This window comes from Marmota monax, unplaced genomic scaffold (genome assembly GCF_021218885.2).
Source record: "Marmota monax isolate L192 unplaced genomic scaffold, Marmota_monax_Labrador192_F-V1.1 WCK01_AAM20220418_F8-fsc00002, whole genome shotgun sequence".
Taxonomy (NCBI): domain Eukaryota; kingdom Metazoa; phylum Chordata; class Mammalia; order Rodentia; family Sciuridae; genus Marmota; species Marmota monax.
This window is the reverse complement of record NW_026693571.1, coordinates 37,057,001-37,129,089: the sequence shown is the minus strand read 5'-3', so window position 1 is coordinate 37,129,089 and position 72,089 is coordinate 37,057,001. Positions and strand designations below refer to the sequence as shown.

At 39.9% G+C, this 72,089-nt stretch overlaps 2 pseudogenes; both read right to left on the bottom strand.

Annotated features, from left to right (window-relative positions):
- Positions 1-34,030: 34,030 nt before the first annotated feature.
- On the bottom strand, positions 34,031-46,709 carry LOC124102725 (small ribosomal subunit protein eS7-like; annotated as a pseudogene).
- A 3,085-nt stretch (positions 46,710-49,794) lies between these two features.
- Positions 49,795-50,427, bottom strand: LOC124102749 (S-phase kinase-associated protein 1-like; annotated as a pseudogene).
- Between the last annotated feature and the right edge of the window lie 21,662 nt (positions 50,428-72,089).

Genomic DNA, 72,089 nt, shown 5'->3' with positions numbered 1-72,089 from the left:
TGCATCCTGGATCCTCAGTGCCCTCCTGGCTTCAGGTGCAGACTTGGTCTCACTCATTCTTTCCAGCTCCATGTCGTTTATGGTGATTTGTTTCCAGGGGCCCTGTTCTCTATCTTCCCTGAACCAGGTTTCACTGGAGGAGAGGAGGAGAAACTGTCACAGAGACCAACATGTCAGGATGGGTCTGAACATCAGTTGTGGATAAGATTTCATTCTTGCCGGGCTTGGTTGCGCATACCTATGATCCCAGCAGCTTGGGAGGCAGAGGCAGGAGGATGGCGACTTCAAAGCCAGCCTCTGCAACTTAGTGAGGCCGTAAGCAATTTAGCAAAACCCTGTCTCTAAGTAAAATATAAAAAAAGGGATAGAGATGTGGTTGAGAGCCCCTGGGTTCATTCCCTAGGACTAAAACCCAAAACAAAACAAAAGCAAACCAAAACAACAACAACAACAACAAAACCCACCCAGGAAACATATATAAACTGTGTTCTTTCTCCAGCTAGAATCAAAATCAAGTGGGGTGTTTGTCAAAAATAAAGATCTTTGGGGACCATCCCAGACTTGGGCATTTTAAATGAAGTTACTTCATTCCTCTGTCTCTCTCTTGGTGTTTTAGAGGTTTTCTCTTCTTTTAGTAAAATTATTTCATATCCAATTCAAGAGGCATTTCCTCTGTGCCAGACATTGTGTTAAACCTTTGCCTTCAAGGAGTTCACAGTTTAGGAAGAAAAAGAGTAGCCACTGAAACAGCAGAGTAGTTTTAACGTCATATCGTGTGGTGTCCTGGGAGGGCAGGGAGGCTGAACCCCGAAGATGACAGAGGAGGCAACTTCTCTCTTTAATTGATGTGACTCTAAATGAGACTTCTCTTGACTCACGGCGGTTAAGTGGCTTTGAGTGAGAACTGCAGAATCAAGCCCCAAAGTACCCCATTATTCCACCCTCTGTCATGGGCCCTAAATTATTTTCTCTTAGTGCTTGTTTTTTTTTTTTTTTTTTTTTTTTTTTTTGCCAGACTCGTTGCTGAGGGTGTGTGGGGGAGCAGCAGTGGGAATTATTGAAAATGAAGTAGTTTGAGGGAACTGACATTGAGTCTTGACCCCACATTTCACTGTTGATTTATAAGAGTTCCTGATATTTTCTGGTAGTCCCTATTTGTTTTTTTTTTTTTTAATTTTTAAAATTTTATTTATATATGACAGCAGAATGCATTACAATTCTTATTACACATGTAGAACACAATTTTTCATATCTCCGGTTGTATACACAGTATATTCACACCAATTCATGTCTTCATACCTGTACTTTGGATAATAATGATCATCACATTCCACCATCATTAATAACCCCATGTCCCCTCCCTTCCCCTCCAACCCTTCTGCCCTATCTAGAGTTTGTCTATTCCTCCCATGCTCCTGCTCCCTATCCCACTATGAATCAGCCTCCTTTATCAAAGAAAACATTTGGCATTTGTGTTTTTTTTGGATTCTACAGAGCAATAGTAACAAAAACAGCATGGTATTGGCACCAAAACAGACTGGTAGACCAATGGTACAGAATAGAGGACCCATAAGACTACAATTATCTTCTATTAGACAAAGGTGCCAAAAACATGCATTGGAGAAAAGATAGCCTCTTCAACAAATGGTGCTGGGAAAACTGGAAATCCATATGTAACAAAATGAAATTAAACCCCTGCCTCTCACTATGCACAAAACTCAACTCAAAATGGATCAGGGACTTAGGAATACAACCAGAGACCCTGCGTCTAATAGAAGAAAAAGTAGGTCCTAATCTCCATTATGTGGGATTAGGCCCCAACTTCCTTAATGAGACTCCTTGTGGCACAGGAATTAAAATCAAGAATCAATAAATGGGATGGAAACAAACTAAAAAGTTTCTTCTCAGCAAAAGAAACAATCTGTGAGGTGCATAGAGAGCCTGTTTAGTTTTACTATACATATTTTCCATCTAATTTATCACGTGGTATCTTTATCAATGGTATATTTAGAGCTTAGCTTGAAGGTTGGTTTCATCTTAAAGATGCACCTACACAGGGGAGAGGAGAAAGGTATTGAGAGAATCCAGGAATCCTTTAGGATTGAGATGTGTCCATCTTTGGTGTAGGAATTAATTCAACATTGTCAGCTAAGAAAGAAGATTGGCAAACATGAATTTTTTTTTTAATTAAATACTTGCATACACACACACACACACACACACACACTTCATATTATTTATTACTTGAGCCCCTAGAGCTGTCTCCTCTCACTTATCTGTAATGGACTCTCAAGCCATTCTCTAACTTTCCAGGTCTTCCCACTCTACCAAGACCCTCAGACACTCACAGCCCACTGGTAGCAGAGGACTTTGCCTCCCACTTCACTGAAGATTTTGGGGTCATCCAATAGATGACAAATTTTCTTTGTTTCACCTCAACATTTCTGTGACTTCTTTGTTACTTTGGAGGCCCAAGTTCCCCTCCTCCTTTAGGAGACCTCCATCTATCTGTTGACCTCTTCCTTTTCTTTTCCTCCTGTGTTTTGACCATCAGTCTCTCTCTCTCTTTTGTGTGTCAATCCTCCTCCTTCTTTGGTTCCTTCTTTGCCTATAAACATATTCAGATTACTCATAAAGTGAGAACACCTCACTTTGAAACCACCACTCTTCTGTCATATAACATGAACTGGCTTGCATAACAATGGTCTTCCACCTTCTTTGGTCTCTTTTCCTATTCTATAGAATTTGGGAGGGGCTGGGGATGTGGCTCAAGTGGTAGCGCACTCACCTGGCATGCGTGCAGCCCGGGTTCAATCCTCAGCACCACATACAAACAAAGATGTTGTGGTCCGCCAAAAACCAAAAAATAAATATTAAAAAAAATTCTCTCTCTCTCTCTCTCTCTCTCTCTCTCTCTCTCTCTCTCACTCTCTCTTAAAAAAAAGAATTTTGGAGGCTAAAAATGACTTTGCCTGGAATATCTTTCAGCCAGGATCCCGGGTGTGATGTACGTTCAGTCACTAAGAGGTACCTGTATGAGATTTGGATAATAGAAATAAAATGAAGTATTATGATAGCAGACTTTCAATTCTGCTTCTTCCATTACAGTCGTGGAGTAGGTAATTTTTCTGTAGTGGCTGTAGCCGAGGCCTTGGTGTTTTGTGTCTGGATTTATGGCTGTTGAGAAGCAGAGATGGAAGATGCATTTTGCTGGAGTCGTTGGTGGCAGAGGTGGCATACTTTTGCATCCAATAGCTAGAGTTATAGCTTCCAATTTCCTCTGGAGACTTCCTAATTTTATAGCCTCTTGGCCATGGCAGGGGCAGCAGCTTCCTTGGTGGCCTGGTTCTGTGTGATGGCTTTGGGAGTCATTCCTGGAACTTACCCTTGAGTCTCTTTTCAAACTTCCCATTTATTTGGCAAGCCATTTTATAACCTGGCATAAAAATTCTCTTTCTACTTAAATGGGTTAGAAAATGTGGGTCTAGTTTTCAGAGGGTTCTGTACAATAGGCTGGCATCACCTGAGTGTGGATGGTAAGAGCCCTGAAGCCCCACCCTCGGGAGTCCTGGTGGTGGTTGGTGGTGAAGGGTCAGCCTCCCAATGGGTTGAAGGTTGAGCACTGTGCATGCTTGCTCATTTGATTTGAAGAAACAGATGTCCTGACTCATAGATAAAGACTAATGATTTGGCTGGATTCTCAAGGACTTGGAAGGAATACAATTAACAACCAGTGACAGAGAAGTCTGAGGGAGACCAAGTGGATAGACCTTCCAAATGGGCACAGTGTGGAAATGATGTGTGTCCCAGGGGAATGTCCACCAAACAGTAGCAAGTGTAAGGATGCTCTAAACAATCAAGTGGACTAGATGATTGGTTCCATGCAATTCAGCCTGTTTCTTTCCCCAGCCACCTTTGTCTTTGCCCATTCTGCTCATGCACAAAATGGACATCGCAGAAGGGCTAGAGGTGACACATGAACTTCCATCCACCAAAAGGAATGGGGCTACAGCATAGCTGATTCCCCAAAATGGCAACAGCAGAGGCCAACACTCCGCCTTCAATATTGCATCCCTCCCCAGGGTATCAGCCAGCCACTGTTGGCAGATTGATGACATTAGACCACTTCAGTTATAGGAGGGGCAATTCTCATTCTTGCTGGAATATACGCTTACTTTGGATTTGCCTTCCCTGCTTCTGCCAAAATCACCATCTGTGAGCTTTCAGAACGCCTATTCATCATCATAGCATTCCTTGCAGTATTACTTCTGACCAATGGACTCTCTTTATAGCCAATGAAGTGTGGCAATGGGTTCCTGCTCATGCAGTTCACTGGTCTTAGCAATTTCCCCAACACCCTGAAGCAGCTGGCCAGACAGAATAGTGGAATGGGCTTTTAAAGATTCAATTAAAGTGCCAGCTGGCTGGGAGTGCCAGCCTCCTCACATGGCAGAGGCAATGTCCTTAGACTAAATCAGCAACTATTATATACAGTGTTTTCTGTCTCATATTCAGGATTCATGTATCCAGGAGGAAAAAGGAGTGGAAAAGGGAGCAGTTTCATTCAGTATTAACCCTGGAGTTTTATTAAATATTTTTTTTAGTAGATGGACACAATACTTTTTATTTTATTTATTTTTATGTGGTGTTGAGGATCAAACCCAGTGTCTCACATGTGCTAGGCAAGTGCTCTACCACTGAGATATAACCCAGCCCAACCTTGGAGTTTTAGTGGTGAAAATTTTGTGTCCTATCCCAGTGACTTTGGGTTCTCCTAGTGGGGAAGACTTAGTTTCCATAGGGGGATGATATCTACCCGGGGACAAAGTGATTATTTCATTAAGCTAGAAATTGAAGTTGCTTTCCCTTGAGCTCCTGAATGAATATGCAATAGTTGGGGGCAGGTAGAAACCTGTACTGGTGGGTGTGATTGATTCTAACTTATTGAGGGTTGCTACAAAACATTGGGGCAATGAGGAATGTATCCGAGCTGAAGTACTTGCTGATGGCAAAGGGAACATGGAATGGGAAGTGGAAGAAGGAAGTCATAAGTATCAGACCACATAGCGAGTTGAGTGAAAAGGATTGTAATATTACAAGTATTTCTTACTTATTTTGGTATGAATACACACACACACAAACACAACTTTTTTCTTTCCCTACTATCTAAACTTGTATCTTAGTTGTTAAGTTATAGGATACTGAAGGGAGAATGAGAATCAACATGAAAAACAATGAAGATCACCAAAAGATGGATAAAGGGATTTTGCTTCTTCTTGGGGAGAAGGTTAATGTTTCAGTTTGGATGAGAGTTGCATACTGCTAGGTAGAAGCCTGACTTCATCATTGTTTTTCTTGGAAGTTAAGCATGGTTAAAAGAGGTATGTAGACCAGGGAGGATTTCAGGGCTTTGCCACGAGTTAACTAAGCTGGAGCTAAGTTCCCCCAAATTCCACCTTCCTCCATCTCCCATCAGATCTCCTCCTTCAGTTTCTCTGAATCTTAGGTCAGGTGTGTACACAGCTTCATGGAGGATGCCAACACTTTCTGCCCATCTCTATTAAGGCTTGGAGTGGTGAGACACAGCTACAGACTCCAGTATGTCTTCACCTGCACCCATTCTTTGCCTTCCAGTGCTCAGAGTTACAGCCACTTCAGGCCTGCAGCAGACACACAGAGGCAATAGTCCTTCATTGCATTCCTTACCAGTTCTACAAGTATATAAGGCCAGTCCCTATATCACTTCTCTTATTCCACATTGCACATAGTGACATTGATTCTCTGTCAAAGCTCTAACATAAATGAATACTGTTTTTTAAGAAATATTCAATATAATTATACAAATAGTGGGATTCCTTGTGATGTATTTATATTGTGCACATAACATAATTTGATCAATTTCAGTGCCTGTACCTTCCCTTTCCTTCTTCACCTCCCTCCCCTGATCTCCATCTATTTTCTATTTTCATGAACTTCTTCTCACCTTTTCCTCTTTATCTTCCACCTATAACTGAAAACATCTGACCCTTGACATTGTGAGTCTGGCTTATTTCACTTAACATGATGTTCTATAGTTCCATCCATTTACCAGCAAATGACATAATTTTGTTTTTCTTTATGGCTAAATAAAATACCACTATTTATATATACCACACTTTATCCTTTCATCTGTTGGTGGGCACATAGAGGCTGGTTTTATAATGTAGTTATTGTGAATTGTGCTGCTATAAACATGGGTGTGCATATATCACTGTAGTATACTGATTAGTTCTTTTAGGTAAATACTGAGGAGTGGTATAACTGGATCAAATGGTGGTTTCATCCCTAGTTCTTTTGAGGAAACTCCATACTGATTTCCATAGTGATTGTGGTAATTTACAATCCCACCAACAATCTATAAGTATTGCCCCTGATCCTTGCCAGCACTTATTATTTGTATTCTTGATGATTGCTATTCTAACTGGAGTAAGACCAAATCTCAGTATTGTTTTGATTTGCATTTCCCCGATGCTAAGATGTTGAACATTTTTTTTTTCATATATTGGTTGCCATTTGTATTTCTTTCGAGAAATGTTTGTTTAGTTCATTTGCCTAGTTAGTGACAGGGTTATTATGATTTTTTGAGCTCTTTTTATAATTTGGGTATTAATCATCTGTTGGGAGAGTAGCTGGCAAAGATTTTTTCATTCTGTAGGCTCTCTCTTCTTGCTCATTTCCTTTGTAGTGCAGAAGATTTTTAATGTAATGCCACACCATTTATTAATTCCTGGTATTATTTTCTGAGTTTTAGAAATCCTACTGATTCTACCTGTTGTGCTTATTTGTTGGAGTGTTGACCCAATGTTTTCTTCTGGCATTTGCAAGTTTTCTCGTCTAATTCTGAGGTCTTTTGTACATTTGAGTTGATGTAAGCAAATACAACTTCCAAAGTAATAAATACTCCATATTGCTAACTCATTTAACAGATAGACATTAAATGAATGAATCTACTTAATTGAAGAGTTCTTTTTGGGCTACTTCATCACCAAACACTTATTCCTTAAACTCCTACCATACACTAATTCATATATGCAGCCAACCAATAAATGCTAGATATTGTTTGCATACCGACAGCGATGGCTACTGACCTGAGGAGGTTATGGAAAAAACAGACGTGTGTCATAAATGTGACCTTTATTGCTCCACTGTACTGATCTTTCAAATTTATTGAAGATGGATCATTGAAGATTATATTTGCCAATATACTTGTATATTGCTTAGTGACTATTTGCTTATTCTCATACTATTAAACATCTCCAGAGGCAGTGGACATTGAACATTGCTAATTATTATCTAGAAAGTGAGCTCTGTAGGAGCAAGACTCCTGTTTTTCTTGTTTTCTGTTTCGTCCTTAACATACCCAATGGATTTTGGCACAAGGAGGCATTAACATACATTTGCCAAATAAATATTGTGTAAATTTGCAGTTTCCCTTTTGCTCTTTCATGGGTTTCTGAGATTGTAGTCTCCTTACATTTCTTCCAGTAATTTTTTCTTTTTTTCTCATTGTTCTTCCTTCCATAAATATAAACCTTCCTCAATATTTATTCTCTACTGCCTCCTTTTTTGTTTCCTTCCTTTTCAGTACTAGGGATTGAACCCTCCCTTAACCACTGAGCCACATCCCCAGCCCTTTTTATTTTTTATTTTTATTAGGCACTCGTTAAGTTTCGGAGGCTGGCCCTGACCTTGTGATCCTCCTGCCTCAGCCTCCTGAGTCACTGGGATTAGAGCTGTGTGCCACCCCATCATGCCTAGCTCTACTTCCTCCTTTTATATTATTCATTCTTTTGCCCCTAACTATCCTTGTCTACACTTACCAATTCCTTCCAATATTTTCTATGCTTCCTGGACTTGTGTTAATTTCTTGGTAGTTCATTTTACCAGGAGCTGATGCGTCAGTCTGGAGTGTCCTTTGTTCTTTTTCTAGTTGAAATCTTGACTAGTCAAGGTTCAAGCCATCATCACCCAAGAAACGGCCAAATTCATCCAGTACAAAACGTTCCTTTTTCTGTAGTCCTCTACTTGTGCTGTTTCTTTCTTACATTATGGAAATCCTTTTCTTGTTTCCCTATTAGACTGCCAGCTCCTTAAGTTATTTTTACCTTTACAGCTCTGACAACTGCATATAACATAGTAACTTCCATGGTAGGTACTCAAGAACTACTCAAAAAATAGCTATTTAAAAAAATCTATACAAGATCAAGAATGAAGCATGTCACCTAGGGAGGAGCCCAATACAAAAGAAGGGAGGAAGAGACTCCACTGAGAGGGACTGAGCACAGCTCTTAGAACCTGGAAGTATCAGAGGCAAACCTTCACCAGGGCCGGGCTGCCAAGGGCAGGGCTGTGAGGGGTCTGCATGAGGAAGAGGGTGGCTACAGAAAAACTGAAATGCTTGGCGCCAGAATTTGTTCTCCTACTGGAGCTCAGGGAACACCTCTCATTTTTTGAGAGAGCCTGGCCTTAACTTGTTCCAGCACCAGCCAGATCTACCTCTCTCTATGCCTCCTTGAGGCTACAGCTTCTCATGTGTGAGTCAGGAAGGCAGCCGACTTAAGGAGGGGTTATAAAAGTTGGAGGGTCTTACTTGATGCCTGTCTTTCGAGGTCTCTAGAATTGCTCACTGTGACTTGTCCATCCAGAAACATTTTCTGGGGCTGGGCTGAGCGCTCACTTAGCATGTGCGAGGCGCTGGGTTCCACAACACCACATACAAGTAAATAAATAAAGGTATTATGTCCAACTACAACTGAAAAAAATATTTAAAGAAAACATATTTTCCAAGAAGTCAGGATTCTCAGGTGTTATTATTGTGTGTGAAGCTCTTATATCTCTATGCACACACACGTGTGCACACATACACAGAGGACTTAAGCAAATGGACATGTCTATATCGCCTTCTGTTGCATCCACTGAAAAGGGAATTTTCAAAAGCCATTCATTCATGACTCTGACTCAGTGAGGCATGGCTTTCTTTGGGCTTGTATACATGATCAGGCCTCTTTGATCTGGTGACTCTGTTATTTTGAACAACTTTTATTTTTTCCGAAACAGAGGAAAAATGCAGTTTACTTTTTAGATCAGAGATAGTGGCGAGGCGAGTTATTTATGAGTTCTTGCATAAAACCACAAGGAACAGCATCCTAGGAAGGCAAGGGCAAGTCGGGCAACCTGTTGACAATTCTCTGGATGAATTAAGAAAGTGTGTTCCAACAAGACCCGGGATTGACAACAAATAAAACCACATCCTCCACAGAAAATACTGAGCTTGGGAGTGGAAGAGATTTCATTTCTTTGTCCAGACGTTGAGATTTTGGAGATTGCAACCAGAATAATTTTGGTGAAGTGTCTAGTGCTGGAAAATGTATTATTATTATTATTATCGTGGTTGCTCATCTGCCCACACATTTTATTTTAGGATCCATAGCATGGATGCTCTGTACAAAAGTAGCTCTTATTTAATTTACATCCTATAATTTTGAACTTGAAATTGTAATTTTTTATCTGTACTTATTGCAAGGTATATTCTGTTTTCATTTTTTAACATAATTAATGGTTGTGAATAAAATTCACACTCAGCAGGACAGTGTATATTCCTCTCACCATTTCAAAAATCTCAGTGGTGTTGCTCTCAGTGTGTTTAAGGTTTGATTGGACAGTTTATAGGTTATTCTGCTTTTGTCCTGAGTCTGTGGTTATAATTGGCTTAGATTTAATTTTGGGGTCTGCTCTTACTGGCAATACAGTTTTTGGGTCTGCTATTATAAGGTGCGCGTGGCTCGTACTGAGGTGTCCATAAAGCTCTGGGTCTGTTCATAACCAGCGGGCAGTGATCTTTGGTCATAAGACCCACCCTGGTGGGAATCTGTTCTGACTCTCTGTACCCTGGCACCTTTCCCTGCAGATATTTTGCAATGGACATTTGTACCTTTCACCCATGATCTCTGATTTTTCACTTGGATCATATTTTGAGTCCCCAACATTTTGTTTAGAAGAGATGTTTCTCAAAGAAGTGAAGAGGGAGAGCTAATTCATCTTGCTGTGTTGTCTAATTGGTAATATTTCTAAAGATCTTGATTTGTGCATTGCATGTTAACTTCATCCCAGTAACCAGCCAATGGTCAGTGGTATCTGCATGTGAATAAAGGAGATCAGAAGCCTGGGAATATAAGCATCTTACCTCAAGCCCACTTAGCCCATGGAAGGGCCAGGGATCCTGACCTTTAGGTCTTGTCACTTAAGTCATTAAGCATGTACCCTTTCTGCTCATTCTTCTTGTGTGTATTAGCAAGGTAACAAACATATCAGAGAATCTGATGTTGAAAATACTTCAAAAAAATCAGAACTTGTACTTCTTGGCACATCTTATAAGGGAGAAAAAAAACTTTCCGACTTAGCATCTGGAAGTAAAAATGAACCACCTAATTAGAATAAAGTTTTTTTTTTTTTTTTTTGGTACTGAGGATTGAACTCAGGAACACTTGACCACTGAGCCACATCCCCAGCCCTGTTTTGTATTTTATTTAGAGATAAGGTCTTACTGAGCTGCTTAGCACCTCACTGTTGATGAGGCTGGCTTTGAATCTGTGATCCTCTTCTTTGTCAGCCTCCAGAGCCTCTGGGCTTACAGGCATGCACCACTGAGCCTGGCTTAGAATAAAGTGTTTAAAAGGAGAAAAAGCATTTCTCATTTACTTTAGGTTTCTGTTATTTCAACTTGAGAGTTTTGTTTAAAATGCTTGAAAACAATAGCCAGTGTAATAAATGTGTGAAAAGTTGAACAACAATGGGGTTAATTTGTTTCTCCATTGAAAAGAAAATGCTGAGGTTTTATTGTGTGAGACACTGTCAGGAGAGAAAAAAAGAGAGAAACATGAAATTCAACTCAGAGTGGATCAAACACTGAGGCTCTAGACTCGAGACTCTGGGCCTAATAGAAGAAAGAGTAGGCCCAGATCTTCACCATGTCGGCTTAGGATCTGACTTCCATAACAAGACTTCTAAGGTACAAGAAGGATAATGCAGAATCAATAAATGGGATGGAATCAAACTAAAAAGCTTCTTCACAGCAAAGGAGACAAGCAATAACATGAATGGAGGGCCTACACAATGGGAAAAAGTCTTTACCATTTGTACTTCAGATTGAGCATTAAACTCCAGGATATATAAAGAACTCAAAAAACTTAACAACAACAACAACAACAACAACAATAACCCAATCAACAAATGGGCTAAGGAACTGAACAGACACTTCAAAGAAGGAGGAATATAATCGATCAACAAACGTATGAAAAAATGTCCATCATGTCTACCAATTGGAGAAATGCAAATAAAAACTACTCTAAGATTTTATCTCACCCTAGCCAGAATGACAATTATCAAGAATACAAGCAACAATAAATATTGGCAAGGATGTGGGGAAAAAGGTACACTCATATATCGCTGGGGGGAATAAGTACAAATTGGTGCAACTAGTATGGAAAGCAGTATGGAGATTCCTCAGAAAACTTGGAATGGAACCACCATTCTACCTAGCTATCTCACTCCTTAGTTTATACCCAAAGGACTTAAAATCAGCATACTACAGTCATGCAGCCACATCTATGTTTATAGCAGCTCAACTCACAATAGCTAATCTATGGAAATAACCTAGGTGCCCTTCAACAGATGAATGGATTAAAAATGTGATATATATATGATAGAATATTACTCAGCCTTAAAAAAGAATGAAATCATGGCATTTGCCAGTAAATGGATGGAACTGGAGAATATCATGCTAAATGAAATAAGCCAATCCCAAAAAAACAAAGGCCAAATGTTTTCTCTAATATGTGGATGCTAATTTACAATAAGGTGGTGGGGGGGGGGAGGAAAGAATAGAGTTACTTTGTATTAGACAGAGGAGAGTGATGGGAAGGGAGGGGGAATGGAGGCAGGAAGGATAGTAGAATGAATCAGACGTTATTACCCTGAGTCCACATATAACTATACGAACATGGGATTCTACACCATGTACAACCAGAAGAATGAGAAATTATACTCCATTTATATATGATGGATCCAAGTGTATTCCAATGTCATATAAAACTAATTAAAACTAATAAAAAATTTTAAAAAAAGAAAAATAAGATGGAAGTTCACCTTTGCGTGTTTCTGTGTGGATCACCTTTGCCTATGTGGACCTTCCTGTTGTCCATAGCAAATATCCCGTCCCTTGAGGTTTCATAGGAAATTGAAGGGTCTTTTTGGCTTCTACCTTAACCTTCCACAGTATCAGCCTGCCCACAGAACTCTTCTGGCTGCCTTCTTGTCTGAAAGAGCAGAGCAGTGCTATTGTAGGGAGCAGACAATGCATTCTTTCATGGGGATTTGAATACCCAGTTTCATCTCTAATATAGAAGTGTACTTGCTCAGTTCATGAATAAAACCAGTCTTACTTCATTTTAAAAAATGATGAATTTACATGGCACCGAAAGGTAGCTTACTTCTCTGGGCTTTACTTTCCTCACCTGTAAAAGAGGGATTTGACAGGTGTCCTGCCATCACGAGAAGACAGGAGCCTATTTTAGTCTATTGCTAATGTAAGCAAATGATGGCAGTATTTTCTTATAAACGGGCAGAATGACTGTGCTTCTTATTTGTGTGGTCTTACACATTGTCCCATCTCAAACACCAAGCTGTTGGTGTGACGATTCTTCTAAGCCACTCACTTGCCATTTATCGGGTGAGTCTTTCTTCTCTGGTTACCCATCTCCCACACCCATGAGCTGTATTCATAGTTTCAAAGACATGTCATAGGAAGCTATGGATGTTCATGAAATGCTTCAAAGCAAGTGCCCAATATATATAAGGTTTGTTTGCTCTTGGCAGCCGCTACCTGCAAATCTAGGCCATGCAAACACTTTTGGTGGGACAAGAACAGAGTAGGTTATTTCCTTATTTTTTCAACTGAGAGCTTTAAGGAGTATTATATTTGGTTCCTTCAAGAATGAAATCTGAATCCTGTCCCACGAGCAATAAGGTCCTGGTGCATCTGGCCCATGCTGATAGACCTGATGTCACCTCCTACCACTGAAGCCAACTTCCTTCCTCCTGTCCTATGCACGCTCCAGGTGCTTCCTACTTTAGGTCCTGAGCATTTCTCTTGCCTTGCCCTGAATTTCTATGGCTGCTTCTTTCAGAGTCACCTCTTCAGAGGGAGATTTGCTGGCCACCTGATTAAAACACTTCCATCTCCTCTCCTCCCTCAGGCAAGTCACTGTCTACCTGATCAGCAGATCATATTTTCTTCACTGAACTTAATGCTGAATAAAACAGTCATATCCACTTATTTATTAATTTTTATTGTCTGCCTCCCCCTTGTAGGATCTAAATTCCCTGAGTACACAAACTTTGTTTTGGTGACCACTGTGTTCAATAAATAGTTACTGAGTGGGTAAGCGAATGACTACACCAGGGTTGTCCAGTAGAACTGATGAAGATGTTCTATCATTTGCACGACTCAGTATGGTAGCCACTTGTCAGAGTTGCTTATGGAACCCTCGACATGAGCCAATTGAGAAACTGAATTTTGTTTTATTTAATTTTAATTAAGTTTTACATGTGGCTAGTGGCTACTACATTAGATGTTGAAGATGTATTTAGCATTCAGTTCTGTTCTAGTCAGACTTTTCACTGCTGTGGCTAAAAGACCTAACCATAAAAGTTGTTGAGGAAAAGTTTATTTGGGGGCACACAGTTTCAGAGGTCTCAATCCATGGACAGCCGGCTCCATTCCTTGGGGCTCGAGGTGAGGCAGAACATCATGGCGGAAGAGTGTGGTAGGGAAGCAGTTCACATGGTGATCAGTAGGCAGAGAGAGACTCCACTTGCCAAATACAAATATATACCCCAAAGCCACACCCCAATGTCCACCCCCTCCAGCCACACCTATCTGCCTTCAATTAATCCCATCAGGTGACTAGTTCACTAATTGTTGAGCTCTTATAACCCAGTTATTTCCCCTCTAAGTCTTGCATTGTCTCACACATGAGCTTTGGAGGAGCTCACTCCCAACCCAAACAAATACTCAGTGATTGAACCAGTCAATAGTGAGATACTATCATGATGTCAACAGCAAGAACAGCAGTGACTTCTGGACTCTTCCCCCTTTTAAGGTGCTTTCTCTTTTGATCTCTTAATGGGATCAGTGGAGTAGGACACCTTTATCCAACAAGCCCATGAAAAACCACCTTCTGAAATATTTGTAGCATTCTTCAGTGGGAGCCGCAGAGAATGTTTTATTAATTGCTTAGTTCTTTTCAGGGCTGGCCTCTCTATTACATGATTTCCTTCTGCTAATCACCTGTTAGTTGTGTGGCTACTGATCTAGTATCTTCTTAGGAGGTAGGATATCAAATAGCTGTAACCAAAAGAGCCCTGTTAACAAATGCATCTTTTCAGAGGAGGACAGTCCCTATTATGCGGGACTCTCACTCCAAGCTGTGATTTGTTCAGGGAAAGTGAGGAGAACCAGCCCCCGATCCCCATTCATAGTTAAGTCAGAACAAAGGTCTTTTGTGAAGAAACTGTTTGTGTACCCTCAACACTTTCAAGCCATGGTTGGGGCCCGTTACCTCACAGGTGATTTACATTTTCTGTTTAGTATCACTTCTTTCCCCTGGTCCATGCAAGGAGGTTGAAGGGAGAAATTTTTTTTTTTCCAGTTTGCAGTTTTCCGTTGCTTAAGCCTATAGACATGCTCCATGTACTTGAATTTGGGCTGCTGGGGGAATAAGAGTGCTAAGACTGCTGGCTTGTCCATCATTTATCATCATTATATGGGGTCTGTCAACAGAACACCATTTCCCAGAATTTCATAAAGATTTGCTCCATATAGAAGTATGGGGTCTTGTGACAAGAAAAAAGTATTGCAATAGGAAAGGGGTGGGGGCAGAAACAGAAGCTTTTAGAGCTAATTCATGGCTGGCGTCATCCCCATTAGCATTGGGGCTGTTTGACGCTGAGTTCAGAAAACATGACCAGGGCTGGTTTCCATCTGTCATGGTGATTAATGGGAGTATTGTTAGGTAATAATCGTTTAATAACACAGCCCGAGCCGAAGAGGTACACCGAAAATGTATATGTAATTCTGAAACCGAGAGCAACTAGGGATAAAACCACAACAGCCAGGAAATTGGGGTCCTGTTCTCAGCTCGACCACTTAAGAAAGGGCAGCCAGCGAGGAATTTTTCTGAAAGTTGGAGAAGTCTATTAATGGGGTGAAAAGATGGCATCTCAGCAATTTTAATGAATCTAAATTGTTAAACCGTAACTTTCTGGGGCATGATAGTGTAATAACAATGAATGAATAAGCAAAGAAAAAGAAAATTCCTTATGTGGATAGGCTGGATTCAACTCTTCCAAATAATATCTAGATAGTATTGTGTGCTATGACCTTACACTTGACTCAGTGATTATAGTTAATGAAACCTCAGTAGCTAAAATTTTCTCACCATTCTGAGTCTGGAAGACAAAATCTGACTGACCTGTATCAACATATTTCAATGAAGTGGTCCTTTCTCCCAGAGAGTAGCACCTCTTGGTGGCCACAGACCCATCCTGACCCCATGCACTCAGAATCTGGATCATCTGGGCTTTTACTCTTGGGTGTTGGAGACTTTCAAGGGAGAAATCACTCTCCTAACAGAAAATTGGCAATGGGACACTATTTACATGTTGGTTTCCCTTCCCACCAAGCAAAGAGCCACCTGACCTAACAAAATGCTATCCAGTTTTTACTTAGAAAATTTCCACCAAATGGTTCTGAGCATGAATGGAAAAAGGTTTCAGAAAGAAAGAATAGGATTCTGAGAGGGGAGGACAGAACCTGGCCTTCCTGGATCAAGTGGTATGCTCTGACCTTGCTTGCTATTGCTCATTATTTGGTCTACTGTAGTATCTTGAGAGCTTGAACCCCATCAGGAGAGAGCTAGGCTGAGATGCACTGTAGATATCAAAGGAAGCTTAAAAGCAAATGTGAGATTGCATGCAACCCAAGAGAAGGAATAAAGAAGTGTTTACTTTATTTTTAGTTCTCAGTGGTCTAGACTGTATTTCTTTCCCCCAAGCATATGTTGTCCAGGCTGACCTTGAGCTTGCAATCGTTCTGCCTCAGTCACCTGAGTCCACAAAGTAGATCACAGCAGATCATGGCTGAGATCACAAAGCAGAGAACCGAGGCAATTCCAAAAGAAAATTCATGCCTGAAGTCCTGTTTACATAAAGTGTAAACATTAAAGCATAAAGATAGCTGAGTAGGTTAAATTTCTTCTCCTACTTCTTCTCCTACAAATGGCTCAGGAAACTAGAACCAGTTTGTTTCCAAGGTCAGTTATAAGATTTTATTATATGTTTGAAGAGAAGATGGATACTCTTCATCATGCCTGAGCAAAAGCAAATGAATGCAGTGGAAGGGGTTATTTCTATCAATCAAAACCAAGAGAGAGGCGATGCTGGGCACCTGGCATGTAGGTTTCTGTTCAGATCTTGTCTCAGTTGAGTGAGTCCATGCTAGTCTACACTAAGCAGAGTTCAATGAGAGGTTTGACTCCAGTGGGAGAGGAAGGCTTTGGATTTGCTTTTCCTTGCCTGGAACCCAATCAAGAAAATTCAGATGATGAATAGAATTCAAGGATATTTATTGGCCCACAGTATAAGGGTATGGAGCTTTGTTGTAACTGGAGCTTGTCTTGTGCTAAAGAGGCTTTGTGGTAGGAGATTAGACCAGCTCTAGGCTCTACAGGGAATTTCACTTTCTCTTTATTCTCCTTGGCATATTTTCCTGGACTAACCTTTGCTTGTTATCAGAGTGGAAAACTGAAGAAGAGACTTTGATGTGGGCTAGGGTTACAAATACAGGGATCAGAGACCACTCAGCCTTCCTTGACCTTGACATAAGTAGCTTATCGTGGGAGCCAGGTGTGGTGGAGCATGTCTGTCATCCCAGTGGTTTGAGAGGCTGAGACAGGGGGATCGTAAGTTCAAAGCCAGCCTAAGCCAAAGCAAGGCACTAAACAACTCAGTGAGACCCTGTCTCTCAATGAAATACAAAATGGGGCTGGGGATGTGGCCGAGTGCCCCTGAGTCGTTCAAGCTCCTGTACAAAAAAAAAAATGCTGTCCTAGACTTATCATGGGGCTTGGGACCAAGATCTTTGTATAGTCTAAGAGTGTATTTGCTTGATTTTCCTCTCTGAACATGTATTATTATCAGAAAAAATTGAAGAAGTAGTTGGGTTGAAGGATCCTGGACCTCCAGTTGTTCATTCAATTTTAACTTAACAAAACATGATTCATAAAGTGAACACTTCTAGTATCTATTTGGAAGGTGTTCCTATTTCTCAAATAATTTATCATCTATTTTTTCCTTCAAGCTGAGTGGACAAGGATGTGTCTATCTGGGGTTTTAGACACAAAAATTGTAAAACAATGACATTCTCATGATAGTCAAGTCAAAAGGACGAGTGCGCTTTCTCTCTCCTTTCCACTCTGGTTTGTTAGGTAGATTAAGCTGTAGGTCACTGTGGTTGGCTTGCTGTGGTGCAGTGAGCACTGGCTTAGGGAAGTCAGACGCTGCATTTACCTCTTGGTCCTCCTGGGTCAGCACGCAGCCCCCTAGGTCTTCTCATCCTATCAAATGAAGAGGTTTGACATGGATCACCTCCAGGTTCCCTTTCAATAGCAGCATGCTGAGATCCATCCCAAAGCCGAGAACCACGGCGATTCAAAAAGAACGTTCATGTCTGAAGTTTATGTAAAATATGAACATTAAGCCATCAAAATAGCGCCAGAAGTTTGGTTTAAAAAGTTGATTTTAAGATCCTTTATTAATCAAGTAATGAGCAAAGTTCTTAATCTGCTGTTAGTGAAGGCAAAAACATTTTGGGAGTTTGTGTGTTTCACCTGAAATCTTTATATGATTGCTTTAATATTTACTTATTTTTGAAAAACAAAGATAATACCATTAACAGAACTATTATACACTTTAAAATATTTTGTGATCTATTTGTTTAATATCCTCTATTCGCTCCAAACCAGTTTATTACTCTCCATGTTAAATATTTGTATTTATTTGTATACATTTCCCCAAATCCATGTCTTTCTCGATCACTGATTCTTATTACTGTCCTCTTACACTCATGTCTCTGAGGTCTCATAAAAGGGGAAGGTAAGAAAAAGCTCTAATTTTTGGTCATGGCTTATGCCTTTTCTCCACTAGCAGCTAGGTCATAAGTGAGTCCAAGAGAACATTGACACATCTACACAAATCCATCATCTCTGTTGAGAACAATAGTTTGAAATGGGCTTTATCTTCATTATGATGGTCGTTTGAAAGTTTCCAGAGTAACATTCCATCCTGGGCAGAGATTTCCTCAGACTTTTTGTCTAAGTTTTTTTTTTTTTTCCCCAGTGAAAAATTGGTAGAAGAATTCATGAAAGATGCTTTTGTTTGTCACGGGAGGACTTCCTGTACCTCACCATTAAAATCCTTCCCAGAGGAAGAAAAGTAAGAAGCCAAAATTGGAGAAAATGGGTGAGTTACTTTTAAATCGGTGGAAGCACAGATATATGTGATTGGCAAAAGCTGACCCTCTCCCTTTTTGTATATTGATTTTGGGTTTTGGTCTATCCATTATTAAATTTTCCTTACGTCAAACTGCCCTCCGTTAAAGCAATTTGAACTGAGGCAACAATTTTGTCTTTAGCTGAAACTTTTATTTTGGGGCTTAGAATATTTTCTAAAACCCAGTGACTTCATGGGCAGAGAGTACATTGATTCAGCATGGAGGTTAATTTAGCATGAACGGTTTGCTAAGAATTTTCCAAATTCCATATTTTAGTCAATTTTTGTTGTTGATCGTACATCCCAATTGCTGTTATGCAAAATAGAGACACATCATAAAACTTAAAAATATATAAACTGACTGAGTGAAAGTGCTTTTGTGAACGTTAATAAGAGGAGAGTTTTTATGTTTTATTTGTCTTTGCATGTTCTGTGGAAACAAACCAAGAAAAAAACAAAAAAAACAAAGCACCAAAACTTGGCTGGCCACCATAGCCCTCACTAAGATCTGTGGAGATTCTGGGGTGCACCTTTTCTGTGTTGAAAGTCTTTTAAAACCTGGCTAGGAATTAGGCTGCTTTTAAATCTGGCTGGTCTCCGGGTTCCATTAAGAACTCACTTAAATCCTTTCTCACTGGGGTCTGGATTTTAACTACCCCTTGCGGATTTCAATTAGGATTGTTATAGAATTAGGCGAGGATGGAAATTAGATTAATGGGAAGAAACAATGGAAAAGGTACCATGTCCGGAAATTTATGATCCACAAATCTAGATTTTACTGTAGTCAACAACTCCTCACAATACAGAAATGAATCATTCCTTGGATGAAGTATGTCACAAATGATGAGATGACAGCATACTTTGGAAAACTATAGTAATGATAAAAACACACATAGTTTTATGACTCTGAGGCAAATCGACTGCATCACCTGCAGCCAGGTTTAGTTGAAATAAATGAACTAATTAGATAAGAAATAATGCATGAAAATAAATATGAAGGTCTAGGCTAGGTGAAGAAAAGCTATATATAAAATCTGTATGTTATATTTGTATTAAGGTTTTGTTTTAAGGTATGTGAGAAAGGAAATTGCGAGTGAAGTCTGGTGCTACATATACTAGAAGCCAAAGTTTTCCAAACTGTACAGTATTGTTCAGCATAAAACATTTTCTTTCCCACAGTCTCCTCCCCTCATTCCCCAGACACAGTCAGTACTGTTTATCTCCTTGGACCTGGGCAAATGCAAAGGGTAAGTCAATAATTAGACCTGGTGGATGACTTTTTTTTTTTTTCAGAAAAAAATCATTAATGCATACTTCACATCTCTGGTAGAACATTTAAAAATGGAAAAAAAAGTCTTAATGTAGTGAGATTGATTTTTTTTTTCATTCTTTTGGTGTTCGGTTCTCTTTATTTTAACAGCTTTATGGATTTGCGTGTCCAATGCTGCACTCAGGTTGCAGAATAGTCTCATTACCCTCCAAACTCCCTTGTGCTGTTGCTTCATCATCATGCCTTTCCTCTGTCTGGGTAGAATGACTTTTATGCTTTTGTGCAGGGATTTGTGTGTCCTTGAGAAGTGTCCCTGGGTCATCAATTCTGGGCCCTTGTGAAAGTGTGTTTTTTCTAGCTCATCTTGGTAGTTTGCTCCTATGTTAAGTGCATCTTCCTGAGAGTGCTATACAATTTGAAAATTTCCTCCAAATGAATGAGATTTGGTTGAGTGTGACCATCTATCCCAAGGGAGGGTGTGCAGAAAATGCCCTGGAGTAGTACTTCAGAAAAAAAAAAGTAAGGGACGGAGCCTCTGAGCCCTAGCAATGACCAATAGAGATGGCCTGTGATTTGGGATCGGTGGAATTTAAACCCAAGGAACTGAAATGAGAACAGGACATCCCAGGCTGGAGAACTGCTTAAGAAAAAGCGTAAAAGTAGAAAAGAGTAAGACTTGGATGAAAACAGCAGGCATCTCTGCTCAGCTAGAGGGAAAGAACATGGCAGGGCTAGTGGAAGACCATACTAAAGAAAGCCAGAATGTGGGTTTCATTGAGCTGACGGTGGGAGGTCATCAACTCATTTCTGAGCAGAAAGAGATTTGATCTCAGAGGTGCTTTCAGAAAAACTAATTGTAGAATATGTGGGACATTCAGAAAAGGATCCCAACACTACAACTCTTCCTTTAGCTCTTCTTCAGAAATGTATGTAGACGCATGACTAGTAGATTGAATATTGTCTTTAAAACATCCTTTGATCACCTTTGTTATGTTTAGAATTAAAGACCCCCAGTGGCATTAAAGAGAAAGTCTAGGTATTTAGCTAATTATTAGAATTAAGAGTCTAATGTTTGAAGGCAGGATGGGGGAACCAGATCAAAGCATTTCTTAGAGACAGTATTATCCCAAGACTCATTCTTGTCTGAATGAGCCATACATTGTGTGTGTGTGTGTGTGTGTGTGTGTGTGTGTCACAAACCTGTAGCTCAAATCTGCAGGAACTCATTCATTCATTCAAAACCCATGCTTTGAGAGCGTATGCTACATGCAGAATATCCATATCCTTTGGAAGCTCAGTTGTCGGTCAGTCTAGCCTTCAGGAAACTTCTGACCCTCTCAATGCGTTAGCCTGGCTAGGCCAGTCAGCTCTCATCTTTTCAGTAACCAGAGAATTTCCACCATTATTGAGATCTTTTGGGGTCTTGGTTATTTTTTTATCTACTTTTTTTTTTTTTATCCATTTCCTGCTAATCTCCAGGTTCTTGTTCCAGACTCTCATACCCTCCCTCCATTGGCCTTCTGAACCATTTGCCTGTTTCTTTCCTGCCCACCCTGGTCCTTTCTCTGGTCCTTTGCTCCTGCCTCTTTCTGACCTTGGATGGCTTACCAGATGCTGGCTCATGACCTTCTTCTGACATTACCAAACTGAGGCACATTCCCACTGAGGACCTTTGGTCTGATTTATTCCAGACAACTGACTCGACTTTGACTAGTGCAAGTTTCCTCTTCCACTGCTTTTTGAACTTTTCACTCTAGTAATATCAAATTATTTTCAGACCTCCATGCCCCACCCTGCTCCAAATAAAGCATGTGACACCAGGAAGTTTCACAACTGCTTTACTCAAATGGCACGAAGAATTTTTTTTTTGGCATACTCGGTTTAGAGGACAGTCTCCCCTGCTGCCCCCACTCCAGTTTAGTTCCAGATTTAACAATTAGAAAACAGACTTGGTTCTTTTTTAAGTAGATTTAAGAGAGATCCGAAAAAAGTGTTGGTTCCAAAAGGAGTTAAAAATGCATTTGGTTCTGGGGCCTGACAGTTAACATGGCTTCTTCTAGTTTTAGATTCATAATATTATTTGAGTTTTTGTTTGGATTGGAGAGGACACGGACAACATGCTAACTGTAATGACTGAGTGGTGTATGGCCTGAGGGCTGGATGAGGGTAGGAGTAAAACTGAATTTCTAAATGTTTGGCCCGATGCTGTGGAATATAAACGTCTCTCCAGGGACGGTCCCATATCCGAAGCATAGAGAAGATGCGAACACATGTGGCCTGATACCACAAACTTCCATCTCCCTTTAGGGCAAAGAAGATGCTTGACCTTTGTGGTCCCACTGAGGGGAAATGGATTCAAGAAATCTGTGGAGCATATGTGCTGCTGGTTTGTTTGTGGACTACTGAGAGAAGCAGTGTCTTGCTTACAAAAACACGGAGGCCTCCACAGCATGGTCCAGTTGATCTCCTGGTCACTTTGCCCTCAGGCTGTCGGCCACTTAGCACTTCCTTCTTCTGTGTGACCTTCCTCAAGCTGCTTCCTGAGGGCACCTGAAACTCCCTCTACCCCAGACTCACCTCTCCACCTTGCTGTGGTTGAGGAGGCTGTGACTGGCCTCTCACTGAGAAAAATGGCTGTTCTAAGGGCCCCCGGAAGGCTGCAGGAACATCATCATTTGGGGTATTCTTTCCACCAGTTGAGCAGCCCCAGGAGTATTCTGCCAGCTGGGGGGTAGGGGAAAGCAGAGCTGAGTGTAGTTGGATTTCTCCATGTCCCTGGGATCCTGAGGACATCTTCACTCATCGAACACATGAGTCCACTCAGTGTTTCATCGCTCGTTCTGCAAGCATCTGTCTGACAAGCATCTCACAGAAAGATTACAGGGACTAGCAAAACAAACCAGGGTTTCCCAGGAGGGGTGAGGGCGGGGTTCCTAAAGATGTGGGTCTGCGTGGTGTGTGGATACAGAGTGGCCCACAGAAGAACTGAGAAGGGGCAGGTGTGTGGGAGCAGGGGCAGGTGTGTGGGACATCAGGGAGAGAGGTGCAGCCAGAGGGCTGCCTGGGCGGGTCAGGTCTGCCTTCCTCCCTCTTGGCACAGGCTAGGCCCTCGGTCTCTTCAGGGCTATGGGTGAAGTGCTCTGCCTCACCCTCATTTTCAGTCCCTCATGGTGGGCTCTACTGTTATCTCACTTGACAGGTGGGGAAACTGAGGCTAGGGGTATTAATAACTTACCCTGGGATCATGGAGGTAACATATTTGGAATCTGATTTCAAGTCCAAGCAGATGGTTGATTAGAGAACCTTAGCTTGTATCCAGTAGAATTAAGGCCCTGAATTTTCCTATACCTGAAATTATAATGACAAAGTGAGGTAGTTGGTCTGATGATTGAAATGCACTTCAGTAAGAAAAAAAAAAACTGGATCATCTTGTTCTTTGTGGTCTTCCCTGTCACCCGAGGATCCTGTGCATGAGGATTAAGTATATTAATTCTGTCAAGTCTGATATCCTCTTTCGTCCTCCCTGCTTCCTCCATAGCACTTTCTGGAACCATCTAGGTCCCTATTTTCCCCCGCCCCTTTGACAGTCTATAATACTCCCTGAACTACTGTTTCAGGGCTTTTAAGCAGGTGCTAAGCGGTATGGAAAAAGTAAGATGGTAAGAGAAGCCAGTGTGCTGGGGTGAAGGTGGGGTTTCATAATTGAACAGGGTGGTCATGATCTCAGGGGGGAACCATGATATTTGAGCAAAGATTTGAAGGGTGGTGGTGGTGGGGTGTGTGTGTGTGTGTGTGTGTGTGTACACACATGCGAGTGTGTGGGGTGGTGTGTCTTACCACCCAACCAGACTGCAAACTCCTTGATGGGGGTGTGCTTTATATTACTTGGTAATCTCTGTGCTATGCTCACAGGAGGCACTTGAGACATATTTATTGAACTTGGTGTTTATCAGGTTTAAAAAATTGCTATCAGAAATGAATTTGGTATGAGTGACTAGCAGTTTGATTTCCTTTAAGGGTGTCTATCTCAGTAAATAACATCTTTGCTCTTCTTTTCTTGGGCCATAGAGGTAATATATAGCTTAGTGTGGAAAACCATGATAACCCTAAAAGTATAAAGAAGACCATAAAAAAAAATCACAATTCCAAATCTCAGTATAATTGCTTTCACTATAGCTTTCAGTATAATCCTAGCTATGAATTTTGTTGTATTTTCTCTCCCTTTCTCTCTCTCTGTCATACACACACATTACAAAAATTAGGGTCATATTTAGTGATAATATTTAAAAAATTGAATGACATGTATATCAGGGCAATGACCCATTGTAGCCATTTGGATGGTGGAGATGGTGAGGGACCCCAGAGAAGGGGCCAGTGAGGCAGGAGGACACTATTTGCCCATGCTAGTCCAAGTTGGTCAGACGAGTCCATCTTGACTGACCACCACCCCTGGGTGTCCAGTATGTACACTAGGTTCTTGACCTCTTTTTCTCTATCAAAATGTAATCCCAACATGATTATTGGTGTTTTTACAAACGTTCACAATTTAAAAAATGTTTTTGCTTTGGATATTTAGTTATGGGATTATATGCATCACTTAAAATATCTAAGTGCTTTAAATACCTTTCATCTTGAGCAAAGCAACAAGAGAGAGCCTACCTCTCCACTGTCGCCAGCTCCTAACAGATCTTCTTGCTTCTGCTTCAGTAGTTGGTTGGCTTAGTGCGTATAGATGTCTGAATGCTACAAAGTTTAGGGAGGACAACAGCAAAATAATCTAACTTGAAAGGCTGTGGACCTTGGTGGCTTCCACCCAGTGCCGCAGGACACTTTGGCGCTTCATGAAGATGCTCTGAAGAAGTGGTGATGACTGGGTCCCTTTATCCTCATCTGTCTTTCTGTCTGATGACTGTCTTCTCACAGCTGCTGCCACCAGGGCTGTAAACGCACATAACCTTTTTGAAGAGCCTTCTCTGCGTAAATTAGGTTCTCATAATGAAGAAGGGCTGAGCGAACAATGCAGAGCCATGTGGCTAATGCATTGCCTGCGATTAAAAACATTTGCAGTCACAGAAAGAGACGTGGGCTAGGGAGCGTGGATCTATTTTATTACGTGGGTTTTGAAATTCAATCCATTGTTTAGAGCAAAGGTGCTAAAGTTCTGCAGATTAATAATTGCTTATTTAACAATTACTTATTGATCATCCACTAGATGCCAAGCACCAGTTCATCTGCTTTAGATAGACATCTGATGTATAGTCACGGACCTTTCATGATATCTCTAGGAGAGCTCATTAAAGGGAGACAGAGCAGTGATTAGGCATGGCTATATTTCATAAATGGGATGAAGAGCATATTGTCATTTCTCAGTGAAACATCAACTTTAGTTATTTTAGGTCTTTAACAGCTTCTGTATAGAAGAGACTTTACTCTTATCCTCCAAAGTCTAGCTCAGTGGATTTCATAAATTCCCAGGTGTATTACAGACATTGCAACACACGGTTTAACTTTTAATCCTCCTGGAGGGACAACTTTGGATGTGTTGAGACATTGAGAGCTGGAACAGTGTTTGGGAAATCCATCCAAAGACATATGCATTATCATATGTCAAGAAAAATAAAATGGCATCTTGAGAGAGGTGCTGCACACAAGCCAGCCCAGCTGGGTCCCTCTCCATGGGAAGAAGAGCCCGAGGACCCAAGGAGATGCTGGCCAGAGCCTGCACCCTGCTTCTAGACTGCATCCCACGATTCCAGAATCTCAAACTCCTTACCCCAGGGCCCTGATCCCATGAGCAGAGCCTGCCAGGGCTTCTTCTGTGGGGCTCTTTGAGTCTTGCCTACATCACTGTGTGCAACTGTGCACACAAGACCCCCTCCAGGTGTAGGATAGAGATGGGGGAAGAGAAGGTGGCTGGACTCCTACAGATGTTAGGTGTGGTCTGCATGTAGCAATGGTGATTTCCTCACTGGCTTAATCAAGAGACTAAGCAAGGTGATTTTCGTGTGCATGTGTGTGCATGCACGTGATCCCTTATGTTTAATCTTTTCAACCTTCTGCATTTTATCCCTAGCCTTCCCCTCTCACAATGTAGATGGAAGAGAGAGAGCTTTTGCTAAATAGAGGGTTCTGTTTATTAATGTCTCCTGTATAGTTAAAGGATTCTTTAGAGGAAAAGTCAACTTGAGCATTTATTTCATGCATCATTGTATTCTTTGCCACGATGGATTACATCTTAATCCTGCACACATTCTTAAGATGAGGACTCCATCTGGGAGCACTAACCTTCCATGGAAACGTCTGGGTCACACATGTCCAACCAGCCCTGTGCCAAGTGCTTCATGGAGCACGCAATTGTTGGTAAGAGACACTGGGATCCTCTGGAGAGACCTAAAGGACCGGACCAGGGCCTCCGAGCAGCCTGGCATGCACATAGTTTGGGTTCAGTTTCGAACACTCAAGTCATTTGCTCTAAAAAATCGTGGTTAAACACTCTTCCCTTTGTGCCGTTTCTTTCTATTTTTAATTCGCTCACGTTTGAAATGATTGAGGATATTTTACTCTGTCAGTTTTGTAGTTTTCCTTTGGGTTTATTCTGTTGTTGTAGTTAAAACCAGACAAAGTCCTAGAGTCCCTTTGTTCTTTTAATCTTTAAAATTTCAACTTGTACAAATTTATGGGGGTACATTGCCATAATTTGAAAAATATATCATATATAATGATCAAATAAGACTAGTTAATATTTACCTGTCCTTACACATTTATCTGATTAACATGATAACTATATGTATTTATGGGACACGGTATGATATTTTAATGCATGTATACAGTGTGTACTGATCAAAGTAATTCATGTTTCCATCTCCTTATCAGTACTTTGTGTTCAAAGCCTTTGAGCATCTCTCTTCTAGTTATTCATAAAATAAATCATAGACAATTGCAAGTGATGGACACCCCAACTGTGCTGTAGAACACGATAACTTTTTACTTCTATTTAACTGTGTTTGGGCACCTCCTAGAATTCTTAATCAATGATCTAATGAATCAATGATCTAATGAAGCCCCTCTTCATAAGCCTGTGTGGCCTGAAAGCTTGATGGCTTTGGGACTGGCTGCAGAGTCACAGGTAGAGAGTAGACAGGGATCGGACACCAGGGTCACATGGTGCCTTTGCCTCAGTTCATAGGTGAGGCATGAAGATCTGGAGCAGGGAATGCTAGTCAAGGTCACACAGCCAGCATGTGGCAGGGTACGATGCTAGACTCCATGAAATGCACCTTTTCCACCTTAAGTTCATAAGGATCGCAGTCAAAGATTGGGTGGTTTAAAGTTAAAAAAATTTTTTTTTGGCCTGAGAAACCCAAATAAATATTCAAAACCCTACCCCCAACCCCTGTCTTTTGTTCTTGTCTAAATGAAACATTTGAGTAAGTTAAGGATTTCATTTTGGACAAACAAGGCTCTCTGCTCATTCAAGCCTTTACCTACACTATCAGTTCTCATTATCTGCAGTAGTTTTGTTCTGTGAGGTTGCCACACATACTGGACAGTTGCGCCTTCAGAAAAGCACGGGGTTAGATTTCTTAAGCCTCTCTCGCCACAGTGTTTTCATCAAACGATCAATACACGACCTTGATTATGGGCATTAACATTGAACTCATGAGAAATACTACAGTAACTCTTGCCTGAATGAACACATTACGTTTTTTCATAAGGTGCACAATAGCTTTTTAGTGCTTAGGAACACTAGACTGCACTTCAGCAGTATGCAGGGGACCATGTTAAATAGCAAAATCACCAACAAAAAGTCCAAACATCCAAAAAATCTGGCACTAAATAGACTATGAAAAGGAGACATGTTTATAGTATGAGAGCGGAGATAAGAGGCAGAGCATTGGCATACTTGATCTCACCAGGAAACATGCATGTTGGGGACTAAAATTACGTGCCACTCCATGCATGTTTTTGAATTACTACAGTAGTGTTGTGTGCATTAATTTCTGGTGTTGCAAGTACATTTTTAGTAGGCAAATACATAGAAGATTGGTGGATTAACGTGCACACAGGCTGCACACATCACCACACATTCTGATCTCATCTGGTTATCTTTAGTTTTCAATTCTGGTTTCACACATAGGCTTTGAACTCCACATTGATGGCACTGTATTGGTGGCATCCCTCCCATGGGCTCCTGGAGAGGAGAATGGCCTCTAGCCATTCCTCTAAGGGCACCTATTTCCTAATCGTTGTGCTTCAGAAAGACTCCTTATGGCAGATCTAGGTTTCCCTCTCCTCATCCAAGAACTTCATTAGTGGGCCCCTCTCTTGGGACCACCATGAGCTCATTCTGCCCTCCAGTTAGACTAGCTTTTTATGGGTGAGAGAAATGGGTGTCTACACAGACAGGACATGGTGGCACACACCTGTAATCCCAGTAACTTGGGAGGCTGGGGTAGAAGGATCACGAGTTTGAGGCCAGCCTCAGGAACTTAGTGAGACCCCATCTCAAAATAAAAAGGACTGGGGATGTAGTTCGGAAGTGAAGCACTCCTGGTTTCAATTCCCAGTACAAATGAAATAAAACAAAATAAAGAAAAAACCAAAAACAAACTCAAAAACAAACCTTCATCATTCTTATGGCTAACCACAGCCAGGCCTAGGGTTCCCAGGTCTGACCTTTGGTGAGACCTTCTTTCTGAGCTCTAGTTTTCTCTCTCTAATTTCCTCCTTGATCTTTCTACCAGAAAGACTGACTGGGACCTCAACATGTCCAAAGAGTTTCCATTGCCTCTTGCCCTGTCCCAAAGCCTGCTACTTCTCCTCTGCTTGCATTTTGTCTACTTGGGTCGATGTCCAACTGGCCACAGAAGCTTGAATTTTGAGAGTTATCCTTAATTCCTCCCTCCCATGTACTACGCTTGTCTTCTGTCTTATGAATTTCCTCGGTGTCTACCTTACCACGATCTCACCATCTGTCCATATGGCTCAAGTGCCATTGCATCGCTGTCTTCCAGTCTTCATTGAGTTTAGCAGGTAGTCTTGCTTGTCCCTGATCCCTTCTCCACACTGCTCCCAGAGGGTTCTCTTAGAAACAAAAATGTAACCATATCGTTCTCCTGCTTTGAATCTTTCAGTAACTCCCCCTTGACCACTGGATGCAATTTAAATTTAATGCAGGCTCTTTATAATTTTGTCCCTGCTCTCCTGTTTTGTGTCCTATCATGCCCCTATTTGCATGCTTTAGAGTTTTAAAAAAACATCTCACACTCTTCTTGCCTCTTGTCTGCATGTTCTCTGCTCCTTACCTCAAATGCTCTTCCTGCACCTGTTCACTGTGTGAGCTGCTGCTCACTTCTCAACATGTGGCTCAGGTTGGCTTGACATTCACAATGTATTTAGTTCTCTTACCTTTGTGTTCCTAGAGACCCTTGAACAATCGCGAACTGTATCGCTCTACGTTGGAATTTTAAAACAATGCATATGGTTTTGAACATGTGGTTTTTTTCTTTTTCTTTTTTAGAGGGGGTACCAGGTATTGAACTCGGGAGCATTCAACCACTGAGCCACATTCCCAACCCTATTTTATATTTTATTTAGAGACAGGGTCGCAATGAGTTGCTTAGTGCATTGCTTTTGCTGAGGCTGGCTTTGAACTCATGATCCTCAGGTTTTAGCTTCCCGAGCTGCTGGGATTACAGGTGTGTGCCACCATGCCTGACTGGACATATGTTTTAAGATGTTTGAAGTACATCCATGATGAAATGCTCAGTAGGCAGTTCACACAGCCAAGATGCCTAATTCCTATGACATGGAGCAAATCTAATAAATTATTTCATCTTTTCAGAAGGTACCTCTTCCCCCTTGCCTTTGGCTGCCTTCTTGGTTATTTTCCATTCATATGGCCATGCTCATATCTCAGCCACACCAAATTATTTTGATAAATAAATGTCATGAGTCACATTGTCCAATACCCTTTCCTAAAATCAAATATATAACACTTTTGAATGTATATGGCTGACTTCATGCCTCCTTTTGATGACTGCACATTAAAATTATCTGTTTTTCTCCAGGGAGTTTCCAGGCACAGCTATGAGAAAGCTGTTCTTGGTCTCATTAACTTGAGAGGACTACCATGTTTTATGAGCACCAGGAGAACATTGTTAGAGTCTGGCCCTATGGGTCCTGGCCAAGGGTGGAATAAGCATTTATGAGCTGGTTATTAAAGCCCCAAATGTGGCACTCTTAGCAATGATCTTTCCTTGGAAGACGGAAACAGTGCAGGCAGTATTTTGTCTGATTTTAACCCATTTCCTGGAGCAATCTACCTTTCCTGTTGCTCTTTAAAATTTGTCTTCCTCTTTGAGCCGTGAATTGTACTAGAAAGCTCACTACATAATAGGGACTAAAAAGGGGTCTGTTGAGCTAAACTTGGATGACTTTTCTAAATGATGCTAAGACTGGATGCCTCACAACAGCGAATTCTTACTTGACACTCTGTACCCCAAAGGGCTCCCATTTCATATAAAAATGCCAGTAAAAAATTTCCTTGGAAAAAGTACTTATCCTTCACTTTTGTGTGTAAGTTTTACTTCTTTGGCCTGTGACTGAAAGCAAGGAAGAGAACCTGCACTTTCCTTTGCCACTGGCCATGGCTCTGACATGGTAGGTGTTCTATGCTGATGTGGACTGTCCTGGGCTTGGAGCAGGAATCTCCTTCCCCAGAGTCAATAGGCACTTATTCCAAAGGTGTCTCGAGGGAAATTGAGGATAAAATGGGTCTTTTTTTCTGAAGTATTATCTTACCAGAATATTCCATACGTTGGAACAGTGATTTAGTCTATGTTTATGTGACCCTTAATATTCCCATATGGCCGATCCCCTTTCTCCAATGAGGGATATTGTTCTTAAACATCTTCGGTTTGTGAAAAATTATGGAGTTCTAGACTCCCCTGAGAAGTCAACCTTGGAAATGAAGATATCCACTGAGAGATGAAATGGTCTCACATTTCAGATAATGCAAAAATGTGTATTCATTTGTAATCAGAGCATGGAAGAATTTCAATAAATCCTTCAAGCTTCTCATGTCTTTTAGTTCCAATCTATATTTTAATACTAAAATATCAGTGAAATCTATCTAAATATTGATTATGCTCTGTAGGAAGGAAGTATCAGTCATATCCAGGAAGAATAAAATAATTCTTTTTTGGGTCTCTTTTTCTGTGTATACTTTGTTACTTACTACTTGTCTTTCTAAAATTCTGGTTAATATGCTGAATGGTTCTCTTGTCTTTCAAACTTACTCTTACTTGCTGATGTCTTTTTTCTCCACATTTTAGGTAATATCTTAAAAAAAATTCCTGTAATAAATCATTCTCTGATTTCTTCAGTTGGTTCTATTCACTCAGCAAAATTTCAAAGTGAAATGAAATTAAATAAAATTTACAGGCACTGCCAAATTCCAAACCTACTGACCTGGCCAAATGGACTTAAGAAAATGTTCTCCAGTATAAACTTTAATTTTTTCCGATTGGTTAAAAATTCTTTCCAAGGGATGTCAGACAAGTAATACAGGGAAAAAACATGTTTAGGTTTAACTAATTAATATTGTAAACAGATTGAGGTTCTTAGATGGAAACCACTGTTTATGTAAACAAAGAAGCAAAAAAAAAAAAAAAGAAAAAAAAAAGAAAGTCATATGAACTATAAGTATAACATAGGAGGCATTTATAACTGACCATAAATCTAGTCCGTCAAAACCATCCTTTTGAAGTTTTTCTAGCCAAAGAGAGAAAACATCCACTGCTTGTGAGTTTTTAGGTTAAGTTCAAGTAGAAGTGCTCTAGCAATTTTATTGTACTGATTGATGGTTAAGTGCTAATCTTAGGTGGAACACTCAACAGGGCGGTTCTGACCAATCAAAGAGCATGGTTGGGTTCCAGCAGAGTTCTTTCCACACCAATGTTCCAATCATATGTTTGCTTTTAAGCTCTGTTACATTTTCATCAGATATGTGTTGGGTTCTTTCTGTTAAGATCAATCTTTTCATTCCTCTGTGCATATTTTAAGCCAAATAAATGCTAATTCATTTCTTCTCATGCCAATGTTAACATTACTGCTTAATTAATTGGAATAAAGAGCTGTGGATTCTAGGTTGCCAAGAACTTCCATAAGTCAGTCTACTTGATTTCATGGAAAACTGGGGTGGGGGTGGGGGGCAGGAAAATTGAGAGAGGGAAATAAGAAAGAGCTTAATAATATATGGTTAGGATGATAAAAAAAAGACAAATGAAAATATACAGCTAGTTAAAATGGCACATAAAAGGGCCAGTGAGTTTTGATCTGCTCCTAGTGTATGTGCATTTGGATGGGCACTTTCAACAATGAATTCAGTTTTGAAATAACTGCTTTGGAATAAAAGAATCATTTTAGTAAAATTTCAAAATTAAAAAAAATTATTTTGCCTAACTCTTGAGAAGGAGGTCATATTGTTTTTTGAATATGATTCTCAAAAGTCCAAGTTATTATGCCTTGTTAGTGAATATTAGAAGAAAGAGATGATGATGAATCAATTTTAGGGTTTAGTTTCCTCATGTGTAAAATGAGTTTATTATGGAGCCATGTTGAAGACAAAAGGGCAAAATTAAGAGAATCTACGAAATAATATGGTATTTAAGTGGCTATTTTGCCTTTGGATGAAAAAAAAACCAGAAATATTAAGTTATTGGGCATATTAACAAAGTTAAATACAAATTCATTGTTAAAAAATAATCTACTTAGGATTTTGTGTTTGCCAATGTTCCCGCATATGAATGAAATATGACTAAAAGACATGCAGAATTTGTGTACATAGGCCCAAGCCAAGTGGTTCAGGAAGTTCCACTTCTCTGTCTTCTCTAGGCCAATCTTGCTGTTACAGTTAATTGCAATCATCACATCTTTTGCTCAAAAGATGCAGTTGATATAGACACAGCCTCTGCCAACCAATAAGTTTAAAGGTTATGCTAAGAGAAAGATGGTCTTTTAGGGTTCTAGAGTAAATCATTAGAGTAATGGCACTCCCTTCAAGAGATAATGTTGGCTCAGAAATAATGATATAATGGGAGTAATGGACAGAGGGTTTGTTTGTTTTTTTCCCCACTAGCTTTATTAATCAGAAAAGGAGAACCAAGACCAGACCGAGGACTATGGTTCATATTAAGATGATTTCTCCATCTCTAACTTCTATGATTGTGCAAATCTAAATTAAAAACATTGAGAAAGTTCAAAATGTTTGCATGTATTTTTAAGCCACAATAACAGCTCAATGTAGTACGTTTTGTCCAGAGAAAAGAAAAAGACAAATTTTACACCAGCTTTATGAAATTAACTAAGTAGAGAACTAGCCATCAGCTCAGGTTTCAAGTTCTTGTCTTAAATATTAATATTCTAAAAAAGAAAACTGATTCTTGGAGAGTCTGAGGAAATAAATGATTCTTCAAGCACATGCATATTTTATGTCTAAAATCATAGACAACTTGCCCCTCACAATGTGAAAATAATTTTACATATGTCCACTTAATGAAACATGGGTTTTGGAAACAATTTTATTTTTTTTCCAGTACTCATGATGTCAAATCTATCCTCAAGTAAATTCCTCTCTCTCTCTCTCTCTCTCTCTCTCTCTCTCTCTCGGTAGTAAGCTATTTTCTGTCTGGGCCTGGGGAGTCCAACAATTTGGTTATGCTTTCAGAAGTTCCAAGGTACCTATTATTTTTTTTAAGAATTTAACCTTTATTTATTTGTTGTTGTTCATTTGTTTTTTTATGTGGTGCTGAGGATTGAACCCAGGGCCTCACCTGACCTAGGCAAGTGCTCCACCCTTGAGCTATAACCCCAGCCCCGGTACTTATTTTCTGATGGGTAATGATGAGCAGATGTAATGGGATCATGGGGCAGTAAAATAACAAACATCCAGAACTTTAATAATAGTACTTCCCGCCAAATAGTCACCTTTGGAGACTGGATGTTTGGATGATACTGTCCCTCATCTAAACAATTCTGGAACTTTTCTTTTAGAAGGAAGTTCATGGCCAATAAAAGGACAATGCTAAAACATTATTCTTGAGATCTAATAGTTTATCTTTTGAATGAAGTGGCAAGACCTAGCTCTTCATTATCCACCTTGTTCAGCAGATTGACTTTTTTTTTTCCTACTGTGAATGATACTTCAGTCATTTTTATTGACAGCTGAAACTCTGGGAATTCAAAATTAACATCCTTGCCCGTGAGCTTCTTATAGATACCAGAAATAGTTTCAACCCTAATTTTCACATTGTTCTGTGATGCTTTGTCTGAATGAACCTTTGTGAGTCGGCTGCCATCCAGTTTCAAGTGCATCCCTTTGCCCACAATTCTGTTTGGGAAGACCGTATCCTCAAGGGTCACATCATGTGCAGCTCTCACAGTGCGGCTCCTGGGATGCTTTTACTTGTTTTTATTTTTTGTATGGTTTCTCTGCGTTGGCTTCGGCAGAATTCCACGCTGAGCAATAAAAGCCACATGGTTCCCACTGAACTTTCTATCCAATCCACACACTAGCTAGACTGGGGTTTTCTGGAAAGATTTCAGTTGAGAAACAGGAAGAAAAATTATGATACCTTTCTGACCACTACCAACTTCAGTTTCCTTGGCTGCCATGATATTGAGGCCCCTCTGCTGGGTCTTGAGGTCTGAGCTCATCTCCAGTCCCAGCAACACATTGCAGAGGCTCTGCTTAGGAAGAGGCTAGGCTCTAGTGACAATCTATCATATGCCTTAGTGACAAGACTTGATCTTTTTTTTTTTTTTTTTATCAGTTTTGGGCCAGAAGCATGTTGCTTATTCACATAGTTGTGTGTGTGTGTGTGTGTGTGTGTGTGTGTGTGTTTACAAACAGCGTGAAAGGATAATGAGAAACCAACAAGGGATGGATAAGCCCTTATTCTCTCTAGGCCTGAAAGGAATACAGAGAGGGAGCTGCTGTTGGAATGCAGGATGGGATGTCGGTGAGACTTTCCGGGGGACCTGGGGACTTGGGAGGAAGGCAGCCATATCTCTGAGCTTACTCTCCTTGCCTTTGAAATTCTGATGGTTTTCCTTTTGTCACACTCAGGGAGTCAGGACCTTCATTAGAGCAGAATAGAGAAGCATGGACAATGATCTGGCAGGCAAATGGAGAAGATCCAGCACAGCCATTCATGACTTTTATCTGTTTACAGTGACCCCGTCACTCACTGAGGATCTTTGGAAGGATGGGGGGTAGCTGCTGAAATCAGTCCTAAGATAAGGTCCCCCTTACATTGGCTGAGCATATAAGCTCCCTAGAGTAAGTATTCAGCTAGCAGGGGAAATGCATATGTTTTAGTTCATTCATTATAATTCAGCCTCATTCTTTTATAGCCATGTCTTTTTTTTCCTTTTAGTCAGGAACATGTGTGAATGGTTTTGAATAAATCCAAATTAAGACATTTTCGTTATCCATCAGCCTTCAGGTAGAACAAATCTTTTTTTTTTAGAATGGGAAAACGAGATGATAAATTAGAAGTGCACACACAAATACACAAGCACCTGTTTATGGAATCAAGTACATACCTAAAGAAACAGAGTTCTGAAAATCTAACTTGGATTTGGGAATGGGAAGATTAAAATCCCCAAATTTGTAATCTGTAATAATCCAAATATCCCTGTTGTTGGCAGTTTTTATTTCAGTGAACCAATTTTAATGCCTTGGCAGGTTCAATGATATTTTATTTTAGTTGGAAAATAGGAACATAGTCAGTGATGGAGAGTGCCAGGGACATAAAAGACAAATTATCCTGCGAGTGCTCTGGAAAGAATTGCAAGTATTGGTGCCCAAGCCTTGACTTGCTGGATTGGGGTAAGGATAACCCAGCCAGGTTTCTGCTTCTCTTGTACTATCAGATCATCTTCAATCTGAAAAAATAAATTGAACATTTATTTCTAGAACATCGCATCAACTTTTGATTTTGATAATTCACAGTTATTTATATGTCTATAGATAAGGCTACTATCCTTCTCTATTGAATAACATTGACTGAAAAGTTTTAAATGAGATACCAGGAGAAAATATTAATTGTATATTCCCCCAGGTGGACTGGGGTAGAATAAAGTGTGGTAGCAAAACAAGTGCTTTTTTCCAGGAAAACTCAGGTCCAGATGGTTTCAGTGGTAAAATTTAGCAAATATTGAAGAAAGAAATGATCATTTTACACATGCTCTTTCAGAAAATAAAGGAGGAGAAAATATTTCCCAACCTACCTTTATAGGTGGGCATAACCCTGATGCCAAGACCTGTCAAAGATATTATAAGAAAGAGGAAAAAAAGAAAAGGAAATTATAGAACAATATCACTCATGAACAAAGATACTGAATCCTTAATAAATATCAGCAGATTAAACCCAACAGCATGTAAAATGATATACATGAAGTGGGGGATATCTAAAAAATGCAAGATTGGTTTAATATTCAAAACCAATCAATGTAATTTATTATTCAAAACCACTCACACATCTTCCTGACTAAAAGAAAAAAAAACATGGCTATAAAAGAATGAGGCTGAATTTAAAAAAAATCAAATGATAACTTCTATAGATGTAAAATAGATATTTATATGATTTTCTTTACATATATGTGAATATGTGTTAAAGCAACAATCTTACAAAGCTTGCCATTTAACTTCTTTTTTAATTTTCTATTTTATTTTTTACTGGTTGCTCAAAACATTACAATGATCTTGACATATCATATTTCATACATTTGGTTCAAGTGGGTTATGAATTCTTAATTTTACCACGTGTACAGATTGCAGGATCACATTTTTATTTATATGAGAGAGCAGAATGCATTACAATTCTTATTACACATATAGAGCACAATTTTTCATATCTCTGGTTGTATACACAGTATATTCACACCAACTAGTGTCTTTATACCTTTACTTTGGATAATAATAATTCCACCATCATTAATAACCCCATGCCCCCTTCCTTCTCCTCCAACCCCTCTGCCCTATTTAGAGCTCATCTATTCCTCCCATGCTCTGTTCTCTATCCCACTATGAATCAGCCTCCTTATATCAAAGAAAAGATTTGGCATTTGGTTTTTTGGGATTGGCTAACTTTGTGTATAGACCGAGGAGAGGAACAGCTGAGTCAAATGGTGGTTCCATTCCCAATTTTCTAAGGAATCTCCATACTGCTTTCCGTATTGGTGGCACCAATTTGCATTCCTACCAGCAATGTATGAGTGTACCCTTTTCCCCACATCCTCTCCAACACTTATTGTTGTTTGTCTTCATAATAGCTGCCATTCTGACTGGAGTGAGATGAAATCTTAGAGTGGTTTTGGTTTGCATTTCTATAATTGCTAGTGATGATGAACATTTTTTCATGTATTTGTTGATTGATTGTACATCATCTTCTGAGAACTGTCTGTTCATAGTCCTTGGTCCATTTATTGATTGGGTTATTTGTATTTTTGGTGTTTAGCCTTTTGAGTTCTTTATATACCGTAGAGATTAGTACTCTATCTGATGTGTGAGGGCTAAAGTTTTGCTCCCAAGATATAGGCTCTCTATTCACCTCACAGATTGTTTATTTTGTTGAGAAGAAATTTTTTAGTTTGAGTCCATCCATTTATTGATCTTGATTTTAATTCTTGTGCCAAAGGAGTCTTATTAAGGAAGCTGGGGCCTAATCCCACATGATGGAGATTAGGACCTACTTTTTCTTCTATTAGACGCAAGGTCTCTGGTTGTATTCCTAAGTCCTTGATCCATTTTGAGTTGAGTTTTGTGCATGGTGAGAGATAGGGGTTTAATTTCATTTTGTTGCATATGGATTTCCAGTTTTCCCAGCACTATTTGTTGAAGAGGCTATATTTTCTCCAATGCATGTTTTTGGCAACTTTGTCTAATGTAAGATAATTGTAGTTTTGTGGGTTAGTCTCTGTGTCCTCTATTCTGTACCATTGGTTTACCAGTCTGTTTTGGTGCCAATACCATGCTGTTTTTTATTTTTATTTATTTTTTTATTTTACTATTGCTCTATAGTACAGTTTAAGTTCTGGTATAGTGATGCCACCTGCTTTACTCTTCCTATAAGGATTGCTTTAGCTATTCTGGGTCTCTTATTATTCCAGATGAATTTCATGATTGCTCTTTCTATTTCTATGAGGAATGTCATTGGAATTTTGATCAGAATTGCATTAAATCTGTATAGTGCTTCTGGAAGCATGGTCATTTTGATAATATTAATTCTGCCTATCCAAGAGCAAGGTAGATCTGTCTATCTTCTAAGGTCTTCTTTGATTTCTTTCTTTAGAGTCCTGTAATTTTCATTATATAGATCTTTCACCTCTTTCATTAAGTTGATTCCCAAGTATTTTTTTTTTTAGTGTATTGAAAATGGGGTTGTTTTTCTCATTTCCCTTTCTGAGGATTTGTCACTGGTATACAGAAATGCCTTTGATTTATGGGTGTTGATTTTATATCCTGCTACTTTGCTGATTCATTTACTAGTTCTAGGAGTTTTCTTACAGAACTTTTAGGGTCTTCTAGGTATAGAATCATATCATCAGCAAATAGTGCCAATTTGAGTTTTTCTTTTCCTACGTGTATCCCTTTAATTTCTTTCATCTGTCTAATTGCTCTGGCCATTGTTTCAAGAACTATGTTAAACAGAAGAGGAGAAAGAGAGCATCCCTGTCTTGTTCCAGTTTTTAGAGGGAATGTCTTCAATTTTTCTCCATTAGAATGATGTTGGTCTGGGGCTTAGCATAGATAGCCTTTATGATGTTGAGATATGTTCCTGTTACCCCTAGTTTTTCTAGTGTTTTGAACATGAAGGGGTGATGTATTTTGTTAAATGCTTTTTCTACATCTATTGATATGATCATATGATTCTTATCTTTAAGTCTATTGATGTGATGAATTATATTTATTGATTTCCTTATGTTGAATCAAACTTGCATCCCTGGGATGAACCCCACTTGATCGTGGTGCACTATCTTTTTGATATGTTTTTGTATTTGATTTGCCAGAATTTTATTGAGAATTTATGCATCTATGTTTATTAGAGATATTGGTCTGAAGTTTTCTTTTTTTGATGTGTCTTTGCTTGGTTTTGGAATTAGAGTGATATTGGCCTCATAGAATGAGTTTGTAAGTGCTGCCTCTTTTCCTATTTCCTGAAATAAATTGGAGAGTATTGGTATTAGTTCTTCTATAAAGGTCTCGTAGAACTTGGCTGTGTATCTGTTGGGTCCTGGGCTTTTCTTGGTTGGCAGACTTTTGATGGCATCTGCTATTTCATCACTTGAAATTGATCTGCTTAAATTGTGTATGTCATCCTGATTCAATTTGGGCAAATTATATGATTCTAGAAATTTGTTGATGCCTTTGATATTTTCTATTTTATTGGAATACAAGTTTTCAAAATAATTTCTAATTATCTTCTGTTTTTCTGTAGTGTCTGTCATATTTCCTTTTTTCATCACATATGTTAGTGATTTGAGTTTTCTCTCTCCTTCTCTTCGTTAACATGACTAAGGATCTGTCAATTTTATTTATTTATTTCAAAGAACCAACTTTTTGTTCTGTCAGTTTTTTTAAATTGTTTCTTTTGTTTCAATTTCACTTATTTCAGTTCTGATTTTAATTATTTCCTGTTTCTGATGTTTTTGGTATTGATTTGTTCTTCTTTTTCTACGATTTCGAGATGTAGTGTTAAGTCATTTATTTGTTGACTTTTTCTTCTTTTAAGAAATGAGCTCCATGCAATGAACTTTCCTCTTAGAACTGCTTTTATTGTGTCCCAGAGATTTCGATATGTTGTATCTGTGTTCTCATTCACCTCTAAAATTTTTTATTCTTCTCCTTGATGTCTTCTGTAACCCATTGTTCATTCAGTAGCAAATTATTTAGTCTCCAGGTGTTGGAGTGGATTTTATTTCTTATTTTATCATTGATTTCTAATTTCATTCTTTTATGATCTGATAGAATGCAGGGTAGTGTCTCTACTTTTTTATATTTGCTAAGAGTTGCTTTGTGGGATAGTACCCGGTCTATTTTAGAGAAGGATATATATGCTGCTGAGAAGAAAGTATATTCTCTTGGGCTGGGGATGTGGCTCAAGAGGTAGCGCGCTCGCCTCAGCACCACATACAAACAATGATGTTGTGTCCGCCAAAAACTGAAAAATAAATATTAAAATTCTCTCTCTTCTCTCTCTCTCTCTCTCTTTTTTTTAAAAAGTATATTCTCTTGTTGAAGGATGGAATACTCTATGTCAGTTAAGTCTAAGTTATTGATTGTATTATTGAATTCTATAGTTTCTTTGTTCAGCTTTTGTTTGGAAGATCTATCTAGTGATGAAAGAGGTGTGTTAAAGTCACCCAAAATTATTGTGTAGTGATCTATTTGACTCTTGAACTTGAGAATGGTTTGTTTGATGAACACAGCTGCTCCGTTGCTTGGGGCATATATATTTATAATTGTTAAGTCTTGTTGGTGTGTGGTTCCCTTGAGCAGTATGTAGTGTCCTTCCTCATCCTTTTTGATTGACTTTAATTTGAAGTCTACTTTATTTGATATGAGGACGGAAACCCTTTCTTGCTTCTGCAGTCCATGAATGGTATGATTTTTCCCAACCCTTCACCTTCAGTCTGAGGATGTCTTTTCCTATGAGATGAGTCTCTTGGAGGCAGCATAATGTTGGGTCTTTTTTTTTTTTAAATCCAATCTGCTAGTCTATGTCTTTTGATTGGTGAGTTTAGGCCATTAACATTCAGGGTTATTATTGAGATATGATTTGTATTCTCCGTCATTTTTGTTTATTTTTGGTATTTAATGTGACTTGGTTTCTCATTGATTAGATTTCCCTTTAGTGTAATCCCTCCCTCTGCTGATTTTCATCATTGTTATTCATTTCCTCTTTGTGGAATATTTTGCTGAGGATGTTCTGTAGTGCAGGATTTCTAGTTGTAAATTCTTTTAACTTTTGTTTATCATGGAAGGTTTTTATTTCAACATCAAATCTAAAGCTTAGTTTTGCTGGATATAAGATTCTTGGTTGGCATCCATTTTCTTTCAGAGCTTGGTATACGTTGTTCCATGAGATATGAATTTGTCTCCCCATATGTGATCTGATTCCTCTCTTGAGGCTTTTAATATTGTATCCTTATTCTTTATGCTAAGGCATTTTAATTATAATGTACCTTAGTGTAGATCTGTTGTAATTTTGTGCATTTGGTGTCCTGTAAGCCTTGTGTATTTGTTTTTCCAATTTGTTCTTCCTGCTTGGGAAATTTTCTAATGTTATCTCATTGAAGAGATTGTGCATTCCTTTGGTTTGAAACTCTGTGCCTTCGTCTATCCCAGTGATTCTTATATTTGGTCTTCACTGTGTGATCAACTTATTTTCCAGATTATATACTTTATCTTCATTATCTGATGTTCTTTCTTCCAAGTAATCTAGTCTGTTGGTTATGCTTTCTGTTGAGTTTTTAAATTTTATTTATAGTATCCTTCATTTAAAGGATTTTTGACTGTTTTTTTTTTTTTCAGAGTCTCTATCTCTGTCTTGAAGTAATCTTTTGCTACCTGTATTTGTTCTCTTATCTCATTGTTGGAGATTTTTTTTTTTTTTTTGCCTGTATTTACTCATTTAGGTCATTCTTTAATTCACAGAGCATTTTACTTATGAACCTTCTGAACTCCTTCTCTGCTATTTCATCAACTTCACTGTCCATGGGTTCTGTTATTATAGTGTCCTGATTTGTTTGGGGCACTTTCCTCCCTTGTTTTTTCACGTTGTTATGTGTCTTCCTTTCTTGCAGTGTGGATCTGAGATATTACAGTTTCTTCCCTATATTCTTGTCATACTGTGCAGGTTGTCTCAACCTCACTTTGATGTTGGGCTTCCAGACCCTGCTGGTGTCCCTCAATGGATGCTACTGCATCCTGGGTTTGTGTCCTGCATTAGTTGGAGTGGGTGGATCTGGGCTGCTGGGCTTGCCTTCTGTGGTAGTCCACTGGTCAGAAGGGGCGGTCCTGCACCAGAGGCTAGGCTGTGGTGAGTGTTTTCCCAGCTGTGAAAGAGGGGGACAAGGCCTGCTGTGTACTTGGGCCCCTGCACAGGCCTTTGTGGTTGGATCTGGGCCCCCGGGCTTGATCCCCTGCAGTAGTCTGCTGGTCAGAAGGGGCTGTCTTGTGTCAAAGGCTAGGCCCCTGGCAGTGTCTGCTCCATTGGGAGAGGGATAAACTGGGCCTACTGAGAGCCTGGATCAAGAGTGGGCTGGTGTGGGCAGTCTGGGCTGGATCTTGGCTCCACCAATAGTCCCTTAACTTCTTTTTTTTTTATCAAAGAAGAAGAAGAAGAAAGGCAAGTTCAATAGTTTAGTAAAATTCTAAGATTAACTGCCCATAAATATTAGACTTAATTTTTTTTTAAAAGCAGGTAGAGTAAAATTTATAACAATCTCAATTGCTCATATTTTAGGGTCAAATTGGACTTCTTCTGGGATCAGGAACAAATCAGTCCCACATCCATCCTGTGAGCACCCACCGTGTACATTTTTCCTCTGTTCTGCATTCACATTCAGTCTGTGGGAAGTGAACTTCTGCAACAGCTGACCAAATCAAGGGCAGAAGTCTGAGGGTCTTTTATGTGATTGGTGTCAACTTAAAAAGAGGTGAGAAAAGCGTCCAAATCAGGGTGTCAGTTCAAGAGAAATCAACTCCACCCACCTACCCATCTATCTGTCCATCCGTCCATCCCCATCCATCCACCCTTCCATCCATCCATCTCTCCATGCAATAAAAAGCTGAGAATCTCTTTTGTGCATGGCATAAAATTGATGAAGATGTGTCCCTCGTGAGAATGTATATTTTAATGGGATTACACATGGTAATAAGAGCTTCTCTTTGTCTTATATATCAGAGACCAAGAAGTACATGTGGGGTTAGTTTTTTATCTGCCATGGTTTGGAGAGGTTGTGCGTGGACCAGAGTATAACTTCTAGCCTTGTTCATTTCATTTCTGCCCAAAGACAATTTACTTTCTTTTCTTCCTTCCCCTTTCTTATGACTCTACAGGGCTCCCCCTGTTTCAGGAGTTGGTCCTACACTTCTTGAACCACTTGATCCCAAAAGCAACCTTGACAGAACATCTGATTCTCCATCACAAGGCAATGGATTCCAGATGGTAAAGCCTGGTCATTTTAGAACTATTGACAGAAGAGTTTTGTGAAGAGTTTCAATGGGCTTTTTTTTTTTCTTTCTGCATTGCCTTTCCAGAGTTTGGGCAGAACTTTTAGGGCTAGTTTTTCTTAGGAGTTATGTATTCAATAAATTCTTTGATTAGTTTAAGTGTCATGGAAGATCATGGAATATGTTTGTTATTTTCTCTATAAAGTTTCAAGAAAGAATTTATGGTCTATCAAGGTAGCATGACAACACCCAAGCATGAATAACAACATAAATTAAGCTAAACTCTCCAGAACTTTTAAAGATATATTATTATTTTGGACATTGGGTATTAAGAAATAATATGGCCAATATGTGAAACAATGAGATCTATTACATTGTACACCCCCATGGGTACTAACATTGAATATGTTTATAAAATAATATCTTCTAATGTTAATGCCATTGTTTTCTTCTTCTGTTTTGCTTATTAATTTCAAGGCTTATCTTTAATTTTTCTGAAGCTTTGTAGGTTGAACTATGAAGAAGCACTGTTCCTGTGTAAGTTTTATGAGAGTCAACTGAACATGCATGTTTCTTGACTGTCAATTATGCCTTTATATGGGTTCATAATAATTATCAGGCTTCATTTTGGATGAGGGCTTTTTTCCTAAATGGAAATTTGTCTTTATAATATAATGCCACACTAGCTATTTAATGAACTATTCTTTTTTAAAAACATTTTGTGTTATGCTGAATATTTACTTTATATTAATCATTCCCATAGAATTTCCATTTTTGGCTTCTTAGAATCTCCTCTGTATTCAAGAAAACAATTAGATTCATAATGATAGGAACAGAGACTTTTATTGTGTGAGTTACTTTCCTAGGTAGACAGTGAAATTTAATCCTCTGTTACAATGTGTATTTTGTTCATAAGACAAAAAACTGAATTTGCCCTCTGAAAATATTCAATTTTCTTTCCGGAAGTATTTCATGTAATGTCCCTAAGGATTTTGGTAGAGGTTCCACTTTACCCTGAATGTCTGGTTAAACAATGTTCAAGAAGCAAATTACTCAGCGAGAATAGGTGGGTAAAAAATATAAAATGAGTGGACTGGTGTAGCCCAAAAAGGCTGTGTAAAGTCAACCTATCAATCACATATTTTTGACTATTCTTTTTTTTTTTTAGTATTTATTTCTTAGTTGTAGTTGGACACAATACCTTTATTTTATTATTTATATGTGGTGCTGAGAATCCAACCCAGGGCCTCACCCATGCTAGGTGAGCACTTTACCACTGAGCCACACCCCAGTCCCTTGACTATTTTTTGTTGAAAGGTAGTTTAGGGTTCATGGATGAACCAAACAGATGTAACTCAAGATTATTTATTGAAAGGTAGGCAGGAAGCCAGAAGCACCTGGGATTGTTGTGTTATTTAAGCTTCCAAAATATTACAAAAAATGTTATTTTTTTCTTATGTTACTCATGAATAAACTGATGATAAATTGCCCAAGTCCAGGCATCTAGTTATGGACAAAACTAAGATTGCATTCCAGGTTTTGGGGATGATGCTCTGACTGAATGTTTTTGTCTCCCCAAGATTCATATTTGAAGCCTTTATCTCCAATGGGATAGTATTAGGAGGTGGTGAATTTGAGAGGTAATTAGGTTTAGGTAGGGTTATGAGGGTGGGGCCTCCATAATGGGATTAGTGCCCTTATGAATACAGTAAGAATTTAGCTATCTGCAAAAGATCCCTCATCAGGAATCAAATTGGTCAATTCAGCTGAACTCTTCATCTCGAATTCCCAGCTTCTAAAACTAAAAGAAATACAGTTGTGGCATTTCATTATTGCAGCCCAAGCAGACAATGGCTTGTTTAGAAATAACAATCTTAGTTTTACTCAGGGAATTTCCTTTTACTTTGAAGAGTACCAGAAGCAAGGGAGTAGGGGAAACTGCTTCGTTATCATGAGTTGAAAAAAAAATTATGGAGCTTATTGGCATCGGAAGACATTATAACAAATGAGTAATTTTACTGGAGGAAAAACAAAGGATTCAAAACTCTCTTCAAGGACCCTTGCCTCACCTTTGAAAGAGAATTAAAGCTGGAACATGGCAAATCAAGGGTCAAAAAAGAATGCATTTCCTTTTTCTTTTGTCAATGCAGTCTCTCCATCTCAAGAAAAAAGACTAAGTCCTGAGATCACACATAGGAACTAACAGCATTTCCTGAAGTGGGCGTCCCCTTATCTGAAAACAAATTACTTACACAGGCCAGACAAATGAGCTCTTCTCAAGTACCAGGAAACTGGACTCTGTCTCTCCCCTCTCCTGCCTAGTAATGGACAAAAGGATTCTCACAATTGGGAGATATTATTACACCTTGTGGGGTTCCCCTCTCCTTATTGCTTTGAATATTGTTAACATTCACCCTAAGTTCTTTTCCAACGTATCTATGCTAGGGTTTGAATGTGTCCTGCCCCACATTTTATGTGTTGGAAACTTAATTTCCAAATCCATATGATGATGGAATTTGGACGTGGGAACTTGAGGAGGTAATTAGGATAGAAGAGAACATGAAGGTCGACCTGCTATGATGACAAGAGTGGCTTCATAAACAGAGGAACAGAGACTAGGTAGCGGCTTGCTCTGCCTTTCCATAGGATGCCCTCCACCATGATGCAGCAAGAAGGCCCTCATGACGTGCCAGGCAGCTCCTGGCACCATGCTTTTTGACTTTGCAGCCTCCAGCATTGTGAGCGAAATAAACCTCTATTCTTTATGAACTACTCATTCAGGTGTTTTGTTATAGTAAAAGAAAACTACCTACGACAAACTGTTCTCTCTAATCTTGGAGGAACAAATTCTCCACTGCTCAGTGGTTTGCTTCCTCCCCTGGTTGGTTATTTTTGTTATTATCTGCTTTGCAGCAGAGGTTGCTTCAGAAGCTCTAGGCACTCTGGACCACTGAGGTATCTTCATAGAGTGGTTTGGAGTTGCTATCAGTCAGGGCCCTGTAGATTTTGGTGTTTCAGATCATTTTTTTTTTTTTTTTTTTTTTTTTATTTTTGGATAGCTTTTATTTTATTTATTTTATTTTTTTTTTAATTTTTTATTGTGGGTTGTTCAAAACATTACAAATTTCTTGACATATCATATTCCACACTTTGATTCTAGTGGGTTATGAACTCCCACCTTCACCCCATACACAGATTGCAGATTCACATCAGTTACACATCCATTGATTTACAAATTGCCATACTAGTGTCTGTTGTGCTCCGCTGCCTTTCCCATCATCCTCAGATCATTTTTTTTAATGTTATTATGTCACTCTTGGATTTCTGTGCTACCCAGAGTAGAAGTTAGACCCCACATCTGAGCATGAGCTGAGGCTAAAGTCTTTGATGGCTCACAAATAACTTCGTTTTATCTCCTGCCTCAGTGAGAAGGTCAGATTCATGAAGCTTGTCCAAGCCAGTGGACAGAGCTGTTCTGTTCCCTTTCTCGAAACAGAGTGGCCCTCGATGCTCCCCACTTTGTCCAAAAGGCAGTTCCCGCACTCTCATGTTTCTTGGTCCTGAGATCTTATGTTAAACCAGATCTCAGCCTCTTGGGCCTCTTTCTGAGACCGACACCCAGTGAGTCATCTGACTTCAGTTCATCACTGTGGTTTTAAGTGCTCACTTTCTTTCTGGCACTTAACAAATTCTCTTTCTTGTTTTTGTTCTTAGCTCACTATTATTTTTTGGTCATTTAATTTTTCAATCAGCATTTCTTTGTCTTTGGAGTGGAACAGAGGCATCCTCTATGTCCACTCAGTCTACTGATTGGAAGTTTCCCATTACTGATTGTATAGTATTTTTATTCTACTTTAAATGTTCTAGTGACCTATTGACTTTCCTGAACATTTTGTTATTCTAACCTCTCAGTTACACTTACAAAATCATACACACACACATACACATACACACACACCATACAAAGAGATGAATATATATATATATATATATATATTCATAAATACTGTGAAAGAAAGCTATGTGAATAATGTGTTGCCTCATTAAGAAATAACTTACTTAATCACTATTGTGGTTAAGTAGATATTAATTCAGAAACCACTTTAGCCTAGAAAATGATGGGGAATATATTTAAGCTCAGAATTTACAAGAAGGCTCTTGGAAAGGTTGAAAGCGCTGTCTGCAGAGAGCCTAAGGGTTGAAAGTCACACTGGCTCTTGAGCAATGAAACTTTGGCAAAGGATATGTTTTAATGAGGCCTCTTTTTTTCTTTTTCCCTGAGAGAGAAGACTGGAGTTCTACTTGCTGTATATAAAACCCCCTATAACCTCTTAACAGGTGTTCCCAGAATAAAGAGAACTACTGTTCTGTTCTCCTTTGAGACGTCTTGCATGTCCCACGGTTCAGACCCAAGCATACAGGTCTCGGAGGGGATTGCACAATTAAATTGGTCCTTTCCTCCAGCTTTAGAATCAGAAGAGAAAATCAATTCCCATTTTGGATCTGGAAGCGAGTGGCTTTGAAAATACCTTTTATTATATCTTGTCCTTGTCCCTTTCCATGACTCGTGGTCTCAGGAGGAAGATTTTAACGTGTCATATAGATGGTTCAAGTCCCCTTCTTTCAAGTTATTTTTATTTTTCAAAGGTTTTTCCCAGAGAAAAATGTTCTTAGGTGGAATTTCTAGAAATACAATGCCGAGAGATAAGGAGGGTCAGAAATCTGCGATTCTTTGGAACAGACTGTTCCACCACAGAACTGAAACCGTGTGTGTATTTTAAGCATTTTTGAAAAAAAATAAAGTCACATCTCATTTTGACTCATTTTGTTTTAACGTCATTGGGAGGACAAGGAAGGCTAAAATAACCATCTCAACCTGATTCTTGACCTGCTAAGAATTTTTCTCTTAAGATACAGGAAATCAGATGATCATCTTTTTTGAAGAGGTCAACCTCAGGGGAAGGGTTAGAAGAGCGTGTGGCAATTAAAATAAAAACAAAATAAAAGCATAACACACCCCTTCTTTTGCCCTAACACCTCATAAAAGTAAAATCCCAACCCAAACAATGAAAACCCAAGAGCTCTAAACAAAACCTAGCATGCTGAAAGATCCCAATAAAAATATGTAGCACTATATATTTTTTTAAAAAAAGCATCAGGATGTTTTGAAAGCTGTGGGACATCTGGCCAGGTGGAAAAAGAGTATAAAAATGTCGAAAGAAGAAGGTCCTATTGTAATCATATTTTCCTACATTTCTGGAAAAATCCATAAGGACAGGGCCTCTGGATTCCACTCCCTGTAATTAGGCAGCTTGGTCAGTTTGGGTTTCTTTCTTTTCAGGGCTCATGAGTGAGTCTGCCACACACTAAGGCCTTATTTTAAAGCACGTATGGCATTCTTGTATAATAAAATCAAAACCAGGTTTGTTCCATGCCTCATACTGAAGGGTGTGGTGTTCATGTTTAGTTTGCATCTGCACTTTTATCAACACAGTTTTTCTCCAATGAGCAGATCTGTGTCCGAGGGCTCTGAATAGCAATCTGTCTTCATTTCATGATATTGCAAAGAAAGATGGCAACTGACAGTTTAGGTAAAAATTATGGCCAAAGTGATACTGTGGAGATGCATGAAGCCATTTTCTAGCTATTTCTAATGACACTGGCAAGATTTTCTAAAGACTCACCACCTTGAGAAGAAAAAGTCTGGGTTGAATCTTTTGTTTTCCAGTTTGAGAGGGTTTCTCTTCAAAAGTGCAAAATATTCTATGTGCCAATTCATGTGCAAAATTAGTTTATCAGGTACATATTCTTTTCTTCTCCCCATCAAGAATTCAATTCCTAGTTAACTTATTATACATGTAACAAAAATATAAATAAAGGTTTTTTTTTTTTTTTTTTTTTTTTTTTTAGGGGGAGAAACTGAATTCTATCTCTATTGCACATCTTCTCTCTACCAATCCTTAGGCCAGAAATTTGGGATTTCCCTTCTTTACATTAAATTTTAATTTCCCCCAGGATAACAGACCCATGCCTTACCGTAACAGAAGATTCTATCTATACCATGATGGAATACCCGGTGTGACCCAGATCTTCCAGGAGAGATTTTGTTGTCTTGTCAGAATCAACACGGTGCCTCGCATAGCCCAAGCCAATATAAATGTGATCAGAATGGAACACACGGTCTCAAGAATTCTTACCATTCTCAAAATTTTCTATTTGCTGATTTGGATTTATTGTTTCTTTCTTTCTGAAAGTTGTTTTATTTACAATGCCAGCATTTAAAAGCTCACTAAAGTTAACTGGACAATAAACTAGGCAGAAATTGCTTTATAAAAGAGAGGGAAAGCCCCCAATGCCACATTCTATGGAGAACCCACAGTTCAATTTTATTCAGAGCAAACACAACAGAAACGTCTGATCATTTAAGAAGAAACCCAGTCATACGTTTGGAATCTGTATTCAAACTTCACATGCAATGAGGACAACATTGTGCTAATACAATTGATTGGCTGCTGCACTTACTGGTTGCCTAATATAAAGGTATTTATTTATTTGTTTATATAAATAATTATGAAAAGCGCAATGAAACTGTGTTTGGAACCGTCCCTATAGTGTTGCAGTCAGACGTAACCTTTCACTTCTTTCCATACCGCTGGTTCTCCTTGTATACCTGGGCTTCCTCCTCGGCAGTAAACTCATTTTGATGTTGAAGTTCTTGCAAATGTCCTTAGAAGTTTTCCACTTTATAGTTGTGAACACTCTTGTGTGTAACAGCAAATCTTTAATGTCTAAGTAGTTAGCAGCCAGAATAAATTTAAGAAGTGTTCCTTGGTCAACTTTCAGGAATTCTTGATCCCAAACAGAGTTATCCTCTATCACTTTTCTTTGTTCTCATTATCCGCAGGAGGAGGAGGGTCATTCTTGGGGTGGGTAAACCATGGAATGAGTTTTTAAAATATGGCTGCATTAACATGGGTTGAAGGGTTATCCTGGGCATTGAAGGATGTTTATTGGCATCCCTGGCAACCATTCTTCAGATGCCAGTAGCACCTCCCTCCCCACCCCCACTGAGAAACTTGTCACATTTACAATGGAGTCACTTGTGTCAAACCCTCACAAGATGGAATAAAGAAAGGCCTCCAAAGAGGAACCTGATAATTGTCTTCTTCATTGTCCGTTCCCAAATCTTCCAACATTCCAGTCAGAGATTGGAAATTTATACCTCAAATCTCTCTCTATCAGACCTCTGAAACTTAACTGAAGGCATGGTGTTCAGTCTCAAGGAGATGGTGGCTGGAGGCTGACAGGGCTGGGGCAGGGCCCATCCAAGGAGAAGAGATAGTCAGAGGACAAGACCACTCTGGATTTTTAAGATAAATATAGTGCTTTGTTAGTGTGGAAAGGAACTATGGAGATAAAGTAATCTAATCTCCAAAATGAATAATGAGAAACTGATGTCCAGAGAACAAGAGTCTAGAACCAAGATGTCAAATGATTGCTTTTAAAAATTATCTTAGATTCTGTGTTTGATTCGTGAATGAACCCAAATGATAACAGTCCAAGACAGAAAAAAAAATGATAAATTGCAGGGACCCATAATCTCTGTGCATCTTAATACTCCACAGGTGTTTAAGGGCATCATCTCCATATTTAATGTTTAATAAAGCATGAAGGTTTTCTACTTAATAGCCTTCTTATGCTGTTCTTTGGAAAGAATTATGCAAGCCATTTGTTTCTTCAGCAATTACTTTATAGACTTAAGTAAATTTAAAAAGATTCATCTTTATAATCCTTGTCCCATAACTCTTCCCCCCACAGTTAAAACTTAAATGTGTGGAGTTTGGAATCTTTTGGTCACAGATAGCTGAGGTTAAAAGGAGTGGGACAGGGTTTGAAACTTGATAAAGTGTCTGAGTTTTGTTATGGAATGAGGTAATAGCAATCTCTTGATATCAGGAATAGGAATTGCCTCTCCTTGGTGAGTCAACACGATAAGACTTCTCCAGAATGGCAAGTATTGCCAAATTTGGATTTTCACCATTTATGAAAGCTCTTTGTAAAGAGAGAAGTAATTTTTTTTTCCAAAATACTTTGTAAAAAAAATAGAAAAGAAAAATCTGAAGTGATCATCTATGTGTTAGTTTCTGTATTTCACTGGTTCTCAATCAGGGACAAACTTTCCCTCCAGGGGACATTTGACAATGTCTAGAGATATTTTGGGCTGTCATGATTAGTGTCAAAGTCAAACAAAGATATAGAGATGAATTTCCATGCAAAACAAAGATAGGGTGGCTAATCAGGACACAAATATACAAGCCAGGGTAGCCTCTGATATGTCTGAGAGCAAAGGAAAGTTGAGGTTTTTATTGGGTAAAGAGAAAGCTGACTGGCACTTTTATGAGAGGGCTGGTGAGCTGATTGGCAGGTGGCTCCAGTTAGCAGGTGGAGGGGTTGTACAGTCAGAGCAGTCTGTTTCACTGAGGAGGGCAAGTGTTCTTGTATAAGTGGCTTCACGTGACCGATGTAGAAGGCTGTGGTTTAGAAACTTTGCTTGTGACAATTCCTGTAATCAGGCACATTGTGCACAAGAAATCTCCCTTCACGGCCTCCCCTGGCTTCAGGTTGTCAGGTTTGACCCAGTGGCACCATGTTGAATCTGACAACTTTCTTGGTTGGGTGGTACCGGCCTCTGGAGGATAGAAGCCAGGGATCCTGCTAAACATCCTATGATGCACAGGGTAACATGTTTCCCCAATAAAGATTTATCTGGCTTAAATGTTGATATTTCTGAAAATGTCTTCTTTTTTAGAATTTGAACAGTTTATAGAACTGATGGTGATCTGGTGGCCCTGATTTGTGTAGTATGACACGGTTGAAAGCCAGCACGTGCCAGGTCCATCCCGCCAATGTTCTTGAAAGCACACTTTGGCGAATCAGAGGGGGGATTGTTGACCAAGTCTTCTATCTCCTGACTTCTCGAAATACCTTGCTATGGAATCAGAATCCCTTACAGCATTTTACAAACATTGAAATTGTGGACACTACACAACTGCAAAAAAAAAACATGACATAAGAATAACCCAAAACCCCAAAGAAAATGGCCGAACTCTTAACCTTTTCACTCGCCCCCCATAAATATTATCAGAGTCAGTCTGCTCCCTCGCTAGCCTTTTAATCATTAAAAACAAGTAAACAAGGGCAAGAAGGAAACACATTCCATTCTCCTCCTGTCTTAAGCCTGTAAAACTACAGTACATTTGGGATAAAGTATTCTGCAATTTATGACCACTTTAGTTTACTACAGAAGAGAAACGTCAAACATCTTTATCTAATTTATGAAGTTGTACATTGTCCAGGTTTGGTTGCCGATTGGAGCATATTTGCCCTTTCCCACATATTTGAATAGAAAAAGAACAGATGTATTTGTCTCCTTGTTGTCCTCTGAAGTGTTCATTTGTAGTTGTTCAGTTAGTACCATCTTTGTAGTCTGCACTGTTCTTGTTTCCATAGAAAATATGTAGTGCTACAGCTTCTTTAAAAGGTGATCTGTTTGTTCCTACTAAATTGAAATTTCTTCCTAGGGGACTCTAGTTTCTTCTTTTTCTTCTTCCTTTCTCCTGGTTTGGGAGAGGAAATATAAGGTCAAGAGGAAGCCACACACGTAGGACATGTGTGTTTAACCCATAGGAAATGTGTAGTGCTGTACTTTGGATATAAAATGTCCCCCCAAAGGTCCATATGTTGAAGGCTGGGTCCCCAGCTTATGGCGCTGTGGGAGGTGGTGGAACCTTGGCAATGTAGGGTATAGTAGAAGGAAGTTAGATCATCGAGGGCATGTCCTTGGAGGGGATTTTGGGGCCTGGCACCTCCACTTTTTTTGGCTATCCAGCCTTGAGGTGATCAGATTCCTCCACCATGCACTCCCACCATGATGTACTGCTTTGCCACAGCCCCAAAGCAATGAGGCCAACCAACCATAGACTGAAACATCCAAAACTGTGTGCCAAGATAAACCTTTCCTCTTTTTAAGTTGATTATCTCAGGTACTTTGTTATAGTAATAGAAAGCTAACTAATACAAGTGGGTTCCTTTATTTTATATTGTTGTTTTTAAATTATTTTAAAATTAAAGATTATTTTAAAATCTGTATGGTATAATACATTACATAGAATGTTCATGTGTTCAACCCATTCAGTACAATCAACATTATCAATAATATTCCTGATGGCTATGATGTATAGCAGTGTGTTGAATTTTCCTTTGTGTTATTTAATTTTAAAAACAACCCCGTGATTCAGGTGGTATTGTTATCCCCATTTTTACAGAAGAGGAAATAAGGCTCTTATGGTTTAGGTATGAGGTATCCACCAAAAATTCCCTTCCACCGGGATGTTCTGCCTCCCCTTTTGCACCCAGAGTTATGGAGTTTGTTGACCTTGGACTGAACCTCTGAAACCATCAGCCAAAATAAACATTTTTTTCCTTTGTGTTTTCAGGTCTTTTAGCCACAAGAACAATAAAATATCTGATGGAAACAAAGGCTTAGAAGGGTTATGAAACTGCCTTCATGTCCTTAGGTTCTGATGGGGAGTGGTGGAACTACCTCCTGTCTTATCCGATGCTAGAACTTCACTGTGAACCATGCAGCTACCCCCCTGCCTCCACATTCTTGAAGCATCTATTCCCATCTATTCCAGGCCAGGCTAGTAACTCTTTTTCTTTTTTTTTTTTTTGGAGGGATGATAGTGCTAGGGATTGAAACCAGGGTCTTGTGCATGCTAGGCAAGCGCTCTACCCACTGAGCAATACCACTAGCCCTGTGTCTGGGGTTTTAAACATGAATGACCCAGTGCCTTCCTTCGAGGAAATTCACAGCTGAGTGAGGGATTGGATACATAGATAAATATTTGAGCTCAAATGTATGCATAGATCTTGCACCCACAGGACATCTGAACTAGAAACCTGGCCAGGTATCCTGTAACATGACCCCACCACATGGCCTCTCTCTTCAACTACCCCATATCCAGGAACCAGGTGTCCATCCGGGTCTCTGTGCTTCAAGGGGATGCCCTGACCTCAGAGAGAGGTGGAAACAGGACAAGAGGGTGGTCAACGCTTCCCCATGCAAAGTCAAATCTAAGAAATGCCAGGTTCAGATGATGTTGCTACTCTCAAGATACTTGAACGAAGTAGACCACAGTCTGATTCCTAAATGCACCTGAGGGAGGGATGGTAGGTTACCTCGAATGATCCTGTGTGGGTTAGTGATGGTTACTGGAAAATTCTCTGGGATTCAAGTGGCTTTGGAACTTCCCTGAGATCACTGAACAGATCTTGCATTTTACAGATGAGGACGACTGGACTTTTCTTCAATCAGGCCTCCTTGTAGAAAGGAAAGGAGTTTGATTAGCTTGGCCAAGAGCCTCTAATCTGTAGAGTGGGATTTGAAGTCAGTAGCCCATGAGCAGGTTCAATACTCTTAATCAGAGGCTCACGTACTCTGGTTGAAACACAGCAGGACTGGCTTGCCCATCTTGTAGCTGGCCGACCTCAGAAAAGGTTCTAGACTGTCTGTTTCCAGTCAATGGACTGCCACATCCGGCACTTGCTCTTCCGCTCAGCTGTGGCAAGTAGAAGACATGATCAGAACGTGATTGGGTCTGTTTTGGGCAGCTTCTCCTACTTTATGGTTCGTCATTTTTGCCACTTCAGCTCTTTCCCTTTCCTTTAGACGATGAGTCTTCTACGCGCAGACGCTGTGTCTTGCTTGTCTCAGTGCCTTCTCTTCTCCCAGACCAGGACTGGGCCGGGCACATTAGAAACCCACCAGCTATTTGTGAACCTCCATAGTGATGCTGATCGTGTATCTGCTGGCGAGGAGGCTGCAGGGAGGGATGGAAACCGTAGGGGCCCATTTCCTGCTGCTGCTATAATGTGTTGTCCACTGTCTGGCATCTATTTGACATCTCAACTTTTCCACACCATCACATGGCCTAGAAGAAGAAGAAGAAGAAATCCAGGGTTATCTACTGTTTCCCTGAGGCTTCAGCTATAAGCAGAAGACGGTTTGCTATGGTCTGGACATGGTTTGAGTGTGGCCCTCAAGGGTTCAGGTGTTAAATAATCCTCATTTTGAGGTATAAGGAGGGTAGAAACACTCTTACTATGGTATTTAGAGGTTGGACCTTTTGGAGGTGATCAGTCTTAGGTAAAGTCCTTTGGTGAAACCCCCCACCATGATTAAATATGATGACTTTATAAGAGGGGGGCGGGTATGCTAGCTTACAGATAATAGACATACACAGGCACATTCCTGTCTTTGACCATGTAATGCCCTACACCGCCTTGGGACTCTGTCAGCAAGAAGATCATTACTTGATGTAGGCCCTCAATCTTGGACCAGAATCGTGAGCCAAAATAAACCTCTTTTCTTTATAAGTTGTCCAGTCTCAGGTATTTTGTTATAGTAGCAGACAGACTAGGTTGGAAAATTAAAATAACAAACAAACTTGGAGCTGTAGTTAAGAAAAAGAGAGCAGCGAGAACAGGAAATCCTAGGTTGCTGAGCGGTATTGGTATGAACACCTGAGTCGTGTACAAATGTCTCCCAGGTAGTGTTAATATGAAACAAGTTTCATGGGCACCATGCTTTGCCTCCTCCCAGCTAATTCCTTCCAGCCCTCCTACTCCACCATTCCTCCGACCCTACCAGGACACAATCCCCTGGTCATTTAAAATTATCCTTCTCCTACCCCGACCTCCTGTTCTGGTTTCTCTTCCATTATGATTGAATTTTGTGGACTCTCGCCTGCAATTCATATGTTGAAATCCCTCCTCCATGTATCTCAGAATATCGCCTTATTTGCCACAAGGGTCCTAATGGAGATCATCAAAGTCACTGGGAGAGCCCTCTTTCAATATGACCTGTGTCCTTATAAAAAGGGGAAAATTGAGGGCAGACACATGCAAACAGGGAGATGCCACATGATCACAAAGAGAGCTCTCTGCAAGCCAGGGAGAGAGGCCTGGAGCATGCCATTTCTTCACATTCTTCAGAAGGAACCAACCTTACCACCTTGATTTTGGTCTGGCCTCCAGAACCCTGAGACCACACATTTCTGTGGTTTAAGCCATTCAGTTTGTGGTACTTTGCTACAGCAGCCCCAGGAAAGGGCTATATCTTCCTGACAGCAGAGATGCCCTGGTCTGTCATCACAGTCACCCCATAAAGCCAGTTCATCCTTGTCTTGCTTGTCTGGCAACCAAACACTCCTCTATCATCCTGGTTTAATTCAAATCTTTGTTTACTCTGAGCCTGAACAGCAGCACATTGTGGGGGCAGAACACATGCAAGTTGAATGGTTTTGCTTATAACTCAGGTTAATTAACCTCAACTGGGCCTTTGGCAATACCCAGCTGCCATACAATATCTCCCTAGAGTCCGTTCACTCTGCCATCCAAAATGGCCGTCATAGACCTTCTCCTTTTCAGCCTTCCCACACCTCCTTCCTACCCACATGCTCCAGGGATAGCATTGCTGCCTTGCTCTTGGAGAGAGGCAACTAAAGGAAGCTGTCTTTCCCCTCCACATGCACCTATTCACCTGTTTCTGTTTCTATCTTGTCTCTGGTTATTATGGGTGAACCGTCTGTGTCCTGTCCACAGCCGGCTTCTCCTTTTGTGAACCTGCTTGCACTTGCTCTTGCCTATGAATGGACATTGTTTCAGCAATCCCCTCTGGTAACAACCTTGTTACATCCTCTATGTTGCCCCCCTAGAATTCATATGTTGAAGTCCTACCCTTTTAATTCAGTTAAAATGATACTTGGGTGAGTCCTAATCCAATATGATGGGTGTCCTCATCAAAGATATGATTGGGACATGGACACACACCAAGGGAACAAACCAAGTCACCAGCACTGCCGGCACCTTGATCTTGGACTTTAGTCTTCAGGACTGTGAGAATAAATTTCTGTTTCTTAAGTCATGCAATGTGGGGTACTTCATCACGGAAGCCCTGGCAGATTCATGCAACTCTACAAACACACTGTCATATCTCTCATCTTCAGTAATCCTACCCTTTCTTAATTTCTCACCACCTTTCAGCTGCTTCTTCATTCCTGTGCTCCTTTATAGAAAAATCTTTACCTTTCTGTATTGGCTTTTTCTTCTCTTTGTTTTCCTTCTACCTCATTTTCTGATCTCTATGTACTGGGGTATACCAGAGATTAACCTTTGAACCTCTCCACTTCTCTTTCTATGCAAAGTAATTCAGTCTCCTGGCTTTGAACATTTCTCATAAGCTAGCAATGGCTCAGTTCATCTCCCTCTTGTGATTCAGGTGTGTATCCAACCGCCCACTTAATACCTCTACTTGGAAGCCTAGCCATCTCCAACTTGATATAACCCAAACTAAACTCCTGATTTCCATCCCTTAACCATTAAAGCCCCAATCCTGCTCCCCTGCTGACTTTTCCATCTCATAGATGGTTACCCCATTTTTCTAATTGCCCACACAAAAGATAAACCAACCGAATCAAATAAAAAACAGCAAGGTTGTCCGTGAATCCTCCCATTCTCTCACACAGCCATCTAATCTATCAGTGAATCCTGTTGAATTTTCTTACAAATAAATCCAGAATCCACTCATTGCCCCCGCCCCACCTTCCACCACCACTCTGCCCAGTTCGCTATCACCTAGCCAGGCTACTGTGATTGACACCTAGCGCATTTCCCCCTCTATGTTCTTATCTTTTGGCTTCATTTTAGTCTCAATCCAGCAAACAGAGGAAGACTTTAAAAAATATAATATCAACCATGGAGCTGCCTGCCTTAGACCTCTGTACTGGTTTCCTGTTTCACTCAGAGTAAAAGCCAGTTTTTTACTCTGTCGGTCTGGGCTCTGGAATCTGCTCTTCTACTCCCTGAATCCATTCTTTCTCTGAGCACATCTTTTCACTTGCTCAACCCTCACTCACTGAGCTCTGGCCATGCTGATTTCCTTGCAGTTTCTTAAAGATGTTGAGCAGGCTACCTCCTCTATTTGGTACATTCTCGCCTTAGGAGAGCCCAATTATTGTGCTTCCTACCAGCCAAGTCTATTTTAAATGCCTTGCAGGTGAGAATGCATTGAATCTGCATGTCTCATGCCCTCACTTCCTCCAGATCTCTGCATAGTCTTTCTAGAAAGTCCCTTCCTCTTCCTCCTCCTCCTCCTCCTCATCATCCTCCTCCTCATTTTTCTCCTTCTCCTTCTCCTTCTTCACCAGAGATTGAACCCAGGGGTGCTTAACCCACTGAGCCACATCCCCAGCCCTTTTTATTTTTTATTTTGAATCAGGATCTCGCTAAATTGTTTAGGGCCTTGCTAAGTTGCTGAGGCTGGCTTTGAATTTTCAATCCTCCTGCCTCAGCCTCCAGTGCTGCTAGGTGAGATTACAGGTGTGCTCCACTGGGCCCAGCTCTAGAAAGTTCCTTTCTGACTGTCTCATACCAGACAACCTCAGTCTCTCCCTACTGCTTCCCTCATCTTTCATCCTTTTTACTATTTTTTTCCTAATCTCATCACTCATGAAATTCATTTACTTCTTGATTTTCTTATTTTATGTTTTCCTTCCCTGGAATTATTACAAATTTCCTGAGGCCAAGAACCTTCTTTGTTTCCTGCTTGTTGAGTCACTGCCTGAATAGCTGGATTTTATCCTTGGTGCTACCTACGAGCCAACCAGTGGGTTCAAATTCTGGCTTTGTTACTTTTTAATGACCGTAGATAGCTCCTTTAGCCTCTCCTTGCCTCGGTTTCCTCATATGTGAAATAGAAATAATAATAAGCACCTTCTCAGTTGCCTGAAGAAATCAGTGAATGACAATATGTGACGTGCTTAGAAGCAGAGGCTGAGAAATGGTCAGTGCTGGGTAAAAGCTGGTAATTCTTACTCTCAGGGACAGATTGACTATGATAATGAATCCACTTCCAACTAGGTAAGGATTAACTGTAATTCCTGTGAAAGTGATTTATATGCTACATGAATGTACTATGTGTATATGTGTGTGTTCTGTCCTTGTCACAGTATTTAAATGTGGTTAAGTGTATGGGCTCTGTAGCCACATTGTTCACGATCCAATCCTGGATCCACTCTGTGAGTGTCCAACTGCAAATTACTCAACCTTTGTTGAGCATCCTCATTTGTGAAGTGAGATTAAGGATAAGAACACTAATAATAATATGTAATAATATCTCCCTCATTGTATAGTTTTATGGCATAAACACAATAACACATAGAAAGTGCTTTTGCCAGTGGCTGGGGATAACTCATGATGGATCCATGTACCTGGGGCCTTAATGTAACAGCTCTATTAATCCTCCAAGTTTTACAGCATAGTCTGACCTTGTGTGTCCCTTTTGGCTAGTAAAGTGGTTGGTGAGGGACTAAATAATAAGTCCCAGGCTTGGGGTTAGCCTATTCTGCCTCATAACATGCAAACACTTAATACTAATCTGGATTTTTCCCACCCTGGCTAATCATTACTTCTCAAAAAGGCTGACCAAATCTGAAAATAATCTTCAGTTCTGCCATTAATTTAAAAAGTAATGTTTTCCAGTGTGGCTAGCTTTCACAAACCACTCTCCCGCTGAATGACATTCATTACTGTGGTGGGTATTCATTTTTGTTAAATTAATCTTTTAAGAATGAGTAATGGCCATAAGAGTTGGAATATTTTTTTTCCTCTGTGAGTTGGGATGCAGTTTGGAAATTCAACATGGCCTGGCTGCAGAAGCAGAGATCTGTGGAGTGGCTTGTGTGGCATGATGAGGGTTGTCATCATTGTTGTGTTTATTTTTAAAGTAGTTGTGTTACCTGATGCGAAACCTGGATGTGTCTCCAGTTATACAGAAGCTCAAGGATGCTAGAAAATGATGGTAACCATTGCCAGCTCAGCAGCTTCCATTTGTCCTTAACTCTTGAGATTGGGAAAGGTGAAACTGTAGTGCAGTGTGTGTGTGTGTGTGTGTGTGATGAGCAATGAATCAATTCAAACCCAAAATTAGTTTCCAGTAGCCACATAAAATAGATCCATTTCTATAACTCTGCATTACTACCTAAACTAGTTTATTATCCTTGGAACTGCATCTCTAGCCCATGTGTTATTCTATTGGAATATTAATCTGTGTTTTGTTTCTCTGGCTATGGATCTTATATTTATTTCCATAATGTAGCCAGGGCATTTATGTCTCCTTATCTCAGGGGACTTGGGGTTATAGGTTGAAAGGAGAAATTTCCAGGCACTGAAAGATGGCCACCCATCTTGTTGTTGGCTTCTGAAGTCTGACTTGTGCTGGCTCCTCTGATGGAGAGAAGAGGGAGATGAGGATTTTGAGAGGCAGAATCCAGAGAAGCCAAACTGGGTGGAGGGTTGCTTTTTCTGAGGTAAGAGCAAGGGTAGGGGTGGGCTGGAGGGTAGCTGGTTGGGTGCAGCAGCCCCTCTGTGGGTACTTGGAGGCCTGTCAAGGGTGGAGTTTGTGATTTTCAGCCTTGGAAATGCAGTGAGGCTGTCTGAGGATGAGGCTGTGTGCTGGGCCGTGCCCACTGAGTGGGCATCTATGGAGTCCCTGGAAGCCAAAGGTCAACAGAAAGATGGAGAAGAATGGAATAGATGGCAACCCCAAAGCTGACGCCTCCTGCATTTCCCAGCCCTAGGAGAGCCCTGGATTTGAGTACGACTGTCTTTGGGGTGGGGGACTCTCAGTGTGGACTGGAGTTTGCCACTAGCCTCATTGGGAGAGAAGTGAGGGTAGATTTAACTTGATTTGGAGAAATAAGTGAATCTGAAATTTCCTGCATCCCAGTGTCGTGGAGGAAAGTCCATGCCTTCTGCATTTATGAGGCTGTGAACAGTTGCTTGAACCTAGATGTTACTTATCCGTGAAGTTTGGTAGCATGATGCAGTGGGGGATTCACCGTGAGCCTGTCACTGTGAGCCTGCCACCATGCAGGAAGCAATGTCTGTTCCCCTCCCAGAGTGATCCTGCCCATCCTTGTGTGATACTGCTTGAAGAGAGCTTCTTAAACCACCTTGAGCCAGGAGAGCTGAGGAGACTTAGGTCTAAGTGAGAGCTCTCATTTCCATCCTCTGAACCCAGGGACATAGAGAAAGAATATTTAGAGGGATGTTCCTCTGGTGAATTTGCTTTAAGAAACCCATTTCTCATTCCAAACTCAGGAAGTGTAATTTTTCTTTTGTTTCTGTAGTTGGAAAATGAGGAGAGTTGCAGATTTGAATAGAGAATGCACCACTCTTTGAACAGTATTGAAAGTCACTCGAAGAAAAATATATTAAGTGAAAATAGCTGGCTTTTCCAACTAAATTTGCATCCATTCAAACCACGAGCAAACTCCCATCACCTTTACTGCAGAGGTTTCTTGTTGTGTGTGTGTGTGTGTGTGTGTGTGTGTGACCTTTTAAAATGCATATGGTAAAATACATAAATTAAAAAAAACAAATGGTATTAAAAGGGAATTATTAAAATATTAAGAAAAACAAATTTGTGCCACGTGAACCTTTTCTTTGTTAAGGTGCCTGATAACAATATTCAGCAGCACATCTAACAATTATCTTAATTTTGAAGTATTGATGAGCAAAAATTTAAAGTTTGAGAAATAAGGAAATATCTGCATGTACTATTGGAGACCAAACCAAGGGAACTCTAATAATGAAAGGAAACAATAAATTTCAGTTAGAAATTAGTGAAAATAAAGACTCAATTTTTATCCCTTTCAAATTCATAGATTGCTTAAATTCCATTATATTACAAAGCTTTCCAGCAGATTTTTTTGACAAAAACAGACAAAGCGATTATGGTGTGTGTGTGTGTGTGTGTGTGTGTGTGTGTAAAATTTTCCAATTCAGGGAGAAGTTATGTTTTCTTTTCTGACTGAACTGTTTATTTGCATCCTCTTATGGGCTGTTTCTTTGGGTTCTTTAGAAACATTTCCATTGTTTCCAAATTAAACAGTAGGTTATAAAATACTTCAATGGGAAAAGATTTTGGAGAGCACATGGCTTCACAAAGAGAGGGGCTGTGGCGCAATTCTCCAAGTCTAGGGGAGCTTTGGGCTCTTTCCTGGAGCTATTGGATTTGGCGACAGGCTCAGCCACTCTGGAGTCAGGAGAAATGGAAGCAGTCATCCAGAACAAAAACGAAAGAGATTTTAAAAGGCTTCTGCCTGGGAGGAGGGAAGCGGGTCAAGGGTCAGGCTGCCCAAGAGAAAAGACCTATGCCTTCTGATTTACTTGCTTTTAGAGAGGGCTGAGGGTCTGAGAAGTGGCAGGTTCTGAATCAGCACATGGCAGCGAGGGTGAGCTCAAGCGCTGCTGCCACAGGATTGGTCTCCTAGAAGAACTGAGTGTCTCAATGTTCTCTTTGAAGTCCCTCTGAGGAGTGACCCTGTTTATTATTTTGTGAGACATCCCAGCAACATGAACTTATGATTTTTCCATAACAGCAATAAGAATGCCACTATCAGCCTGCCCAGTCATGTAATGAACTGCTTTCCACATTCTCCAGGTGAGCTCTTTCAGAGAAAGCCCTCTGCTGAGATGCTGGTCCAGAGGGCATTTCTCCACCCTGTAGCATCTCCTCTCTTTCCCTCCCTCCCATGTGTTCATACCCACTCACCCACTTACACAAAAAAACACACGCTTGTGGTTTTTTTGTCTGTTGTGTATACATCCTGTTATTTTTGTCTGTTACATTTGAATGTCACGTTTTAAGGAAGGTTAGTGGAACTAGTTTTGTAGAAAGCAAATAGTCAGGTATAGCCATGCAGCGCTTAATGATGGGCATCCGTTCTGAGAAATTTTGCAGATACCATTATGTTAGTCAGCTTTTTGTTGCTGTGACCAAAATACCTGCAAGAACAATTTTGAGGAGGAAGAGTTCATTTTAGCTCATGGTTTCAGAGGTTCATGGTCAGCCAGCTCCATTGCTATGCACCTGAAGTGAGGAAGGACATCATGGCCAGAGGGTGAGGTGGATGGAGGAAGGCTGCTCAGCTTATGGCCGCCAGGAAGCAGAGAGAAAGCAAGGCCCCGGGTGCAAAATATAAACCCCCAAGTCATGTCTCCATTGGCCTGCATCCTCCAGCCATACCAACCTGCCTGCGGTCATCACGTAGACAGTGGTCCTTTCCAATTATTAATCCAGCAAATGGATTAATCCATGGATCAAGTTAGAACTCTCAACCTAATCATAAGCTTTTTGGGGAAACCTCATATCCAAGCCACAACAACTAAGGTACACATTCTCCATTGTCTGGGTACATCACTGGTCATGGCCTCTCAATAAAATGAGGAGATGCATAAACAATGGATAGATGTGGCTGCTGCTAGTAGAATGTGGTACAATGTGTTATCGTCACCTCTTTTTAATATAAGTAGAAGGAGTCCATTGTAAAAAAAAAAAAAACCCTAACAATAAAAAGTATAGCATAGAAAGTACATAAACCAGTAACAGTAACTTATTGCCATTATCAAGTACTATGTACTGTGCCTAATTGTACATGCTATACTTTCCCATGATTGGCAGTTACAGTAGGTGCATTTGTATCAGCACCACCCCAAATACATTCACTGATAGGATTTTTCTCTCCCATTGTAAAACTATGGGACTTCTGTCATATATGTAGTCTCCTGTCGGCCATTATGTGGCACATGAGTGCATTTTGAAGTTATCAGTGGTGTTTCTGGTAGTCAGCTTCCTATCACTATAACAAATAACAGAGATAATCAACTTATAAGGAGAAAAGATTCACTTTGGCTCATGGTTTTGCAGGTGTCAGTTCATGGTCCGTTGGCCGCATTGCTTTTGGACCTGTGATGAGGCAGCACACATAGCAGGGAGCACCTGGCGATGAGCTGCTCATCTTGTGACTGGAATGTAAAAAAACAGAGTAGAGTCTGGGGTTCCCCATCCTCTTCAAGGGCATGCTCCAATGACCAGAAGGCCTCCCACCAGGCCCACCTCTTAGAGTTTCCACCACCTTCCGATAGCACCAAGGTGGTGACTAAGCCTTTCACACAAGGGCCTCTGGGGAATCCAAAGTATAGTGCGGCTGTTTTAAAACAAAACGAACGTGATTACAAGGTGACCAAAGCAGAAAAAATTATAGACTGAATTATATCCTATGTGTATGGATTTACTTCTGTACTTGACAATCAAGGAGCCAAGCATACATATGTATCCAGGTGGACCACCCTGGGGCTGAACAGTATGAGCTGGTGCCAGACATAAAGGGGTGTGTTTGTATAGACACTCGTGTTCCTGAATATTATGAACTGTTCCCTATCACAGCATTTAAGCTGTTGATTCCAAGCAGTCTTGCATCAAGCAAAACTGACAGAACTGAAAGCATATCCTCCTTCTGGCAAAGTTGTTGGAATGGAATCTACTGGCAAGGCTGTGGGAGACTCTTGGCTGTGTGCTCAGGACAGAGGGGCACCCTTTGGTCTTTGAAGGTCTTTCCTGTCAGGATGTCCAATATCAACTTTCACGGTTTGGGGTTACAATTCTCTTCTCTCTTCTAGAAAATTCCGTTCAGGTAAAAGTGTCAGCTCTAAAATAATCTCAAAGATGGATCACTCAAGACATTTTATTTTGCTCAGAATAAATCTCTAGCTAACAAGGCTAACTTCATTTGTTTGACCTTCCTATTCTGTATTATGAAGATTAAAGTCCCTGTATTTTTCTAAGCTGGAGATTCCGCTTTTCTTTTGTTAGTTAGGACTGTGGGAAATTGAAGTCACCTTCCTCTTTAATTTAACTTTCTTCATTTGGAATACTGAAATATTTAAATTTTAAAGACATAATTGTTTACTTTAACCACAAGGTCGAATTCTTGTCCTAGTTATTCATTTGTGGACATCTTGGGAATCTGATACCGAATCATCAGATTGCCTGCTTCCCCCTACCTTTTATCCCTATATGGAAAAATAAAATTAAGCTACCTCATTGTCTCCTTCATAAGTAGACTCAGTACAACGTTTAGTAGATATGAACAAACACACTCATATCCATTACTTAAAGGATGAACCTCCCGGTACAATGAGTTAATAGCATATTGGACAAGAAATTTCCTTTGCAGGATCGACTGTATCAACTACAACAGAAGGCAAAGAGAGTTTTCTGATTCACAAAAAAGCACCTACTTTTCATAGACTTTCAAGTAGCATTTGTCCAGACATGATCTCAGGGACGCTGATTCTTCAGTGGCAAAATAAGGTGATGACTAGTAATCATTCATCCCACTTTAGGGATAGAAAAACTAAGGCTGAGGAGGAGACAGCTTTCAGCCAAGAACCTTGGGGCTCAGAGGTGCTCCAAATGAACCAGGAACACCTCATCCTGTGCTTGCATAGTGAACCATGCAGTTAGTCTGTGAAGTTGTGCAACATCCTTTCGCTTGCTTAAGGAAATCAGGACACATTCTCAGAGAACCTTGCAGTTCCCATTTGGTGGATGCATGGCTCTTTCTGAGCAAGCTGTGCTCAAAGTCCATCAACATTATGGATAATTTATTTTAAGTTAAGTCACTTAGCAGTGGACTTGATAAAGTCATCACTCCCAGTGTGTTGTGGTGGTTATTCAGTCAGTAAAACACCAGAAAGATGAAAAATACTGACCCTGGATAAAACAAACATTGGTCCATTGAACTGCTTACATGTGCTGAGACAGCCCTTTGGACCCTCCATAGGCTTCTGAGATACATGAACACATTTTTCTCATATATTAAAGGACTTGCCCCTTTCCCTGTTTATTTTGCATCTCATTTTTTACTCTATAGTAACCCAAGGAACATTTCTGGGCAATGACGGGTAAGGGGTCATATGCAGTAGTAGTCGGTACATTATTGTTATTACAACTAGTAGTATTTTTATTTTTCTGATTACAAAACTGATACCTGGTCACTGTAGAGAATTTAGGATCTTCAGAGTTACCATTTTGTAGTATAAATTTGGATTGTACTATGCATACTATCTTGGGATGCCTTTTCATATGACAATATATTGTGAACATATTTCCACATCTTCTGAATAGTTCTCTACAGTATAATTTTTAAAGACTACATTATTTTACTGTACATACATACAATGAGTTAGCGAATACTCTCTTTTTGGGCATTTCAGTAGATTCTAATTTTCAGTTCTTATAAACAGTGCTCCCATGAATATTTTTTTGGTTTTGTCTCTTACGAGATATATCTTTGCCCCAATATGATTTTTTTTTTTTGGTACCAGTGATTGAAACTAGGGGCATTTTACCACTGAGCTACATTGCAGTTGTAATTTTTTTATTTTTATATTTTTTTGTTTTAAGACAGGTTCTTGCTAAGTTGCTTAGGGCCTCGCTATGTTGCTGAGGCTGGCTGAATTTGTAACTCTCCTGCCTCAGCTTCCTGAGTTGCTGGGATGATATACACGTACTACTACATCTGGCCTTACTAAATATTTTAGAATGGGTTTCTACAAGCAACATTATTATGTGTGCGTCAAATCACTTTCCCAAGAAGTCTCATCAAGTTGCCACCCACACCAGCTCCTTGCCTGTTTTTTATTTGTCTTCCAACTCACTGTTTCTCTCTTTTGACATAATATTTCTTCACAAAATTGCTCACCTTCCTGCTTTGTGGCTGTATATACGGCAATAACTGGGCTGTAAAAAGATAGCAGAGGGTTAGGGACTACTGTCAATGATGCCTCCACATGTCACTCTCAGTCTCTTAGGGTTGTTGGTACTTCAGGGCACGATTGGACTGGAACTGGGTGAGCTTGGGTGGTTTTGTGTATTCAAAGACATCAGATCTACTAATAAGGGGAGGGTCTGGGTACTCTTTAGGCTCTTCATTTCAGGTTCAAAGCTGGGCTTTTAACACAAGGATCTGAAGGAGACAGAGAAAAACCTGGAGGGGGTCCCCAGGTCCAGGCAATATCAGCTCCATAGAGGTACACACTTTGTCAGCTAGCAGACCGCTTAGCCGGCCCCAAGAGAGTTGTGACTTTTAACATCCAGGTTAAGCTGATGCTATGTCTGAATTTTCTGTTAAAATGAGGCCAGAAAGATTCAACATGTTGCAACATTTCTGGAACAATATTTCAATTCCTTGGCTATATGTTTTGAGAACTAAAAGATTTGAGAATTGAGAACTAAGAACTAAGATCACTGGGGGAAAAATGTGTGCTGAGGATTTCTTTAGGAGGTTGTGGAAAGACATGAGATGCTTGTGGCTACAGGCGATCATCCTGGGACAATGGCAATGGTCATCCTTCAGACATAAGCCCTGATCCACGTTGCTACAATGGGTATCTCCCTGTTGGTGCTTTTTTCTCTCTAGGCTGCTTGGAAATGCCTGGAGAACATGACCTTTTAACCACTGCACCCAGCTTTCTCTCACTGCTGGGTAAGACCCCAGGAAATGCCTCTGGTTTGTGACTTAGAACAAAACCAAACAAACCACTTTTGCAAATCCACGTTGACTGCCTTAGCTCCTGCTTCATAAAGCACTTCTCAGCTGGGTTTTCTTTGTTGTGACAATAAAGAGTTTCTTCTGCCAACATTTCAAAATCCTTTTAATTTTAATGGTTTGCTTTATTTTTCCAGAAAAAAAACTATATACACACAATAATTCAGAAAAAAAAATATCCTTGATGTTTTCGACCTTCTTCATCTAAACTTCTGGCAGGCTTATAATAGATTTTTTTTAATTGTGAAATATGCTGGAAAGAGAGAATGTTTTTATTGCCAATTCAAATATTCTTTTGAAACATGGTTTCCCAGATAACCTTTTGCCTTTCTACCTTCCTTAACTCTGTTCTTGCTGAGGATGCAATTTGCATACAACCGAAGACAATTTCCCAGCCTGTACTCAGGGCTGTGGATCAAACCAGTGCATACTGATCAAGTAGTCTACCATGGAGCTCTACCTCTAGTTCTCTCCCTCTGTCTATAGAGCAACTAGGATTCAGTCATGGGGAGTAAACTGCAATGTCCTAATCTAATGCAATTGCCTTTTAAATGCTCCACCTTTGAACGCTGCAGTTGGATTAAGTTTCCGAACTCTTAATATCATGAATATGACTTTGGGGATTATACTTCTATATGAGTTTGTGTGTGTGTGTGTGTGTGTGTGTGTGTGTGTGTGTGTGTGACAAACCATATTCACAGAGGTGATACAAACAGCATAGTCTTCTAAGTGTATCCACTCCAAAGCTGCCTACTTTTATGGTCCAATAATTGAAATATGGGAAACGAGCAATATCATGTCTCATACCTCTTCAGAATTGAGAAAACTTTTAAGAGGAGAAGTTTCATAAGTAATATTTGGTATACATTTTTGTGTATTTTGTCTTCACTCTGTTTTTATCTTCCCTCCCAACACATGTGCACAATCCAGACAAGTTTATTTTTATTTTTTATGTTTTTAATTTTTTGGTACGATTGAAACTGGGGCACTTAAAAACTGAGCCACATCCCCAGCCCTGTTTTTATATTTTATTTAGACACAGGATCTCACTAAGTTGCTGAGACTGGCTTTGAACTCGCCATCCTCCTGCCTTAGCCTCCTGAACAACTGGGATTACAGGCGTGCACCACCGTGCCTGGCCAGACAAGCTTATTTTATAATCAACTTTGTATGTGAATTTAGATCATGATCATGCCTTGACCCTCTACTATGACTTGGATAAGTGTCCCCAAAAGCCCATGTGTTAAAGGCCTTGTCCCCAGCCTGTGGCACTATTGGGAGGTGGTGGAATGTTTCAGAGTGGGGACCCAGTGGAAGGACTTAGGTCATTGGAGGCATCCCTTGAGAGGATCAAGACCCTGGCTGTTCACTTCTCTTTGTTTCCTGGCTGCCTTGAGCTGAGAAGTTCCCTCCACCATCTGATCCCATCACAATGCACTACCTCACCACAGGGCCAAGGGCACTGGACCTGTATTGGAAAGCTGACTGACAGTCTTTGACTCCAGACTTAGTCTCAACTCCAAATTCAAGTTTATGGGCATATGAGGAAGAGAGTAGGGGGACGTGTGGCACCACTCACTTGCCCTGCCGTGCTTGCTTCTTTTGATGTGCAGTGAATGGATTGGCTTTGTTTCAAACAAGGCTGAGAGTGGGATTGAAAGCTGGGCACCTGCCCATGCCTGGGAGTCATTTGTCCTGTGGTTGTTACTCTCATGGATGCCAATGGGTATGACATTGTTCACATGAGCAGGAAAAAGAATAATTTTCTAGAGAATAAACTCCAATGAAGTTTCATTAATTAAGAAAAGAGTACATGGATATTCATATTATTTCAGTTAGAATTGAGTTAAAGCTTGCATTTGCACTCTTTGTGGAAGTTTACTGAACAAGAGAATAATACAAGGTAAAGAAAACATAAAATAGTATTTTATTTTTTTTAATGTTTATTTTTTAGCTTTAAGTGGACACAATATCTTTATTTTACACTTATGTGGTGCTGAGGATCAAACCCAACCCGGTACCTTGTGCATGCTAGGCAAGCACTCTACCACTGAGCCACAACCCCAGCCCCTAAAAGAGTATTTTCAACAGACTAGAAACATCTATCTTTTGCAAATAATTGTTAAGATAATTCAAACAACTTTTGCACAATCTTTACACTACAAAAACAGTAATTAAATCAGACTTCTTTAAAAATATGCATTAAAGTAATCCTTAAATCCATATAAGGCTAAGGTTAGCAGATATTTATTTTGAGTCTTATAATAATGTAAGCCAGCATGGCGGAAGTTATGACCCTCCTGTGCTATTTGGGTTAATTAACTTTAGCTGCCACAACAGGTAAACCATGAAATCTCAGTGACTTCATACAACACAGATGTCCTTTCTCACTGAGGAAAAATATGAAGGCAATTGAGCCACCCTGTTCTATACAATGGAACATCTGAAATGTGTGGCCTCTACGGTTGCTTCAGGCAACGAAGAGATAGAGGAGAGGCACTGGCTCATACCTGCCTTGACCAAGGCATATGATTTCATATTTTCATGGGCTCTAGTAAGTCACATGGCCTCAATTTGTCAGTAGAGAGATTAATAGTCTATATGGAGAGCTTTCCTCTTCTCTTCCAAACACAATTTTACAACTAAGAAAACTCCAAATATATAACTTTTGCAAATTCACATAGCTATTAAATGGAGATGCTTTACTGAGGTCTTGGAAGTCCAACTCCAGTGAATTTATACAAGAGTACCTCTCTACATAATTTAATTGTGTGGCAAGTCTACTGATTCACATGAACTCTTATTCAATCCTTAAGGGATTGAGACAGTTGTATTTGACTATATTTGGGGAAAGAATATGGAAAGATCCTGATTATCTTTGTTATGAATATTATGTTGGATTCTCTTCAATGATGATTTTTAGTACTTTTTAGGTTTGCTTTTTTTCATGAATTCTCAGTGCAACCCAGTCTGTGATGAAGCAGTCGGGGAGTGGAAATATTGTTGGCTTCGGTAGTTCTCTATTCCTATCCCTGTATCACCACCACAAGTTTTGTAATATTTTGAGCAAATTATTTAACTTCTATTATTTTCATTCTCTCCATCCATGTAATAGAAATAATAATAGCTATCATGTGGACTTCTAAATATGGTAATATATATAAAGTGCCAGGAAAAAGTAGATAGCTTTCTTTCTATATCTCCTAAAAAGCAGAAAGTTCTAGTTCATGAAGCAAAATATCTCAGATTTAGAGGATGCAATGTAAATCTGCCTGAATGAAAAGAAATTTCACCAAGTTAAAAAGATATGTGGGTGTGTGCACACACACAAATATTAAAAGGAAAAAATAAGTAAATCAGAAATAAAAAAAATGAATTGATGAAGAATCTTAGACATACAGCCACCAGCTGTGTTGGTGAGATTAAATTGATGAGATACGTGAGGATCTGTGTTTATTGGAGTTCATAAGCATAGGTTCTGATGGACCATTTGGTACTCTTGGCTCTGTAAGGCCCATGTTTTCACCTAGATGATTATCCATATCACACAGGAAGAAACAATAGAAGACAAATAAGAAAAATAATTGTGACACTGATGAACTGATGTCGTGGTGGTCAGCAAAACCAAGGATTCCCTGGGGGAATGTCAGAGCAGAGTTGGGGGAAGAGACAAAGAAGAGCTCTTTGTGTTTCCTTTGCAAGTCATAACCAACTACCCCAAGTTTCAATGTCATTGTCACACCAGGATAAAGATCCTCTTTCCCTGGATAACAAAAATAGCGCTAGATTTTAAGCATACCATGGCGGAGCGTGTGGAAAATGTGTATGTTGACACGCAGAATCCAGCAGAGAGATGCGTACATTTTCAGATTGATTCCAATTTAGGGATGTTGGAAACTGAAGGCGATGAAGGCTTACTGATAATAACAAAATCCAAACTCATTGTTCTGAGGATGGTGCTATTACGAAGAGCTTAAAATCTGGAAAGTGGCTTTACGGAAAATGAAAATCGCAATCAAAATGAATAGAAGTTATTGAAGGTGACTTACCAGACTATATTCAAGTTATTAAACTTGGAGATGTGAACTTGAGAGATCTTCTTCCCTTCCAATGTTCCCAAGTCTTTCTCTTCCAATGTGTTCCAAAGCAAAATAAAGAGAAAAGCCTCACTGGCTAAGAAAATATTGCCTAGCTGTGCTGTAATTCAAAGCAGGTTTCTAAATCTTCCTTTTGAAAACGTCTCGAGTCTTGGAGCTCCAGGAGGAGCCACGGGCTCTGAGTGAGAATGATTCTGCCAGGAGGAGAGCTGGGAATCCAGTACCTTTTAACAAACATTTTGTACTCAGGGCTGATGCTACAGCCTGAAGCGCTCCAATGTTAGTCCTTCTCTAAGCAATTTGAGAATTTGCAA